At 38.9% G+C, this 72,089-nt stretch overlaps 1 protein-coding gene across 1 annotated transcript; it reads left to right on the top strand.

The window, feature by feature from the left end:
- The first annotated feature begins 19,873 nt into the window (after positions 1–19,873).
- Positions 19,874–66,166, top strand: cdh12a (cadherin 12a). The gene is made up of 11 exons (XM_084411116.1): positions 19,874–20,241; positions 24,450–24,744; positions 32,611–32,730; positions 34,185–34,352; positions 34,839–35,026; positions 49,237–49,490; positions 54,355–54,491; positions 57,316–57,437; positions 58,535–58,649; positions 62,019–62,270; positions 64,290–66,166. Exons 1-11 carry the CDS (start codon positions 20,008–20,010, stop codon positions 64,817–64,819), a joined length of 2,415 nt encoding a protein of 804 aa, XP_084267242.1. The 5' UTR covers positions 19,874–20,007; the 3' UTR covers positions 64,820–66,166.
- The last annotated feature ends 5,923 nt before the right edge of the window (positions 66,167–72,089 follow it).

Below are 72,089 nucleotides of genomic sequence, written 5' to 3'. Positions count from 1 at the left end.
TCCCCCAGAGTTAAACAGTTGAGTTTTACCGGTTTCGAATCCATTCAGCCGAACTCCGGGTCTGACGGTACCACTTTTAGCATAGCTTAGCATAGATCATTGATTCAGACGAGTCCAGTAGCATTTCTTTCAAAATGACCAAAGAGTTTCAATATTTTTCCTATTTAAAACTTGACTCTTCTGTAGTTAAACCGTGTACTAAGATCGACGGAAAATTAAAAGTTGCGATTTTCTAAGCCTATATGGCTAGGAACTACTCTCATTCCGGCGTAATAATCAAGGAACTGTGCGGCCGTACCATGGGTGCAGCAGGCGTAGTGATATCACGCAGCGCCTAAAAATAGTCCCCAGCTTGGTAACTTCTTCCAACGTGACCGGGACTAAGTTTGTCTAACCTATTAGACCTATTTTCAGGCGCTGCGTCATATCACTACGCCTGCTGCACCCATGGTACGGCCGCACAGTTCCTTGATTATTACGCCGGAATGAGAGTAGTTCCTAGTTCCAATGAGCATATTTCCGAAAAAAGTGGAGTATCCCTTTAATTTCGCTGTGGAATGATGACATAATGATAGCCCTGAACACCCTGAATTTTGAATCTTTTGGCTGTTCATCACAGTCAGCAGCCAGTATTATGCCCACATACATAACCAAAGCCCATTCCAGTACTCAGTGGAAGGTACACAATGTAAGCCCAGTACACAATGTAAGGTAATCTAATGTGTGAAGCACAGTAGCGAAAAGGGTGACAAGATGGCTGAATTAATTGTTTAGTCACTGCAATGTCCCCCCGCGGTATTTGATGTGTCTTTATTCTGTGGCCAGCTAAAGGCAATTATCTAAGCTTAGCCTCATGCCTCTTGGCATGTCATGGTCTACAGTTTGTTCAATGTTCTCTAATTGTTGCAGAGAATGTGTTGTGCAAATACATTGGCACTACATGCTGGTGATGTACGTCTCTTTGCTGGAATGGCTGATTGTGATGCATGATGCATGATGCATCAGCTAAATGCATCAACTGAAAGAGGTGGTGTGTCTCCACGGTTTCTCTGGTCACCTCCTGATTGCTGTGCTCTGTGAGAAGCATTGTACCATCACCAACCTGCCACCCCACCCCTGCAGGACACACAGCCTCATACACCCACCCAGTTGCTGCTGAAAATTAATATATGTGTGCCTTTGTTTTGCAACTAGGTCTGAATAAAAATATAGTTTTTCTGATTAATTGTGAGTAGTGTTAATCTATGCCACAACAGCTGAATAAAGGAAAAGCATAATTTACTCAAATTTGTAAAAATGTAATGTGTTAAGAGAAAATGTACTATGAAAAATGTCAGGAAATAAGGGTGTGCTTGTAGGCTGCATGCAATAAGGATACAGTGAAGTCCAGTTCACAAACAAATGACTGGTTCATTTTAGTGAATCAAAAGCATACAGCACAATCAGTGTAGTCCAATTTGTGAACTAATCACTCTTTTAAAGGGGTGGTTGATTATGATTTCACTTTTCTAACTTTAGTTAGTGTGTAATGTTGCTGTTTGAGCATAAACAACAACTGCAAAGTTACAACGCTCAAAGTTCAAAACAAAGGAAGATATTTGCTTTTAAATAAATTGTTTTTTAAGGACTATAATAAAAGGCTGGTAGGGACTACATGAGATTCCTCCCGGGTTAGTTACATCACTAACGCTAAAATTTACATAAACCCCGCCCCTGGGAACACGCAACAAATTCATGTTGAGAAGAGGAAGAGTCTGCTCAAGCTGTCGCATCCGTCTTTTCACATGCAATACAGTATGTAACACAAATGCAATAGCATCTCGCTCTGTAGGCATCTTACAACAGTTCCCACAGTGGCGATTTTATAGATTATCATGACAGAATATGCTAATCAAAGACTTGAAGATAGTTAACTCCACATCAGCAACATAAATTCATCAACTAACCATTCAGGTACGTCCTGTTGCATTCTACATGTTGTCACTTCTTCTTGAGTCACTTCATCATTGTCTGACTCCGGTTTGAACATAAAAGGCAGAACAGTTTCTGACATTTTAATGCTTGTCTGCGTGAGGTAATCAGAGCTGCTAACACACAAAGCTCTTGAAGCTCCGCCCTCTGCGCCGGGAGCAGCGGCTCATTTGCATTTAAAGGGACACACACAAAACAATACATTTTTGCTCACCCTCAAAAATTGACAATTTTAACATGCTGTAAAAAAATAATCATTTAAAGATATTTTGTGCTAAAACTTCACATACACACTCTGGGGACATCAGAGACTTATTTTACATCTTGTGGAAAGGGGCAAATTTACCACCCCTATAAAGTGGTTCTTTGTAGTAAATCAAAAACAAAGTGCAACCAGTTTAGTCTGATTCATAACAGGTTACATAATAAATAGCTCTTTTAAATCGGTTCTTTTTAGTGAATCAAAAACATACAGCTCAACGACTGAAAAACGACTTTTATGAATTTCTTTCATATTATAAAAAATGATAACTCAGGTTTGTCCAAATGTATCTGAATCGAATAAAATCAAATACAAATTTAAACTGAATCAAATCCACAACTTGTGAATTAGAATACTGATTTAATTCCCATTCAATTCTATATCGATACCCAGACTTATTAGAATGCATAATCATTTGTTTTTAACGTCGGATATATTTTCATTGTTTATTCGTAGAAAGAAGGAAAGAGAGAGGGGGAGAAAGAAAGGGTTACTGAACATGTCAGTCCTGCTGCAGTTCTCCTGGAGGCATCATGTTTATTGAAGTATGTTTGTATTCATTAAACCTCACCCACCTGGGTGTCTGCAACAATCTTGAACAAAGTAATAATAATAATAAAAAAATATATGTTTGGAATAATTTGACACAATAATTATCTGAATGGTAACTGATTAAAGAATGGATCAAACAAAGTACAGGACATATAATTACTTATTTTTTTATTTATCTTCTGGTTTCATTTGAAAATTGTATTTAGTTTTTTATGTCACAAACAGGCCAAGCTTACTGCCCAACCCACAAACACAGGTTAACTCTCAGAAATCATCTACTTTATTTTTTTGCCTGACTGCTGCAGGCGCTTCATATGTTTCAAAGAAAGATTATGTCATGAAGCTTTTGCCTGAGAGTGCTTTGCTTTCTATTCTTGGTGTAAATCAAGTCACATCCCAGCAGTCTGCATCAGGTCTCGTCAGTCTAACACCTATACAATTGTCCAATCCATTAGGGAACTTTTTTGAAGTTGCTTTTTCTGTCCTTTTTACATCTTTCAAAAGTGTTTTATTCGTTTTGCCTCGAAAAGGAAAGTGAAGCCATATGCTGATTTCCATTAACCTCATCACAATGAGTGGCAGACTTCAACACATTAACATTCTCGCATGCAGACCAAATCTATAAAAATAGCTAATTCTGACAACTGATGCCAGCGTTTTCCCTGTGCTTGTCCTGACTTTTATTCAGCCCCATAAACATCTCAGAGAACATTTATTACATGTGATTTCAAGTATCACAGAGTTTCCTCTCAGGTGAGCGTCATGTAAAATAGTAGTGGATGAAGCTCAGGGGATTTCAGCCCCCCGATCTAATCCCATAAACCAATTGTATGACCAGAAATGGGGTCAGGTGAAATCTCTTCCTCTACAAAAACCAATTTACAATGTATGAGTGGATAGAACGCACCAAGAACCATGGAGTTCCAGCAAATCGACTATGTGAGAGCAGGTCTCTCACCTTACTCAGACGGTCAAGCACGGTCAAGTGCTGTGGTCGTGTATCTAATGAGACTGAAAAGAAGCAGGCTGACTGTGTGTGAAGTGACGAAGCCGAAACAAATTAAAGAGCTCTCAATGTAAAGAGAGTGAAGGAAAATAGACTGGCAGAGAAAATAGACTTTCTTTTATGCATTCCAATGATGGCACCTCAGCAGTCAAATTATCAGACTGGATGCAGACCATTCCGCACACACGGCAGGGTTGATGGGGTCTGAAGGTGGTTTCCTCTGCTCCCCCTGTGCCTCTCAGATACTGCGTTTGGACTCTGAGCCCTTTCTTCTCACAAAGGAACTGAATCATAGCAAGCTCCATATGGATCTCCGCTCACTTGAGAAATGAACCATCGCTGTCAGATGCCATCTGAAGGAAGGAGCACAGGGGAAATCTTAAAATTACTGTGTTTTCCCCTCTCCTGTCTGATAAATGATATGGGGTTTTTCATCAGCAATGCAACGGATTGTCTTTCAAATACCCTTATTGAAATGATATCCCTACCCATCTGTCACAACTTTATGCTGAATCCCCCACTGCGGGTATGGTGAAACAGTTTTGACATTGAAGTCTTTGCTGCACAATAAAGCATTTAATAATGTTCATTAATAAGTGAATGGATGAGGATAACTGCCAAACAACCTGTTATTGTGGTAGAGCTCAGAGTCCTACGATATTCCCTGAGCAAAACTATTACACATTTGTTTTCCTTTGGTGGACATTTTCAATTACTTTTTTTAATGATATAATTATACTTTTTATCTCCTATCCAGCAGGTTTGGGCATAAATAGATAAAAAAGAAAGAAAGAAAGAAAGAAAGAAAGAAAGAAAGAAAGAAAGAAAGAAAGAAAGAAAGAAAGAAAGAAAGAAAGAAAGAAAGAAAGAAAGAAAGAAAGAAGTGGATCCATTTCAATTCATTTGAATTGGCCACATTCTGAATTAGAATTTACATGAATGCATTCTGGGAAATAACGTGTTATTCAACATTGATCCATAAAGTCATAAATAAATATAAGAAAGTACATAAATAAAAATTTTTGTAGACAATACATCTAGTCTCTTCTTACTCAATCAAAAATACAGTAAAAACAGTAATATTCTGAAATATTATTACATTCTAAAATATCCGTTGTCTATTTTAAGGTATTTTAAAATGTAATTTATTTTAGCCATTAATCCTTCCAGTCTTCAGTGTAACATGATCCTTCAGAAATAATTTTCATTAACTGTTTTGCTGCTTCATATATTTGTGGAAATTAAATGTTTTTCTTTTCTAGATACTTTGATGAATAGAAAGTTCAAAAGAACAGCATTCATTTAAAATATAGAAATCATTTGTAACATAGATATTCTTACTGTCACGTTTGATTAAATAATCGGAAAATACATTTTTGATTAAAAAATTTGATTGCTAAATAAAAGTAATAAAATATTAATGGGACCAAACTTTTAAAGAGTAGTGTGGAAGTAAATGTTTTTGGAGGAGGCGTGGCTTTGAAGGGAGGGTGGGATCTTACGCTTTCAAAGCTAGCTTGCTTTAGTCTATCTGAAATTGCCTACCCTGCCTTTAAATGACTCACTTGTCATTTTTAAAGAAACAAACAAAAACAAAACAAAAACTTTATCTAATTTATTTTCATAAATGTTGATGTCTCCAAATGGAGAGTTTGTCAGATTTAGCTCACCCTACCCCTAAACACAACCCTCACATTTTCTCCCATAACGTATAGGCTTTACGAGGACCCCCCTCCCCCTCCCCCTCCCCCTCCCCCTCCCACACACACACAAACACACACACTCTGAATGTGTTTTCAGTGATTAGATCATACAACATTTTGGACCTCCTTTACTAACCCTCGCTGTGATCGGATTCACTGGATGCTAATACCAGGTGTAAGCAGGGAATGTTAACATCTGTCTCTTTCAGTACACTATGTGTGTGAGTAGTTTAGTGATCACAGACCGTATCCAGTAGAAGCTTGTCTCACACCTGGAGGCCTGAATGATCTCAACGCCTTGATGGTTTGGCATCTACTGAAAATTGAAGAACTTTAGAGATTTTCTACCCCCACACTTGGACCCCCCTCACTCAAAAAAGAGTCTCTCTGTTATAGCCCACCATGTGTTGTGAGGATTATCTCTTAGTCTAACTCCGGATGGAAGCTTGCCATGCCATCTGCTCCGAGGATGATCAGACTCGGGGATTCACGCCAATGCCTGACCAGCAGTAAATTAAGGTAAAGTGATGAGGAAACCCAGAAACACAAATAACAACACTCTGTATGCCCAGTGCGTTTTAGCCACACCATTAACATGCTCAATGGCTTTGCATCCGTAGGTTGTAAGTAAATGGAAAGCCAGACCAGAATTAGAGTCTCAGTTTATGGTCCTATTACAGAAGATAATGGTGTCTTGTTTAGCTACTTACTAGGTTGTAGGCAGAGCTATTTAGTGGTTGTGTGTGTATGTGTGATGTTTGATTGTGTTGCATCTTGATCTAAACTACCCAGAGTCAGCACACTTTTACTCCATATTAAAGGGAAACTATGCAGTTTTTTTAGCTTAATTTACATTAACTGAACACTGAGTCATTGGAATGGTTATATGACCATTGCTAATATATGACGTTATCCCTTGCTACCATATCAGGGATGCTCATTCGGGGGCTACTCTCATGAAATATTGACTGCTAAGAACTTTTTATATTTATTTATTTTATTAATATATAATTAAAATTTAAATGACTTGAATTGAAGGAGAATTTATATTTGTATCAGAGTTTTTGCCATAAACTGCTGCCATTGCATAAAACGATTCTATTTAGGCATGGATATCCTCAAGCTTCCAATGAGTTTTCAGTGTGGAACAAAGTAGCGCTCCTCATGTATAATAAGCATAAAATGTTATTAAACAAGAACTCTACAGGCAAGAGATCTGTAAAACTTGGTGAACGACATATTGGTTAGTCCAACCAATTGCTTTGTGGATAAGCAGAACAACTGATAACACAAGTGTAATCAAAAATTCATGTATGCACCACCAGGACCTCTGACCTCAACCTTAAAGCCTCCCCCACCCCCATCATAAAGACTTTTAAAAGTCTTAAATTGGGTCAACATACATCCAGGGATTCACATATAAGTTAGAGTGAAGTAAGCCAAACACTAGGAAAATTTAATTAGCGAGATTTCAAGAATAGGCTATACCAACATTCAATGTTCATGAGCAAGGTGAAAACAAGTCAATGTAACAAAAATCTGTCGGCTCGCTTACTGAAAAGCTCTATATTCCTTGAGGGTAACACAGCAAAGCTGACTACACTGACTATGTTTAGCGCTAGTTGGACCCACATTAATCTGCCATTTTAAAGGGGGAGGAGATCCAATCTCTGGGAGGGAAGTAACGCCGGACGAGCAGCCGCTGACACCCACAGTATCCCTGTACCGAGAGCATCAGTCCTGAGCGCACATGTGCATTACAGCAGCCAGCTTCTCTCTCTCTCTCTCTCTCTCTCTCTCTCTTCTCTGTCCCCTTGACACTGCAGGGGTGAATACTGAATTCAGCAAGCGCTTTGCTCTCCCCCTCATTCTGTTTTCACAGAGCTCTGCACAATTCTCAGATGAGAGAGGGAGAGACAGTGTATAAGAGAAAGAGAGGGCAAGTTAAAGAGAGCCAAAGAGAGAGCGAGAGGGTGAGTGCATTACAGAGAGTGATTGAGGAGAATACCAGAAAGAGAGCGTGTGTGCAAGACCGAAGAGTTTATTGCAATAGCGACTGGAGGTCTGGATTGTGCCGCTTTAATCCTCGGGAGACTTTGTGGGACGTTTGGAAGGTACATGCACATTTTTGTATTTAAACAGCCTGTTTTAAAGTGACCACAAAGATAATTTCTTTTAGATTAAATGTGAAGTGAAAGCAAACTATAGAAATTCCAAAAATGTTATTGCCAATGGGGAGCTCCTGCAGTTGTTGTGCGATCATCTTTTAGAGGTTGTTACTTAAACGAGTACTGAAATGTGAGTCTACCACTTTTTATTATCATTCTGGAATGAGACATCCTGTAAAAGACAAGTGCTCATGTAGATATGCGTAATGTGTGAGTGTTATTGAGATCTAACTGAAGCATGCGATGGGCAGCTTGCGGCCATTAAGCTGTCAGCTCTTGGTGATGCACTGGTGATAGGTACAAATATTTATCCTAAGTGAGTGCTGTTATGAATAAGAAATGATTTGAGATGAATTTCTTCCCATATTTAAGAACAAACTACTTTATATATGTCGTGGGATAGTTAACCCAAAAATGAAAATTCTGTAATCATTTACTCATGTTGTTTTAAATCTGTTTGATTTTCTCTCTGTTCTGCGGAACTAAAAAGATGATACTTTGAAAAATGTCTCAGTGCTTTTTTATCCATAAAATCAAAGCCAATAGGGTCCCCATGGACTTTCAAAAAATCTTTGTGTTCCACAGAAGAAATTAACTAATACAGGTTTGGATTGATATGAGTGTGAGTTAATGACTTTTCATTTTAGCGTGAACTGTCCCTTTAAGATTTCGCACAGAAAGATTGCGTATGGTTAAAAGATGTTCTTCATGAATTTTAACATCAGGCATTTTATCTTCAGAGCGACAGGGATGGAAAGCAAATTCGGAATAAAAATGCAGACAATGATCATTGTGCTGTCATACTGTCAGTGCAGAACCTTGTTTCAGGTATCAAACAGAGAAGTTCGCTTAACAAATAATGACACTGCACATGCCGGAGGTTAAAAAAGACTGTGCAGACAGATCCTATAAACTAAGTCAACCTGAAATCTTCAGTCATTTCCTGTAAACTACAATTAGAATCACAATGTTCTGCCCAAGCATAAGTAAATCTGAGTTGTCTCATGCCACATAGAACAATGATGGATGATTCTATGTTTGAAACGGTCCCTAAGATGGACTACACTGTTATTGTGTTTGATTGTTTTGTAATCCAATTGCATAATTACCCCATTGTTTCCATATTAAAAACAGTGGAATGTACATATCTGCATTTGACAAGGAATCCATTCAACATTGATTCGCCGCTAAATTAACACACAATAACATTTGTTGTCCATTTCCCAATGGCACAGCTTTCAACATCTCACCTCAGCTGATAATAGTCCATGGAAAGCCATTGTTCATGGTCTTAACGTCAGCTATGTGTGTTCAGACCTTCAAACGGCAGTATAGCAGTGTCTAGGTTGCTCTCTTGGGCTTCATCTGGAAGGGCCAATGACTCTGTGAATATGAGATTAGACACAGCGTTTCATTGGATCTCAGACTCAAGAGGACAACAGCACAATTAAACACATCTCTTTATTTACCACAGCCTGCGTTAATGTGGTGGCTAAATACAGAATGAGAGACACACCATGAGGAAGAGATGGAGAAAAGAGATATTAAAAATATGCTTACTGTATGTTTTAGATACATTTTTTTCATTTTATAACATCTTATAATTTACTAATATATATATATATATACACAGAAGAAAGAAATTCACAGGTTTGGAATGACATGATAGCGAGTAAATGATGACAGAATTTTTACTTTTTTGGGGTAAACTGTTCCTTTAAGTACCAGTTAAGTACGAACTAGGTCTTTTACTGGATGTTGGTTGAAATTCGATATCGGCCATGAAACTCAAGATATGATAAATCACTCTACTGTTCCAAACACAACAGAATAAGAAATCATCATGACACTGTGCAGGGTGTATATGGAACAAATAGCTTTCAAGGGCCATGAATGTCTGCTCTTCCAAAACCATGAGGGAATTCATGCTCAAATCAAGCTAAATCATAACCAGGTTGTCAGAACAAACACTTTTTTTCACAAATACACCCATACTATCTTGTACTGGTGAAATAACCAACAAAAGCCATATTTACAACATATATTTACATATACTTTTAATAGCAATTTATATAACTACACAAGTAGACATTGTAGTTTATTTTTGTGTTCCCAGATGTGGTGGCCATAATGTCTGACCACAATAAAAAACAACAATCTGGGATTCAAAATGTAATTTAAACCGGAAAATGAAAAGGGTATGACGTAAAAAGAACAATAAATGTGTCAGATCACTAATCTAATAATCCAATTTGTTATAATGATCTTGTGAACTTGTACAGACAGTCAGAAGTTGAAGCTCCTTGAAGCTTCTCGATGCTCCTTGGATCATCTCAAATCATGCTGGAGAACATCAGGTTTCACACAAACTTATGGAGTTTATGGGACTCAAACGCTGTCATTAAAGCAAAAGAGAGAGAGAAAAAATACTCACACTCATGTTAATATTTAATATCACTAAAAAATGCAGCTATATAAAAGCCACATTATGTGCAAATAACTTTTAAGTCATTCTCTTCATGTAAATTCACTTTAAGATCAAGATTAAGACTCATGTGAATAAAAACAGAAAACATATAGGCCTACACATCTTTGTGTACAGTGACACTGCAAAAACAAAATAACAAAAACCCATATTTCATATCATAGAAATAAGATATCCATTATCATATCCAAACATTGCAGCAGCTAGAAGCTCAGTTAAATACAAATATTTGCGAGTGTGGGTGCTGAAAATCATTCAGCCTTGGGGAGGAAAGACCACACTGTTCTGGCCAGCCCATGATATCAGAGAGAAAAAATAAGTAGCAGCAAGAAGCATTTTTATGGACCATAAGATTTCTCCAATGCATAACTTTTTCTTAAAGTGCCCCAATATGCTTTTTTAAAGTTTTTTTTGGAGGTTACAACAGGTTAACATGCATTAGAGATCAAAAAACAATTACATTTTCTGATAATATATACTGCATTGCAGCATCACCTCTTTTCTCACAGTATGAAACAGTTCGATAAAGGATTCGCTCTCTCTAAACCCCTCCTTTCCAAAATTCCACCTTGCTCTGATTTATCAGATGGCCAAGTAGTCTGTTGCGATTGGTCTACCACTGACTAGCCTGGCTAACGTCAGACCAAGTCTCATTGAGACTTGGTCTGGGAACTACGTGCGCATTTTCTCGTATTTGAGGCGTGGTTTACGAATGCCCAGAGACGTTTATTGGGCGCTATGAATGTCTATCAAATGCGCCTGTATGTAGCTCATAGCCAATCGCTTCAATTATACCAGATGACGTATGTAGAGTGAGAGAAATTCGACGAGGAAAAAGACGATGGGTCAAAGATTTATTTGTACACGATGGCGTTTAGCGAATATTACCGTTTGTGAAAGATAAACATGAGGGTAGAAGGTAACGTCGAGTCTGATATAAACAAACTGCTTCGTTGTCGTCATCATCTTGCTGCTCCCTCCCCGTTCTGTGATTGGTTCCCTTTTTCAGGGGAAAAATTGTCCCATGGTGTCCAGACTGCCTAGCAGCGTGAATAGAATCGCGCTGCGAGCAAGGCAGTATGGGGAAACCCAGGCTAACCACTGACAGCATGTGTCAGAAATGAAATAATCAGAATTTCAGCTCCAGGGCGCTTCCTTAGAACTTGTATACACAGTGATACACAGCATCGGTTTTACCATATCAAGTCTAGCCTGAGTCCTCATCCTATTGAAGTGCATGCAAAGTTGACTTGCTTTTGCAGCATAGAAAACAGTGTCTTCTCGACATGTCGACAACACAAACCATACTCTCACAGGCCTCAGATCCAACTACATTGTTTGAAGGCGGGTCAAAGTAGACATTGTTCGCGGGCAGCCAATGAAGATCTCCCTTTCTTTTGGGGGACAACTCCATTTATTGTGCACCTTGATCTTAGAAACCTTGCAGACCTTTTACATTCACAAACAGCTTACAAACTACATGAAAGGTAATATCAGAAAAAGTATAATAGGGGCACTTTTATTTATAACTATATAGTATATAGATATAGATATCTTGATGTTCACAAAAGTCTCATTGTGAAAAAGGATGGTCATTGTGAACGGATTACAGGCACAATTAAGCAATTTGTGAGGGTTTAAATATCAGTGAAGGCTCACACCGAAGTGAGATGATCAGAAGTATGGCCAAGGTCGAAGAATATACTGATCATACAACTCCAGTTTGTAATAAATCATACCTCTCCTCCCCATTCACTAATTAACCATGCTAAAATAATGGCATTTATAACATACATATGTCTATGTTCTTGTTGTGTGTGTGTATATATACAGTGTATTCCTGTGTTATCTGGGGAATTAGTAGTTAGTTAGTAATTCACCCTATAAAAAAAAAAAAAAAAAAAATCTGCCCAAATAACCTTATTGCGTAATCTCATTTTTCTCATCCCTATGGGTAAATGTTAATGCAACCTCTTAATATGACAATCACTCATGCAAAAAAGGGAGCATTAAAGCATGAGAGGGCAGACATTATATAGCAAAAGAACACCGAGTTCAGAAACCCATGTGCTCTAAAGTCACGAAATGCACAACTTGCATGCACACCCACACATCTATTTTCAAAATGCCCTGAGAATCAAAAGACTTGGCCCTGTGAAGTGCACTTCTAAGTTCTGCTGGGTTAGCCATGTTGTGCCTGCCATGCCCTCTTGTTGAGCACAAATGAAAAAGGGATTTGAATGTTTTCTCAGAGGGGCTACAGTCTGCCAAGGGCAGTTAATACATGAGGCAACTTATCCAATTTCAGAGAAGGTGTCAGGGCAGAAGGAATTAATAAATCCACAATATAAAAAAAAAAGAAAAAAAAAAGAAAAAAAAAAAGAAAGAAATAGCCTAGCCATCCATTTCAATCTTGACAGTGAAGCAAAATCAACAACGGCAGATCTTTAAATGTAATTTGACATGTTACACTGATGCCTTCCCTCACAATACACAAATGTGAAGCACCAACATACCTTATTCAGGGTAGATGGCATTTTTAATTTAATGGATTCAATATATCGTTTTGTCTTTAGGTTCTAGCTCTTTTCTAATATTTACAACTCATGTTTTCATTTGTTTGTCCACTGGAAATTTTCAGAACTAAACATTTGACATTTCTCTGGCTGAATGGTTGATACATAACAGTAATATACTGACTCTTATCTATCCCTCAAAACCTTATTTCCGCTTGTGTCATATGAAATATGCTGTTTACCCTGACTAATATCTATTACACTTGAGTATCATAGTGCTTTGGACGAAAAATTGCCACTATTCTCCCTCAGACTCACACACTTTGCAGGTTAGTTTACCATTTACTGAGAAAGTATCCTATGAAATGACTTGCAAATAAGAAATATTGTATTGCAACATGAGGCTGTGATATTCTAACCAACAAGATTTATGATTGCTTGCTTTTATTCAACAGTTCAATAAACAAGAAATCACATACATTAACCTACACTAACTTTTAGAGCTTTGTCTATTTTTGTTTTGTTAATAAAAATAGTTCCAAATGAAGTCAAATCACCGTATCCAAGCAACACGCCATTGTGATAGGTGCGCCACAATTCACAAACCTATGCACCAAATATCTTTGCACATCCTTATTTTTTTAAATTCATATGCAACGACATCCACGACGATCCAGTCACTTCCCAATGGGCAAAATCAAGTCCCGTCCTACATTTTTTTTCTTGTTCAAGAAGCCGTCTCACTCAGACAACACTTTACAAAAGGGAAGACAAAACTGTTGTAACTTCTGTTTCATGCCGACTTTAAGCCCAAATGCTAATACAGACACTATCCTCTCTCTATAGCCTAATACATGTGTCTAAACTTGTAGGCTTTCAATTGGATGAGCTTTACGGAGCTAACATGATTGGTAATTGGAATCCCCTTTAATCACAGGGGAATTCTCAACTTTACATTGTTGAATAAAGTTTTAAGATTTAATTATATGATTTCCCTCATTTGCATATATGTCTCTGCTCCAAAGAACCGAGGCACAGTGCTTTTAGGCTTTTAAAGCAGTACCGAGAAACATATTTAAGAGTATCATTTCATATATTTACCACTTTCAGTGGAGATATGCAAGTGTGTGTCTCCCTGTCCTTTCTCTGAAACATCAGTTGGTTGTGTGTATCTAGTTTCTGTGTCCTCAGCCTCTGCTAACAACCCTCCGTTTCTAACGTGATATGACAGCGCAATTTCAGTGAATCTGCTGGGTGATGCATGCTAGAATGTTGCAAGTTTATTCAGCAGCAGACCCAGAGAGTAAAGTTCACTCACATCACGTTACATCACATCAGCCAGAATACACCAGTTCATTCATTTGCCACAGACTGGCAATAAACTATCATAGTCAACAAGATTTTTTTTTTTTTTAAGTTTAAAATAATGAGGGCTTAGTTTTTATTGTGTGATGACCTTTGGACAGGCACTGAAAATGCTCTTTCTGGGTACACTGCACTTGAGGTCTTTGAGCTTGTTAAGTGTTGAGACAATTGCTGAGGTTTCTCCGCTGGGAATAATAAAATTGCTGCAGAGACACAATGTCCTGCCAACCATAAGACATCTCACTACCACGGCACACAAGAGGTCTCCAGGGATTCGTATTGCAATCATTTGCTCTGCTTGGTGGTCTGTCTGGCAATTGATGTTGCACTAGCTTATACTATTTGTTATCCTGCCCTCTTTATCTACATATATGTTTTGCATGTTGCAGCAAAAAATCACATGTAAATAAATTTCATCTCCCACACTGTCAGACTTGTGCATGTTGTAGAAATATTAAACCAATAGGTAACGCTTTAGATTACAACCCGGAAAGTACTGTGCAATTAAGAGGAATTTACAGTGTAACTTTTGGTAATTATAGTCTACCTATAAAGTACTTACATGTAAGTATAAGGGAACAATATGTAAAGTTTGGGGAATAACGGGGTAACAACCAGTATAACTAAAAAATTATGCATACTATAAGTATTATATAACTAAGGGGTACTTATTCTACTATTATGATATAACAATCTTACATTTGGGAGAAATTTAGCGGGAACATACACTGCATACCTTTTTGTAATAATGGTGTACCAATACATATTTTATAGGCTTTTTAAAAATTACAGGGTACATATCTATGCATTTAAACAGGTTTTTTTTATTTTTATTTTTTTTTTTAGCAAAAGTGCAGATGTTTAAGTTTGGGCTTACATGTTTCAAGGCAAGTAAAGCTAAAACTATTGATTTTTTTTTAAAATACTGGGATATATACTATTGTTCCATGTAGTTACAGGTTAAGTGGTGCTTGTTACCCTCTTGTTTCATATAGTTACAGGGTAAGTGTGACATTGCAGGCCGTAAATTTAAGTGGTGTTTGTTACCCTCTTGTTCCATGTAGTTACAAGGTAAGTACAATAAAAAATACATACACACAATCTAATCACTGACTCAGAAACCTTTATTTGAAAAACAACTTATTACAGTTGGTCTGAAGAGATAGTCTACAGTTTAAAAAGTTTAAAATATTGTAATTTTTCTTACAAACACTTATCGTTTCCCTTCAGAAGACATTGATCCATCCATTGGGGTCGTATGGATTACCACAGTTATTGCAGTATGTGCTGTTTGATGCTCCAACTTATAGGAACACATGAGCTTGCAGTATGTATTCCCAGAGATGTATTTTTTATTTCATTTGTGTTCATTTGTGTAAATCTGAAGAAGGAAAGTCGTATACATCTCGGATGGCATGAGGGTAAAAGATGAGTAAATGGTGAGGACGTATTTCTGGGTGTACTGCATTTTCTTTTAATACATAATAAAACATTCATCAGTGGAAAGAAAGAAAAAGAAGAATAGGAACAAGAGGAAGAAGCCAAGCAAGAGAAAAAATGGGGTACAAAACTTTCTGTCAAGGCTTAAAGGGATAGTTCACTTTGAAATAAAATTTTGGTATGTTTTAGCTTACCTCAAGGGCATCCAAGATGTAGGTGTCTTTTTTTCTGCAGTAGTTTCAATTTTTATATTTTTAGGTCAAACCGTTCTTGTCTGTCAGTCATATAATGCAGGTCGATGGTCACTGTCTCAAAACACAAGCACAGAGTCCAAATTAAAACAATTCCCCATCGTCCAAATGAAACAATTCCCCATCATAAGTGCACATTGATGGCCTAAGACACGAAACGAGCGGTTTGTGTGAGAAAACGAACAGTATTTATATGGTTGTTATCTCTTGAACACAGCACACGTCCAAATGATCTGACGGCGCGGGCGGGTATAGATATATACATAGATGTCGCCTTGGCTACGGTTTCGTTCCAATGAACTGCAGTAGCGAAGGCGACATCTAGTGTATACATCTATACCCACCCGCGGGCGGGTATAGATGTATACACTAGATGTCGCTTGGCTACGGTTTCGTTCCAATGAACTGCAGTAGCCAAGGCGACATCTATGTATATATCTATACCCGCCCGCGCCGTCAGATCATTTGGACGTGTGCTGTTTTCAAGAGATAACAACCATATAAATACTGTTCGTTTTCTCACACAAACCGCTCGTTTCGTGTCTTAGGCCATCAATGTGTACTTACGATGGGGAATTGTTTAATTTGGACGATGGGGAATTGTTTTAATTTGGACTCTGTGCTTGTGTTTTGAGACAGTGACCATCGACCTGCATTATATGACTGACAGACAAGAACGGTTTGACCTAAAAATATCAAAATTGAAACTACTGCGGAAACAAAGACACCTACATCTTGGATGCCCTTGAGGTAAGCTAAAACATATACAAAATTAATTTCAAAGTGAACTATCCCTTTAAGCATTTGAAATTAATTGTTGATTAAAAATAGCAGTTTTAAACGAAAAAGAAGTGTTCTGAATAGTGCTGTCAATCGATTAAAAACTTTAACTAGATTAATCACACATTTTTTCTGTGATTAATCGCAATTAATCGCAATAAAGAAAGAAATGTTTTTGTACGTTTTTAATATATTTTATAATGTAATAATTTCACAGTTAATCAAATTAATGTAGAAACAACATAAAGACAGTATATTTTAAATAATTTTTTAATGGCATCTTTTTATGAATGAAGGCCAGTATTACTGATATTAATACAGCTACTGATTTTTTTTTTCTTTTTCACATTTATTAGGCTTCAAAAATATAACACTTTTTAATTTAAGTGAACTTAAAACAATGCTAACATAAACCCATAATAAATGTCATATTTATTCGTGCCCTTCCTGTCTTAACAGTTAGGAAATATACTGTAATAAAGTTATCAAAGTTATATGCAGTCTGCACTGCATAAACTATAAATTAAATAGTTAATCCTTATTAAAGCTACAAAAGTTATTTAGTCAACAGCAGTGAGTCATTTTCTCTGTTCCCTTTGTTCTTTAACTTTACTGAGAGGAAGCTTTATTGGCTGCTGTCCCTTTAAGAGCAGACAGACACGCGGATCTCACCGTTTATATACCATACTGTCTATGGATCTCACACGCGCGCCTCATTCTCTCGCAACTCTTCGTTCATTTTAGACTTTATATAAATCATTTAAGACTGCTCTTATGAGGATAATCGACAAAACTGACATTTTGGGATTGTTATTGTTAGTTCAAGCGCGAAAGAGAACTGGATTCTGGCGCCCTGTCTATGCATTGTGTGTGTGTGTGTGTGTGTGTGTGTGTCACATAAAGACATTCACAGACAGCGCTTTTTCTTTTGTCTTGCCGCGCTTGAAATGTTTAAAAGCATTTAAATGAATAAGAGCGTGATCATATAATGTAAAGCTAGCCAACGGATGGCAGAAAAGACGGATGCTGCGTTAATTGCGTTAAATATTTTAACACGTTAAACCAGACAAAAATTAATCGCATGCGTTAACGCGTTAACGTTGACAGCACTAGTTCTGAATTAAGTTGTTTTTCAAATAAAGGGTTCCGAATAAGATTGTGTATGTATTTTTATTGTACTTACCCTGTAACTACATGAAACAAGAGGGTAACAAGCACCACTACATGAAACAAGAGTATCTTGCCCCAATATTTAATCAAAAGTTGCAATAGTTTGTTTTCAGTGCACTTTTGTTTGTTTTCACAATAGTTTGTTTTCAGTTTCTTTTGTTACCTTTTGTTTGATTCCTGTATAAATGCATAGATAAGTACCCTGTAATTTTTTAAAAAGCCTATACACAATATGTATTGGTACACCATTATTACAAAAAGGTACGCTGTGTATGTTCTTGCTAAATTGCTCCCAAATGTAAGATTGTTGTATCATAATAGTAGAATAAGTACTCCTTAGTTATATAATACTTACAGTATAAATATATATTTTTTAATTCTCCTGGTTGTTACCCCTTTATTCCCCAAACTTTACATATTGTTCCCCTTATACTTACATGTAAGTATTTTATAGGTACACTATAATTACAGAAAGTCACACTGTAAAATCGCTTCAATTACGCAGTACTTTCCGAGCTGTAAGCTAAAGCATTACCAATCAATAGCCTTTATTCAGTCGGGGCACAGTATTTACTGTAACAGGTATAACATAAGGGTTTGAGAGGGCAGGAGAAAATAAGTCCTGAGAGTATGGGGATAATAGTGTTGTGAAATCACTGCAATGTGCTTCTCATGTCTTTTTGTTTGGTTTGTTTTTTATTGCATCCTGATCTGAATTTGGCTAATTATGTATTACCCTCACAGTTCAAATAGGCTAGCGACTAACTGATATAAATAAAAAATGAATTAATTTAATTTAATTTAATTTATTTAATGTACATATTGTATTACTCATTCTATATATACACTAATGGTATTTCTAGTGGCAGATTCCCCATCTGAGTTTGGTTCCTCCTGAGTTTTTTTCAACATTTGTAACTATAACTGTGTGATGTTGTTTAAACAAGAAGTTAACAGAGAGTAAGTCACATTTTAGACACAATATTGCCAGTTTCTTTGTCTATTGTCCATAGCAGAACTAAACTAAATGAAAGACAAGATTTCTTTTTTATGAATCTGTGTGTGAATGATTAAATGTATTCGAAATAGTGTATCACTGTAGCATGGTCTACTATTCCTATACCGTATCTAAATAAAATATAGCAAGAGTTGTATTATGGTATTCCATGCATAGTCCCTTGTTTCGTTCCTGAACGATTCCGTGTTTTAGAGCAAATCGCTAGAGTGATTGATTCACTGGCGTACCAATATAACCTGCAGAAAGAGTCAGTGAAGTTTAGCATTTAACTGTGGCTTTATTTTAAAGTGTGTGGTGGTGGAAGTATCATTTCCCATAACCATTATAGTGGATGTACTGTATATTGTATATATGTTCTGCAGACTTTTATTGATTCAATGATTTGAACAGCTTCGCTTAATAACTTTAGAGCCAGCGGAAGATTTCCTACTTTGTTTAAAAAAGGAGTGGCAAGGTCTTAAAGTGGCCTCATTTTATATCTTTCCTCCAGACACAGTATTAAATTAATTAGCATAAAATATCTCCATCTGCTACCCAATCAAAATTGTAAAGATATTGTTTGCATTTTCTACAGTGGCCAACTAACATACTGCCTTTAATTCTCATAACATTTGGTACAACAGTGATGGATAGTCCTCTTGTACATAATTATTCAACATCTTTCCATTTAGAGGGTGATTAAGAGAAAAGTTGTCTGATTTATGACCCTAAGCATCTGGACTGGCTTGTGCTTCCTGTGACTTAACATCTGTGTTGCCAGGTCAAACACAACCCTACTATTCAAGTGGGACCACCTCATTTTCAAAACTAATGCACTGAAAATGAGCACAGAATTGCACATCCAGGATACTCCTGGAGGTCTGCCAACAGTTGTTCAACTCTTGCCAAACTCCCTCGTTCTTGCAGTCTCTTTTACACGCTTGTTTCTCAAACCTCCCAGTGCTAAATGTGCTAAACGCACTAGAGTGAGCCAATTTACTCAGATTCCCTGTATTTGTAAAGCCCTTCAAGTGAGATTACATTGTAGCTGAACAGACAAAGATTTACACTGCAAAGATAAACATAACAGACAGTGTGACCTTCTTCTGCTTTCATTGCATGCCAACATGATACCCAGACACTCCTACAAATCCTCATAATCTCATTGATTTAAAGTTCCGTTGCTTCTTTTCTCTTGCAGGTGGTTAACAAAAATTTCAAGCACCCCAGGAATTCCATGGATGTTAGTTATTGTGTGCCACCAAGGCTTTGGATTCATCGCTTCTTTACCTTCACCATAAAAGTCACCTGTGTCCATCTTTGCATCTAAAGGTTGTTCCAATGCTCATGGGGAACTGCCTGCTGCTGTTCCTCTGGTGCCTCTTAGACAAAAGCTTTGTTTCTCCCCTCCACTCTTCATCCCAGAGCAGGATGGGGAAGGAGCAGCACAGGAACCTGATGGCACATAGGAAACATGGCATGATGGGAGTTCACAGAGTCAAGAGAGGATGGGTGTGGAACCAATTCTTTGTTCTGGAGGAATACATGGGATCTGATCCGCAGTATGTCGGAAAGGTAAGAAGAAAAAAATATTCTCAGAGCCGAGGCTTTGGGCCAAGGGTATTGAGAATAGATTGAGAATAAAACTGTGGGGGAGTTCAAAGGCTTGAACTAGAACTCGCTGCTTCTAGTTATTCTTATTCTTCTTTTATCTTCACTTCTATGTTCATGACCAGCTTTTGGTTGCTTGAAAGTAGATATTCTCAACCGCATAACATGGTTCATGGTTTGAGCAACCAGATGGTGCAATTGAGATAGAGAAAAAAGTGCTATCATAAGATACAAATAAACAATGTTGGAGAACTTTTTAGCAATGCATTGAAATTTGCATATTTGTCCGTAAAAGTTTTACGTAAAGAATTTTTACATTAAGATTTATGCTGAAACATACAAAATGGATGAATTGACAGAATCTTAAATGTAAACATACACATTTTTATTAATCCACCTGTTACATAAATGTAAAAAAAGAAATGCAACATGCAGTATGATTGCGTCATCAACTTGGGTCCTCCGTGTGTAATAAGCTAGTGGCAGATGCTTACCATTTTAGCTAGTCAACAACCATATATAGATGCCACATTCGACCGCTCCAGACACATCGGCGTGCCCACCATCTTGGAATGGTCAGCATGTTGTCACTCACAGTTAGAAATATAAATGAGGCATCTATGTATATACTCCTATAGGCTGCTAATTGCATCTGTCGGCCCAGAAAAGTTAGTAAAGACATTGTTAAAATAGTCCAAGTAACAGTGGCTCAACCTTAAGTTTATCAAGCGACGAGAATACTTTTTGTGTGTAAAAAAAAAAAAACACAAAAATAATGACTTTATTCAATCATTCATTTTCTTCTGTGTGGGCCTCTGACGTGAGTTCACGAGAGCGCCACGACGCATGCGCGAGAACTGAGAAGATGACGTTCACGATCATTTGATGGGAAAGTGTGAAAGGTAAGCCATTCATTTTGCGGCATTGGTAAGACACTTTTACGCTTTCTTGTTGGTTTCTCACGATTCGGACATCCAGGAAATGCGCATGCATCGTGGCGCTCTCGTGAACTCACATCAGAGGAAAACTAATAGTTGAATAAAGTCTGTATTTTTGTTTTTTTTGCACACAAAAAGTATTCTCGTCGCTTGATAAACTTAAGGTTTAGCCACTGTAGTCACCTGGACTATTTTAACGATGCCTTTACTAACTTTTCTGGGCTGGCAGATATCAATTAGCAGCCTATGAAGGAGTGATCCAGCTCTCAGATTGTGTTCCGAAGATGAACGAAAGTTTTACGGGGTTGGAACAACATGAGGGTGAGTAATTACTGACAGAATTTTCATTTTTGGGTGAACTAACCCTTTAAATTTCGAAAAACTGATTTTACACCAACCAAACAAACTGACAATCTTATGTCTGTGGAATTGGGTCCACAACATCATCTTTTCTGTTTATGGGACATCTTCTTATGCAACAAAATTGTTACATTGTCAAACATAAAAATGTGGATGGTATAATCTGAAACCATTTAATTAGTATTCACAGCAAAGGGAGAAGGTTGAAAGGGCTCCTTATTGGATCCCAGGATGAAAATTCAATATCAAGGTCCTCTACAAAAGAGGTTGGAATTGAGCACCTTCAGCTTAAATGGGATCAGAGTTAAATTGAATAGTCTGCAGTCAGTGCCAGTGCAATCAGTGTGGCCTAACTGAGAGCTGTCTGTGTGGATGTACATCGGGAGACTGGGGCTTGTCACAGGCGTGTTCACAACCACATGCCACCTCTACTTCTGTGGCTGCAACACATTGAAAAACAACTCGCTCTTCTTCACTCAAGATCAGTCAAATGTCATGGAAGAGGCCTTGCCTGTAACCTCTGATTTATATAACCTGAGAACAGCAGCAGAAAGAGCTAATAAAGCTTTAATTGCAAACAAACATGTTAGCCTGTCACTATAAATAGAGTTTGTTTGCTATTACCTCCTTTAACTTGGGTCACTGGAAGAATATGGCTTACAGGCGACTTATGCATTGCATGAATGATGCACATGTTGGCTTCAAATGAGCAAGTTGCTATTTAAAGAGAAATTGTTAACAGTTGTTAATATTTTATAAATCACTGTTATTTTATCATTTTCAACCATGTGAATAAAATTAATTAAGATGAAACAGTCTGTTAAAATGAAACAATGCAAGAGAGCCTGTTTGATTATTGCTGTAAAGCTAATTTTGATTCCTGAATAATTGTTGTGAAAATGTAGGTACCTTTGTGCAGTTAATTTAGTAGTGTTAGTTATTTCCCAGCACTGATGTGTGACGGAAGTTTAGATTCACTGCCTGACACACTGCAAACTTCACATTGTAGGTCCCAGTACATTTTCATTAGACCATAACACTTGAAACTTTGCAATTGTGGCTTCACACCTGCCATAGCTGTAATTATTAGTTGGGGAAGAGAAGACTGTGATCAGAGCTGGCACCAAGGGAAATTATAACACATTCCATCACATAATGTTTGAGCTGCTGCCACAATTAAAGTGACACCATACATGAAATGTTACATGACAGGAAAAGTTTAATTAGAGCAAGAAAGAAAAGGAATGTGGGGAAAATATTCATTGTGCGCTTTGTGTTTACAAAAGCATTTTGCATTATAGGCTTCTCTCAATGCAGTTATATCCTGATTAAAAATTAATGGGTCATTCTGAATAAAGGGTTGATCATATAACTTGGTGTGCTAACTGCTGTAACAGTCCGAATGGCCTATTTGCTGGTTGTGGTCAAATAATGTGGTGCAGAATCCAAGAAAGCCTTTAATTGGATTCTAATTTGAATGTTTTGCAGAGTTGCTACAATTATTTTGTGAATAAATTACAATTATTATTGCAGATACACCAACAATTACTCTAAAGTGGATTAAGAATCACAATCTTTTTAATTCTAGCAATCAGAGAATTTCTCAACTCTTGACATTTCTTTATTGCTGACAAATTTACCAATTTACTATATCAAATGTGTCTGCAAGTTTTCTTTTTGTCTTTATTTTTCCATGTGAAGCCAGGGACACTTCTTGTTTGCCCTTTGCAGTGAGGATATATTACCCCACTGTCACATTTTCTTTCCAAGTATGACCTTTTCAGTTGAAAATAACTCTTCTTGATAGCCTTGACTTTTTTCTGAGTATTTTTCTGTCAACACTCAGGAATTGTCCTTACCTCTAAACACATTTTGTGAGACCATGTACTGTTATACAGCCATTGGCGGTCACCATTTTAGGATAGTGTATTCTTAATGTATTGGCCTCATTGGCATTCATAAAAGATTAGTGATAGTGAACTGTAATGAACTATAACTTGACACAGATTAGCTCTTTCAATACTGGGTTGAAGCTCATGGATTATCTACTATCTGCTAATGTAATCATTTGATGGCCTGTTCCCAATCTAATGTACTTTTATTATTAGTTACCCTGCCATGCAGGAACATGGCAGGATTTAGCAGTACAGAGTTCTTCTTCCATTTTGATAATTTTGCATCCTTTCACATTACATCAGTGATTTATTTTTCACTTCAGAGTATTCATTCGATAACTTCAAACTATCCTTCCTATCCAGTCAGAGGATCAAACTCTGTTTCGCCAGTTGATAAATTTGGTGTGTCCTTACGCTTCCTCTGAGTTGAAAAGATAACGATTTCCCTCAACACTCTATTATCTTAGGATCCTTATGTTTTGTAATCTTTTATTTAGTAGTTTTATTTTTGTTTTTTTATCTTGTCTGAAAAAAGAAAATTCTATAAAACCTCCGGTAAAGCCATTATTTTCAGCTGAAGAATATCCATGCTGTAAATAAATCAATGTTGGTGAGCCGCTAACAGAAAATAAATAATGAAGGTTATCCACATCAATCCTCTTTGGACATGCTCAAACTGTATGAGTAATGATATGCCACCCACATGTTAGCCAACATGTAGTCACATGATCAGAGATTGAAATTGGATTGGTTTGGTTAGGCCAAATCTGATCTACTGATTAAAATAAAATTCTCACTGGATATGCTACACTTGTGTTTAAAAATGATTATGTCTTGTAACACAAATGTCTCCTACTTTTGTTTGCTGATTTTGTATTTGCATATATTTGCATTTGTTTACAGTTAAATTATGGTAATTAGAAATAATTTACTCACCAGCTCCCAGTGAGATTTCTCATCGTCTCTTTTCACTTTTCAGCTTCACTCTGACCTGGATAAGGGAGATAGTATGGTGAAGTACACTCTCTCAGGTGAAGGAGTTGGCTCTATTTTCACCATCGAGCCGAGCACCGGAGACATCCATGCCTTAAGGAGCCTGGACAGAGAAGAGAAGCCTTATTACACACTGAGAGCGCAGGCTGTGGACGTGTTCACGGGCAGACCCTTAGAGCCCGAGTCTGAGTTTATTATCAAAGTCCAGGATATCAATGACAATGAGCCAAAGTTCCTGGAGGGCCCATACTCGGCCAGCGTCCCAGAGATGTCACCCATCGGTGAGTTTACTTCTCATTACGTCCCAGATGGTTGGGTGTTTGATACTGAAGAAAAATCCTGGCCTCAAAGCATGTTGCTTTTAAGTACGTCTTGATGTGATGATCTGAACTCTTCTTCTTTATTGTTCACATACATATTCAAGGTCAGTGAAAGATGTTAGACATTAGTCTGTTGCTGCAAGTAATTAACTGCACTGAATGATTTATCCCTGCCGCAAAAACAGCTTAAACCAGCCTAAGGTGGCTAGTAGGTCTCCCAGCCTGGCCAAGCTAGTTAAGCTGGTCTGTTTTGATGGTTTTAGAAGGCTTTTGGGCACTTTTCATCTGTCCAGGCTGGGAGACCAGCTGGCCAGACAACTAATCCCAAATGCTGTTGAACACTGCGTTTCCCCTTAGGAAAGCATTCACAATTCTCAATTATTCTGACTATTATATTTCTAAACAACATTCTGAATTGATCACTTTCAAGGCCATTTTTAGATTAGCACCATAGTTCAATAGATGAACACCTATGCAGCCTATACTCACTTTTTTTTTAAATAGTGTACATTTGCAAGAAAAGATATGATTTGGATAGTTAAAAAAGTATGACAAATAAGCAATGTATGGGCTACTGCTTTAAATTTGTTATGAAAAAGAAGTAGCAACACACCTGTGTTACAAATTATCAAAAAAGAAAAAAATGGGTGAGGACTTGATTTTATAATGTGGGAATTGCACTCAAAAGAATTCAAGCTTACAGTCAATTGTGAAGGGTTGGGGTTTAAGCGAACTAAATGATTGGAGAAGTCTGGTAAACATCACCAGAGAATTGTTTTTTCTGAAGGTCGAGTTATGTCATTTTGCTTAAACATTACAAGGTCAGAAAAAGAAGAAGAAAAAAACATATTCATGATGGATGAACAATATAACTGCATTTATCAAATATATTTTGTGATTTTTTTAATTTCATATAACGTACTCGGTTACTAACGTAACCTCGGTTCTCTCTAGAAGAGGGAACGAGTACTGCGTTTTTGTAAAAACGCTACGGGAAAAGTCTCTTTTCACGAAATACTGAAGCAAAAAATTATCCTTAATTTTCATACATGTAAAGCGCGTTGCGGCAGTGCTTAGCTATGGCAAGACGGCTTGCTCGCTCATTGGCTGCTCTGCAGCAACTGCATAAGCCTATCGAGCGAGGCCTGAGGTGACGTCAGGCCAATGAGGACGCTTCGCGCCCTCCTAGCCATTTCCCGCCGAGACGGGTGTGGCTAACCTCTATATAAGGAGCTCGAGAAGGCTGATTCACTTGATTTTTCATCGCCGAAGCGAACCAGAGTGAACCGTACGCACGGCAGAGAACGCAGTACTCGTTCCCTCTTCTAGAGAGAACCGAGGTTACGTTAGTAACCGAGTACGTTCTCTTACGAGAGTCCTCTCGTACTGCGTTTTTGTAAAAACGCTACGGGAACCCCTTGTAAAACGCCGTGCGTGCTGGGATAAAGACACCGATCACTGGAAGCTAACCAGGTGTACAGTGCATAATCACCAGATAGACTCAAAGAGCCTGGGATTAAGGGAGGGGAACCTTAATTCCCTATATTGTAACGTCCGCAGACGTAAAACATGACCTCACAGAGAGAGTCTAGAGACAAGAGGGGATTCCTCTGTCCTTATATGGTTGCGTCAGCAGACGCGAATATGACATCACATAGACAGGGTGGGGGAACCTGAACTAAATGTGGGAAATGTGGGTCTTACACAGTTCTGCCCATAAGACAGTCGGCAGCGCGTTGCGCATGCGATTTCAGTGTTCTAGTTATACAGCTGAATCGGCTATACCGATAGTAGCTTAGCCTGCAAGGCGGGAACCTCTAGGTTGTAAAACCTGATAAATGTAGACGGCGAGGCCCAGCCCGCCGCCGTACATATATCCTGTAAGGAAATCCCGCTGGACCAAGCCCACGAGGAGGCAACGCCCCTCGTGGAGTGCGCTCTAACTCCCAACGGGCACTGGAGGCCCTTGGCAGTATAAGCCAGCGCTATGGCGTCAACTATCCATCTGGATAAGCTCTGTTTCGACACAGCCATTCCCTTGGAACGTCCACTGAACGAGACAAAGAGCTGCTCAGTCTGTCTGAAGACAGCAGAGCGGGACACGTAAGCTCTTAGAGCCCGAATGGGGCAAAGAAAACTTGAGTCCCCTTCCTCACTTGATCCCGGCAGGGCAGACAGGGAGATAACCTGAGCCCGAAATGGTGTGTTGAGGGACTTTGGCACATAGCCATGCTTAGGTTTGAGTATGACTTTAGAGTCGTTAGGTCCAAACTCCAAGCACGCTGGGCTCACAGAGAGCGCGTGCAGGTCGCCTATGCGCTTCACCGAAGCGAGAGCCATCAAGAACACTGTTTTGAAAGACAAATGTTTGAGGCTAATAGATTGGATAGGCTCGAAAGGGGCACCTTTCATGGCCGCCAAAACCGTAGAAAGGTCCCACATAGGGACTGAAGGAGGCCTGGGAGGATTTAGCCTCCTAGCTCCCCTGAGGAAGCGGATGACTAAATCGTTCCTTCCTAGAGACTGCCCCAGCGTTGTTCCAGAAAACGCTGTAATAGCCGCCACATAAACTTTGAGCGTGGAAGGGGATCTGCCCTTATCCAACAGCTCCTGTAGGAAGGAGAGAACCTCCGTCACCTCACAATCGAGAGGTGATAGGCTCCGAGCTGTACACCAGCCGGAGAAAACCGACCACTTCGAGGCATAAAGCCGCCGAGTTGACGGCGCCCTGGCCTGAGTGATGGTATTTATCACTCCCTCTGCGAGGTCAACGGATAACCGTTGAGCGCCCACACGTGAAGGGACCACAGCTCCGGGTGTGGGTGCCAAATTGAGCCCCTGGCCTGCGAGAGGAGATCTCTCCTCAATGGCACTGGCCATGGAGCGATGTCTGCTAGCTGCATCAGGACTGGGAACCATGCTTGGTTCTTCCAGAACGGTGCTACAAGCAGCACTGAGCATTTCGTTTCCTTGACCCGCTCTAACACCTGAGGCAGGAGGGAGACGGGGGGAAAGGCATAAAGCGGGCAGCGCGGCCACACGTGGGACAGCGCGCTGTCGTTCTTGGAAAAGAACACGGGGCAATGAGCGTTTTCGCGGGACGCGAATAGGTCCACTTCCGCTCTGCCGAATCTTTCCCACAACAGCAGGACTGTTTGCGGGTGTAGAGACCATTCGCCCAGGGGAATGTTGTTCCTGGACAGCCTGTCTGGGCCCACATTCTGGAGCCCAGGCACATGCACTGCTCTCAGCGAGCGCAAATTGTGCTGAGCCCATATTAGGAGGCGTTTCGCCAGCCTGTACAGGGATGTGGATCTCAGACCGCCCTGGCGATTTATATAGGACACCACGGCCGTGTTGTCCGAACGGACTACGACGTGTTGGTCCTTGATTTGGGGACAAAAACGCGTCAGCGCATTGTGCACTGCCAGCATCTCCAGGCAGTTGATGTGTTGGAGCTTTTCTCGTTTCGACCACAGGCCGAAGAACGGTCTGCCCTCGAGCAGCGCTCCCCATCCCGAGGTGGATGCGTCTGTCGACACCATCCTCACTCCCGAGGAAGTCCCCAGGCTTACACCTGATCGGTACCAGTCGCCCGCCAACCAAGGTTTTAGGGCTGTCACACAGCTCTGATTGACCTTGAGACGTAACCGGCCGGACACCCACGCTCCGCGCGGTACTCGCGCTTTCAACCAGAACTGCAGAGGGCGCATGCGGAGCAGGCCCAGCTGAAGAACCGGTGATGCTGAGGCCATGAGACCTAGCATCCTTTGAAACGTCCTGAGCGGGGTAGTCGCGCCGCAGCGGAAAGATCTCGCTGCGCGCTGAATGTGCAGCACGCGCTGTGGCGACAGCCGCGCTGTCATAGACTGTGAGTCCAGAATGGTACCCAGAAACGAAATCGTTTGACTGGGGTTCAGTGAACTCTTCGTCCAATTGACTGTGATACCAAGATTCTCGAGGTGATCGAGTAAAATGGTTCTGTGCTCCACGAGCTGTGATCGTGATTGAGCTAGGATCAGCCAGTCGTCCAAATAGTTCAGCACTCGCATGCCTCTGAGTCTGAGAGGAGCGAGCGCTGCGTCCATGCACTTCGTAAATGTACGAGGTGCCAGGGACAAGCCGAACGGCAGGACTGTATACTGGTATGTCTGACCCTCGAAGGCGAATCTCAAGTATCGCCTGTGATGTGACGCTATTTGTATTTGAAAATACGCGTCCTTCAGATCTATCGACATGAACCAGTCTCCTCGGTGAACATGCGCGAGGATTTTCCTGGTCGTGAGCATTTTGAAACTGTGTTTCACTAATGCTTTGTTCAGCCGTCTTAGATCCAGTATGGGTCTGATACCACCGTCCTTTTTGGGAACTAGAAAGTATCTGCTGTATAGCCCCCCTTTGCTTTGAGCTAGGGGTACATGCTCTATCGCCCCTTTGCTTATCAGTTTTGATATTTCGGCGCGAAGTAGGTGTGCTACTTCTAAATTCACCGAAGTTTCGACGCGCGCTGTGAAGCGGGGAGGGCGTCGACAAAACTGTAGCGAGAAGCCTCTCTTTATAATGCCTAGCACCCAGTCCGAAACCCCTGGGAGCGCTGCCCATGCTACTGCATGGCTGGCTAAGGGCTGGATGCGAAGCACGCTCTGTTCGTGTGACAGAGGTGCTTCGGGGTGCGATAACATAGGCGTTATGCCTGTGGCATTCGAGGCGGGGGGCGCGCTTATTACAGCGGGCAGAGCGCTCGTCCTCGACCTTACTACAGTGCTTAACTGAGTGAGGGAGGGCTGAGCGAGTTTCGCGGGACTCATGTCTGCGGGTAAATGTGGGCGGGACGCGGGCACATTCACTGCTTTGGACGCGCTGTCTGCCTGAGCAGAGCGAGCGCACACAGGTCTCGTTTTTACAGAGAGCCTGTGGTCTGTGAGACATAGTGTATGTGGGCACTGGGAAGTGGGCACTTTCACTACATTTGAAGCGCAATCGATCTGAGTCGATTTTATGTGCGCGAGCCCTAAGTGTAGGGCTGTGCTTATGTGTAGGGATGGGCACTGAGGAGTGGGCATCGACACTACATTTATAGCACCATCGGCCGTGGCCGGGACACCAGAAAATACACTCTTTTCGGGATATATCTGGGTAGCCGTGAAAACGGCTTTTGTGTGCAGGCAAGCGGGCAACTGTGCGGGCTTGCGTCTTGCAGAAAACGCTGGAACAGTCGCAAGTCTTGGGACTGAAACAGCGGCGCGCTTGGGTGAGAGACCGGCCGCAGCGGGACTCACACACCTGCGCTTTCCTAGGAGTGCTAGGACTTCTTCGGGGCTTCCGGCTTTACCACAATCCTCGGCCGCGGCCCGCGCTGAGCGGGGCGTCGGCTGGTAGAGCGAGAGCGGGACCTAGAGCTGTGCTGCTGTCGCTGCTGTCGCTGCTGTGAAGATGTGGCAGAAGGCGGGGGCTGAGGCTGAGAACTCCGCGGAGTCTGTTTCTCACGACTCGCTGCAGAACCGGAGCGCTTCGGGAGGAAGTGCTTGAAGGCTTGAGACGCTTTCTGGGCTTCGGTAAATCTCTCCACGAACTCGGAGAGAGAAGAACCGAAAAGGCCAGCGGAAGACAGCGGGGCGTCGAGAAACGCGTTGCGCCCGGAATCAGCCATCTCCGTGAGCGTAAGCCATAGGTGTCTCTCAGCAACAGTGGCGGAAGCCATACATCTTCCCATGGCTTGTGCAGCAGACTTGGTAGCGCGGAGTGTTAGATCCGAAGCGCTCCTCAAATCCGCGATGCAGATAGCTTCAGGTCCTATCTCATCCAACTTACGGAGGAGATCACCCTGGAATATCTGCAGCGTAGCCATGGTGTGTAGCGCTGACGCAGCCTGCCCAGCGGCGGAGAAAATTCGCGCGAGCAGCGTCGACGTCATGCGGCAGGCTTTGGAAGGCAACACCGGTTTAGTCCGCCGTCCAGCAGAGGGCGGGCAAAGGTGGGTTGCTATCGCCTGTTCCACCGGCGGAAGTGAAAGGTAGCCTCGGTCTTTTGCATTATCCAAGGAGGAAAATGCTGGCGACACAGACGAGCGCGTTCGCGCAGAGTAGGGCGCATTCCAAGCCTTCGCCACTTCTTCATGAAGCTCAGGAAGAAAGGGGGCGGGCTTAGATTCCGGAGAAGTGCGCTCACCAGGGAGGAAGCTACCATCCAGCCGGGTACGAGAGGGGAGTTCCGGTGCAGACCACTCGAGGCCGAGGCTCGCCGCGGCCAGCGCGAGTACTCGCATGAGCTCCTTCTCGATGTTGGCTCTCGTAGTGGGCTTGCGGGCAGGAGGCGCGAGGTCCTCAGAGCTCGCCCAGTCCTCGCTGCCTGAAGCTAACAGAGAGCAGGAATCCTTCTCCCCCGACGCGGCCTCGGAAACGACTTCCTCTGATGAAGCGGCGGCAGACTGCGGGCGCTGAGCATCAGGAAGAGGTACAGGAGAAGCCGGTGAAGCAGGCGGGCGAACCGGCGAGCTTGGTCGGGTTGGAGCGGGTTCCGGGACCCGCTGCGAGCGGCGCTTCTTGCGGCGCGGCAGCGCGGCGGGGAATGCAGACTCTGAGAAGGATGCCAGGCGAGTCCGCAGAGTCACCATCGGCAAAAGCTCGCAGTGAGGGCAGCCGCCGTCAGCGAGCGCGAGCGCTGCATGGTCCTCTCCCAAACAGGAAACACAGATGACGTGGCGGTCTCCCTGGGAGAGTGGGGCTCGGCACGAGCCACACGAAGGCATCTTTAAAAAGACGCAGCTCTTTTAGGGGGTGAGTGTCGCGGGGCGAACACACACACACACACACAAGAACAGTAGTAATGCAAAGGATATAGCGCCGGAAAGCGCAGCAGGTACGGCTGTAGAAGGCGGCGTTGCCAGCAGCTTCGAGTGGCTCGTCCCGCTGAAGTGCTTGCCTCAAACGACGCTTGCTTCCTCGTGATCCAGCGATGTGAGAGCTTCGCTGAAGAGATGAAAAATCAAGTGAATCAGCCTTCTCGAGCTCCTTATATAGAGGTTAGCCACACCCGTCTCGGCGGGAAATGGCTAGGAGGGCGCGAAGCGTCCTCATTGGCCTGATGTCACCTCAGGCCTCGCTCGATAGGCTTATGCAGTTGCTGCAGAGCAGCCAATGAGCGAGCAAGCCGTCTCGCCATAGCTAAGCACTGCCGCAACGCGCTTTACATGTATGAAAATTAAGGATAATTTTTTGCTTCAGTATTTCGTGAAAAGAGACTTTTCCCGTAGCGTTTTTACAAAAACGCAGTACGAGAGGACTCTCGTAAGAGAACATTAAATGCAACATTTGGACTACAAATGCAAAGAATGAGAACAAATGCCTTTGTGCTATGTCATTCTTCTGCTCTTCATATATTCATATGTACATCATAGTGGAATCTAATGTGAAGTTCAAATGTATATTAAAGATATAAAACCTATCATTATTTATCTTTGTATACTGCTTTTAATAAACGTTGTTCTGAAGCAGCTTTACAAAGTATACTGCTTTATAACTTCCAGTGAGCAAGCCATAAGTGACACTGACAAGGAAAAACTCTCTGAGATATTTAAGCTGATGTGGAAGAAACCCTTGGAGGATCCAAGACTCAGCAAGGAGTCCTTTCTCCTCTGGCTGACACATGATTAAACAAATTGAGACAAACATAAACCATAAATCTGTTACACAATGCATGCCTATTTACAACTGCAGTATGATCATTTAGCTTTTCTTTTAAAGGAAGTATCTCAGGATTATTAATATAGTCTGTATTCATCAGTATTTTTTTGCATGTGGAAATTCTTATGGTCTCTTTCATGATCAGGCACATGTGTGACGCAAATAACCGCCACTGACGCTGATGACCCCACTTATGGGAACAGCGCGCGGATTGTGTACAGCATCCTTCATGGGCAGCCCTACTTTTCTGTTGACCCCAAGACAGGTGAGGAATAGTTGATTTTTGGGTGGTTGTTATATTTAACAAATGATCTTTTTGCATTCTAGTGAGTTGAACTCACCGCTCTGCTCTAGCCTTTCTACGGCATTGCCTTTGGTATTTTATTCACCTTGTGTCATGCCATCATCTTCTGATCAAAAAGTAGCTCCTTTGAGAGGGGAGCTATTAGGACTGATTAGTCTTTTGAAGAATGTCAGAGGTTCGCCTTTTCGTGATACAGCTCACAAAGGCATTGCAGCACAGATTAATGAAGGCCTGTTTAATTCTTCATATCGCTGTAGGTCTTTTACGTCCATCAGAAGAGAATCGTGCTGTTCCTAGAACCGAGTTCAAGTTAACTTAATTATTAAGTAAACGTCACTTTATTCTGTGTTAGATTAGATTCAGATTAAAATTTATTAGATTGAGAAAAAACTGTTATTTTAAATGTAAATAAATAAAAAATGTTATAACTTTTTTAATGGTAGTGTAGAAATATTCACATATTCACAAGATAACACTGTATTTTAGGGGCCATTCATTCAGAATGTGTTTTTCCATTCCACTGCACTACTTTTCCACTGTTTTTCAAAGTAAACGCGCTAGATGGGCGTGAAAATGAAAGCTTTAGCATAAGTTCTGCCAGGAAGACTCAATCGTTACGTCACTTATTACCTTCACATCTATCCAATCATGTGCTAATACTTGCAGTATAAAAGATCGGTACTTACAAGTCTGAGTTCACAGATGCTGACGCAAACAATTACCTCCATCCTCCCCACCACCACCAGGATGGTCCCTTCCCATACCTCCCGGGGGTTGGCTGTGCCCCTGCCTGCGTCTTCAGGCAGGAAATGCAGATTCCGCTACCCTCTGATTGCGCGCTACGGACGGGGCCTACGCCAAAGAACTTTATAAATATATGCTTGTTGGGCTGTTAATAAATATATGCTTTTGTTACATCATTTTATGTCCCAAGTCTTTCTGGTAGAACTGTTGTTCTCGAGTCTACCGTCTCTTGCAGCGTAACAGCATTCTATAAACGCGGTACTTTTCAACTTTTCATTAAAAAAATCTGGTGCTTTTTCCGTTCCACTGACCTAGGCCTACACCTTTCGAGTTTAACAGCAAAAACACGTTCTGTGTGAACACATCACATGCACTTAAATACTTTAATATACTGCATACAGACCTAATAGCAAGTTACTAAATATGAGAACAAACTCAAGAGCAACACTAAAAATAAAATTAGCAAATGGTTATTATTCATGAATGTAAATGAGACTGAACTACTTTTTTTAATTTATTTTTTATGTGTAGGCCTATTTTAACTAAATATCTATACTGGTTGATTACAATAAACTCTTCATTTAATTTTGTTTTTTAACCTATTAACTTGTGCTAAAATTTGTATGTTCTTACATGCCATCTCTCTGTTTCTCTTTCTTTTTCTGTCTCAGGGGTCATAAGAGTTGCCTTACCTAATATGGATAGGGAGGTTAAAGAAATGTACCAGGTGGCCATACAGGCTAAGGACATGGGCGGTCAGCTTGGGGGCTTAGCTGGAACCACTACCATCAATATCACTCTCCGTGATGTCAATGACAACCCACCGCGGTTTTCTAAAAGTATGCTCAAAAACAGATGTTTCTAGATTCAGGAATTATTATAGAACACCCTGAGGCTTACAGTATACTGTCAGCATTTCTGTATCAGCAGCAGTTTATCCCTGGGGTTTATCTTAATGTGAATTTAATCTGGTTTGCTCTGTGGAAACCTTAAACATGAGTCCATTATTTGAATTGTTTAATTCAGTTAATGGCAGTCACTGATAGCAGAGAGGCTTTCTTTAAAACAGGGACTGAACAGTAATTCATGACCCGAGAAGAACCTCAGATTTACAATTGGCCATGATTAAGACCTCAAGGGCTCTTGCCAAACACAAACAACTACATAGAGTTTATTTTAGCAAATGCGATTAGCATTCCAGATCTTTTCTCCAGAGCTCCTGAAGTGATTAGAGGATGATTATTGTTAACTATGATGTCTAAATGTAGAGGGTTATGACTATTCCTAATTTGATCACTGATAAAGTTGTTTGTGAATTTCAACAGGTATATTTCACTTGCGTGTTCTTGAATCTTCACCTGTGGGCTCATCGGTGGGAAGGGTCAAAGCTCATGATCTTGACTCTGGGAAGAATGCTGAAGTGGAATATAGCATCGTTGCTGGTGATGGGAGCTCCATGTTTGATATTTACAGCAATAAGAACACACAAGAAGGAACAGTCATACTGAAAAAGGTAGAGTATGGCTTCTTGTAGTCATTTTCGGTCTCAGAAAAGTAAGATTAGGTATGTGGCTGGGTTTTACTGTATATTTACACCACCGTTCAGAAGTTTTTTTAAAATGCAATTTTTCTCATGGTGGCAAAGCTGAATTTTCAGCAGCCATTATTTCAGTCTTCAGTGTCACTTGATCCTTCAGAAATCATTATAATATGCTGATTTGGCGCTCAAGAAACATATCATATTATTATTTATGTTGAAAACAGCTGTGTACTTAATATTTTCCAGGATTCTTTGATGAATGGAAAGTTCAAAAGAACAGTATTTATTTGAAACAGAAATCTTTTGTAACATTAAAAATGTCTTTACTGTCACTTTTAATCAATTTAAAGGTATAGCGGAGGATTTTCTTTTTCCGGGTGGATCATCAAGACTATTGGTCCTCCTAAGTGTCAATCATTCTGGTGATATGTTTACGTAAGGCCGTCGTACGTGCTCGTGCACACGATTCACACGATGGCGTGCGCTCAAAACACAGGTTGGGCTTCCCACTGATGCCTCAGTCGCGAAGTTTCTACTTGACAGGTAAAGTTTGGCATGCTATTTGGAGAAATCCATTTAAAATCACTGCTAGTAAAAGTTAATGTAAGCTATGATTAGCTCGTGCATGCTCTCTCGTGCACACGTTTAATAGGCGTTCCCTCTCGGGAGCAGGTAGAGTGTTGCGCAGCATGTGCATTTTTTCAAAAAGTGGAGAGGGCGGTTCTTTTCTAAAATTCGGGAAAATCCTCCGCTATACCTTTAATGCATCCTTGCTGAATATTAATTATTAATTCCCTTAAAAATCTTACTGTCCATTTTTAACAGTATTGAACATTTATTTATTGTTAACATTTTATAACATTTATATTGATTTATTTTTCATGTATTTCAACAGATTTTTTTCTTTCTTCTTTTGTTTGTATTTAAATATATGTGAAGATGAATGAGGATTGAGAGATATAGAGCGCCAGTTCTGGACTTCTGGGGGCCCTAAGCAAAACTTTATAAGGGGGCCCCTGTCATTCATAAAAAAAAAACTAAATGACCCCCAACACCTTAATATGATCTTTCAGAGCAGTTTCAGTCAACAAACAACTGTGAGTTGAAACAGTCAGTAAGAATACTATATAAAGATTACAAACATGTAAAAAAAATGTAAAAATAAAAGTCTGTATAATCTTATTTAGGCTATTCTAAATTAAAAATACATTGATTCTTGATAAAGTTACTAAAGTTATTCAGTAAAGAGCAGTGAATTGTTGAACTCTTGTTTTCTTTTGTCGTTTGATTAACACTAAATGGCACAGACAGCAGGTTAGGCTGCTGTCACTTTGGGACCAAATGTACAGAACTAATATACTGACAAGCATTCGATTACTTACTTACCCAACTGTTTATGTTCACTTAAGACATAACTGAAAAACTTGGTGAAAACTCACCAAGACAGGCATTTTGACATAGTTGAGTGCATTTGTCAATTTAAGCACACACCCAAAACCCAAAGTAGTCTATTGTCTGTGTTTCGCTCCATCTCGGATCGCTCTGACAGAAAGCCGCCTGGGGAGCAGCATTTCTTTCGCAGCTCAATATGCTTTTAGCTTTTTGTTGTTCCTGTTTTTTTGTTTTTCTTTGTTTTTTGTTACATGATTTGACTGATATGGATGTTATGCAAGGGGCGACAGCGTGCCGCTTTAAAGGAAAGGAACGGAATGCAGCATCATGTTTTCAGAATAGTTGTAAGCCAAAATCAAAACTGGAACTATCACATCCCTATTATTAAATTATGTTTTATTAACAAAGTTCGGGAGGAGCAGGTTCAGATAATTAACTAAATTATGCACAGCTGGAGATTAATCAGTAATCAACTCAATGACAGAGTATAAATTCACAGCAGACCTATCTCTGTTCATTGAAAGTTTGTCAGCATCCCTCCTCCACCCCATCTCCTCACTTCCAGTTCCATCTACACTTACCAACTGGGGGGAGTACTCTGGGTTCGGGCCTAACTCCGAGCTCGGAGCCCTCTCCCCGGACAGCACGCCAAATACGCATAAACTTATTGTACTAATTATATGTAGATGTGAACTCGTGAAATCATCTTTGAGAGCAAGGGGGCCCCCTGGTGGTTTGGGCAACTTGCATACTTTGCGTTTAGGGAGGACGGAACTTCTACTGAGGATATAGATTGTCAGAAAATAATTACTTAAATTTCTTTCTCATACAAATCTATTGACTAATAATATAGCGCACGAATATATAGCACAGTTTCATATGTAGCTTATGCATTATTGCCAATGAACCAGGAGCTCCTTTACCACACAGCAAGTTCATTCTTTGACAGCATTTGGATGTTTGTTTAGGCAATATTTATATTCTGGCTAAGGCCGGGTGACATCAGATGCAAATCACAATTCCATTTGCATCTCTTTTTCACACACGTGAATTCAAGGATGATAGCAATAACCCCTTGTGCTCCTTCATTCAGGGGCTTGTGTGTGTTTACCCGAGGTGAGTCATATCTTATTACTGGATGGCCATCCAAAGCATCCTTTATGAATAATGCATAAAGCCATAAAAGTGTGAATGCTTAACCACGAAATGCCTGCTCTTGGACTTATCAATTCATTATGTTCTTTGTGGTTGTCCTTAGAACATTACTTTCCCTTTCCTGTTTTGCCAACATGTGAAAAAAAAAAGAAAAAAAGATTATATATAATTTTTTGGGGGTGCTGACCTCTCAATAGATTGTTTGAGTTTCCCCAAGAAAGTGCCCAATATTTTTTTTTTATTTAGATTTAGTGGACATGAATACATGAGTGGACACCCATCAGAGCATCTACATCTTGATATGGCCAATCATAGATGTGCTGGCTATAAATGCTTAGCTGAAACAAATGCCTTGGTAAAGGCGTGTGGATGAGGCTGGAGTGCTTTCATCCTCCAGGGAGTAGAGAGGTTACTATTTCATTACTCAAAGCTAGTGTAGTCTGTGGACACATAAAGACAGGCCACTGCTGCTATTCATCTATCTCTGCAGCAGATGGAGAGATGCATGAAGAATATAAAAGCATTTTAGGGGGCTATGCCTCGTTTCATAGTACATTCCATATATATATACAAATTTGAAAGATCAATTAATCACAATTACAGAAATCTGTCCGTCCATCCATCCTCTTTTTGTACCCTATTTGTGAAATGGCCCCATAATTCATAATTTTCATAAATTTCATCAACAGTAAATTATAAAAGGCACAATGAAAATATTAGTCCGTCCTTCATTCTGTCTTTTATCTCCACTTTTTTATTCCCCAGGCTGAGGCTGTACAGGACAAAGAGACATAGTCCTTACATTGCAAAATGGGTGTGCCATATCTGATGACCCAAAAAAAAGTCTGGAAATGGATATGTGGGATCCTCACCATGGGGCATGGAGGAGGGTCAATGACAATGAACCCTTCTTCCCTCTGTCCTCAATAACAGACTTCCCTCTCCCTTTATTTCTCTTTGATGAGCTGTTCTATCATGTCCCTGCTTTTTCTGAAATGCTAAGGCTGAACATTTGGGGTCTCGTGGCTTTATGGGCTCAGTGCTGGTTTGAGCATAAAGAGGATCTACTGAGGTAATGGGTTCAAGGGATAATTGTCTCTATATTATCAACAGGATTGAAAGGTGGGCTTTGTTCTTTCAACATATGATTATGTTAAAGGTTCACTCAGTAATTCATTCCTCAATGTAAAATTCCTCAATTTTACATGTACAGCATCGTTTTGAATTTTTCAAAAAAAAGGATGTACACACATATGAGATGAAGAATCCAGTCATATCAGCATAAAAACTGTTTTATTGTACATAGAGCGGGTGGTAACATAAAAAAAAAAATCTTTATTTTTCTTTGAAGAAACAAGTATTCAAAGTTGGAACGAATTTTGAATACTTTACAACTTGCTGTGTAGAAGTACAATAAAAAAATCATGAACAAATGTCAATTAGTAAGGGAATTAATGAAAGTTTTGGAATGTGCACTGTATTGAATAACAAAACAACTCTATGGACTAGCATCTGATTAGCATACTCTTTTGAGTGGAAATGATCCAAAATAGAGAAAATGGTATTTGTGTTAATTCTCTGAGGAAGAGCCAGAAGACTCTGAAACAACATCTAAAGGTGTCCAATGTAATCTCTGTAACAGAGGCATAAAAGGACACAACAACCAGAAACGGGACATGTTTATACTAAAATGAATGGTTTTGTAATATAGACCAGACTGAAACAACTATGATACTGATGTATTGTTTATCAGGTCAGAATTTGTGAGCTAAGTTTTAATGCTACAGTCTTTAACTGTGACCAAAAGTTGCTGTATAGAGGCTTCTGATTGGCCAGCTGGGTCTCTGTTCTGTCATGTCTGAGGTATTCTTTCAGCATGGTCAGCACTATGGTTAGCTCAGTCTGCAGACAGCGAGGCAGACGCGTACCTCAACACTAGCTTGAAACGACAATGGCAGACATAATTGTTGCGTGCTGTCACCAATGACAAGACCTCCTGCAGAACAGCAGTGTGATGTAGACATGAAGCTGATGCTTTTTGAGTAACACTGAGGTCTTTGAAAAATTATTGGCTGACAATGACAGCAATAAGTTATTTTTTAATGAAAATGTCTCTTTTAACATTGTTGAGGAATGATATACCCTGAGCTGTTCTGGAAGACTTATGTGTATTGTTTTTGGCTTTCAACAGACTGGCACAAATTGTTCTTTATACACTCATTAACCAACCCCAGTGCACTAAAAGTTTCTCTTTTCAGATCAACACACTGCACTCTGGTCTGGAATGGTTTATACAGAGGTGTGCAGAAAATGAATTATTGTTATTTTTGTCAAATATACAGTACGTCTGGATTGGATTCAGAATGACCCTCAAAGCTTCACGTCATTTCCTCATGGGTTCGACATTTCATTCGGGTAAATTTAGGCAGTTTTTATTTATATGCTGTTTAACGTTTGATGATTGCGTTATTTTACATTTGCGTAAGCAATCTACTATCACTTGTTTCTGCTTCCTCGTTTTGATCCAGAGATTCTGTACTCTTTCAGAAGTACAGGACAGTATAACAGTGAAACGTGGATAGCCGGAAAATTCAGTCAATGGCAGGGAAAGCGTGAAGTAGATATGGTAAATTCCTATTTTCACTACCAGTGGACTACACAGAAATTCAGATACTCAGAATTAGGGGCATATCTGTTTTCTTTATAAATCAACATTTTCAAACAATGTAAGTTTATAAGACAGTATATGTAAAACTATGTGAAAAAAGTAAGCTACTCAATCAAAGGAGTAAACACAACTACAAGCCAAGTATGCTTAGAATTATAATTTTAAGTAGCCTATATCTTGATCAAAAGATTGAGAGAAATATAGGCCAAACATACTTAGACTTTTCTGTCAGTATAAGTGCAATTTTAAGTTTATTTATGTGAAGTACATAGCTATATTTCTGAGAAGTGCATAAAAAGTAGACTGAAAGTATTTCTTATTTTTTTGTTTTAAATAAGTATCCTAATAGCACACTTGAATAAACATATTTTTCACAGAGGCACATTTTTAGGTTAAAGACCCACTAAAGTGCCTTGGACCGCGAATTTCCACTGAAACAGGAAGCTAAGGCGGGACATATTAAATGACTCCTCCACCTTTTCAAATAGCCAATAGCGTTAAGTTTACCTCACAGACTGCAAGTCAGATTTGTTGACAGCACCATGGAAGCGAATCCAAGCGCTGATGATAAGTTGGATTCAATAAAGGTGTGGAAAAAATTCTAGCCATTTCATTCTTAACCAACGTACAGTTGGAAAACGGAATAAAACTCTAGCGTTTAAGCAACCGCACTCACATCTCCAACCCATATTGATCCGTGGCATGTCAATGGTAGTGATGTCCGGTTCGTGAACGAATCGTTCTTTAGAACCGGTTATCTTTAGTGAACCAATTGAACCAGTTCACCAAATCGAACTGAATTGTTCAAAACAATTAGCGTCTTGAGTCACCCCCCAAGCGCCTGTGAGCCGAAAAAACACCTTTGCAACTTTGGGCCGGCAGGCCGCCGGCCTCAGCGTCAGGAAGTATCGCGTGATATCAGGTCTTGCGATGTAACAAATTGCTTTACGCCCAAAAAATCTGCTAAAATTCTGTCATTATTGCGCTCCCTCATGCTATTCGAACCCGAATGAAGAAGACGTTTTAAAGAATGTCCCATCTGCTTTGATGTCGTTGATCTATAGCCTCTGGTATATATTTTCGACAGTGTTGTCAAATATCTATTCCGAAGCTGTAGGGGGAGCTCTAGAGAGAAACCTGCGAGCAAAAAGCGAGAATACAGCGAAGAAATTCCCGAAACTGCATAGCCCTGCTTTAAGTAAAAGTATTGCTATTTAAGTAATAATTTACTTGAGTACAAGTAGAAGTACTGAAAAATAATATGACTCAAGTAAGAGTAAATGAGTAGTTTGCTTAAAAGCTACTCAAGTAACTACGTTACGAAGTAATTAAGTATTATTTTTCTATTTTTACCCAAAATGGGGAGATGATAGCGATATGGAGCACTAAACACTCTCATGTCATCTGTTTCATTCATACTGGAAGCCCATACTGATTCATCCCTCGCGCAGAAAGTCCACAAGTGAGATTCATTGAAGTATTAAACTTATGACATTTCAGGAAATGCCTTATATGGATATAATAACATGCAAATAGAGACGTTTTACTGATGAAACATGAAGACAAACAGATGATAGTGATAATATATCTGTGTTCATCAAGCTATCTCAGGTATTTTCATAAGAATGATGTATGTCTTTAAAGGGATAGTTCACCCAAAAAGGATTTACTCACCCTCAAGTCATCCTAGGTGTATGACATTCTTCTTTCAGACGAATACAATCAGAGTTATATTAAAAAAATATCCTGGCTCTTCTAAGCTTTATAATGGCAGTGGAGAAAATTTGAAGCCCAAAAAAGTGCATCCATCCATGATAAAAGTGCTCCACTTTTACTCCAGGGGGTTAATAAAGGCCTTCTGAAGTGAATTTATGCATTTGTGTAAGGAAAATACCCATATGACGCTGCCATAATGGCAAACGAATTTAACTCATATTTTGTGCAATCAGTAGAAGACTTGTGTAAAGATTTTTCAACAACTGAAAACTTAAATTGTCCAGCTCCTTCTGCTTCTGCAGATTGTTTCTACATCCAAACAGTTGATGAAACAAAAGTGACATCAATTATTGCGAAATTATTTATTTCTAAATCAAATTACATTTTTAATATTGATTGTTGCTTTCTTAAAAAATACAGCAGTGTCCTGAGAAGACCATTGACACATCTAGTTAATCTGTCAATAAGAACGTGTAAATTTCCCTCAGACTGGAAGAAGGCCGTCATCATACCAATATTCAAAGCAGGAAGTCTGGACAGTATGTGCAATTATCGGCCCATATCCATTTTGCCTATTTTATCAAAAGTACTTGAGAAAGTAGTAGCTGCACAATTGATTGACCACTTGGAAACCAATCAGCTACTCCACCCACAGCAGTTTGGTTTTAGACCGGGTTATTCAACCGAAATTGCAAACTGCTGTTTGATTGAAAATCAAGTCAGGTGGTAGGAGCGGTGTTTTTAGATCTAAAAAAGGCTTTCGAAACGGTCAGTCATAGCCTACTACTATCCAAGATGGCATCCTTTAACTTTTCTGCTGAGACAGTTAGCTGGTTCACATCTTATCTTCATGACAGACATCAGTGTGTTAAAGTTGGTCAGGATAAGTCACCACTCTTACGCATTCAAAGGGGCATACCACAGGGCTCTATACTGGGACCTTTGATGTTTAGTTTTTTTATAAATGATTTGCCACAAATCTGTCCAGATGTAAATTGCCAACTTTATGTGGACGATGCTGTTTTTTATGCACCCGCTAAGTCACCGGAACAGTCAGCGGAGGTTTTGACCACTTGTATGGCTGAGGTCAGTCAATGGCTCATTCAAAATCAGTTGGTGCTAAATTCAACTAAAACTATAGCAATGTGTTTTTCTATTAAAAGACAAGATGTGGAACAACATTTTCAGATTAATTTGCAAGATACAACTATAAAATTGGTAACAGATTTTAAATACCTTGGATTGATCCTTGACCCCCAATTAAAATTTGACAAACATCTTAAGAAAATCTCAAAAACTATACAAAGCAACTAAACTGTTTCAAACTAATTAGACAATACATTCCAAACCAGGCCGCCCTCCTGTACATGCACGCTATGATATTCTCTCATATATCATACTGCATGACAGCATGGGCACAGGCCACGCTCTCAGCAACTAAACACATCAGGTCATTATACAATCAGACTATAAAGATTATGGACAAGAAGCCAATCCGCTACCATCACTGCAATATTCTCCAGAAGTATAAATTGTTAAGCTTTGAAAGCTTTAGTGATTTATGTTTTCTCAAATTAACTTTCAAATGTCTCAATAATATAGCACCTGAGCCACTCAGTTCATTTATGCAGAGACAAAGCATCAACAGAGTCACCAGAGGCTCTATCAATAACAACTGTATAGTTCTGTACCGTAAGACTTCATTTGGTCAGTCTGCTTTTTCATATAAAAGTGCAAAGTTGTGGAACTTATTACCCACTGAACTTAAAACCATGACTGAGCTTAAAATGTTCACTTCTCGAGTTAAGTCTTGGATGAAATCGAAACAGGAATGTACCCATTTGTAAATAGCTAGTTTGTGTATGTAAGTGATTTATATGGTGTGTCTATAGATACGTTTTTAGAATGAAATAGAAAATGTTGTAGTGTAAAGGCCCAACCATGGACTGGAGTTGAAAATTAGCACTAGCTATAAACTCTTTTTGCATAGCATCAGTTGCAAACTTGTTTTGTACTATGTTTAATTGCAATGTCCATGTCAAATAAATGAATAAATAAAAAATAAAAATATTTAAACCTTTATAAACTATAATCACTAGCTTCCGCCAGATGGCCGTACGCATCGATTTACGGAGGAAGACTAACACCTGACCCAACGCACAACGTAATATGACAAACGTGGAAGCTCAGAGGAAAGAGCTAAACAAAACCCTGGTCGCGAATTAGCAATTTTGAAGAGAAATGTCGGAGGATTTCTATATAGGCTAATAGAAGAGGAGCTTCAGTTTTTTGCATAGCCCTATTTGTTAAAACCGCGAGAGGTGTCTAAGCTTACTATACTCCTACATCCTACGTCATACATGTGCCATGGGTTACTCTTGTGGCGCAAGTCGAATTCCGTAGTATGCGTACGGTCGTCTGGCGGAAGCTAGTTATTTTAGATTATAAAGTTATAGATATGGATAGCCTATTTTTCTTACAAAAACCCATGGCTTCGCTTCAGCTGGAGCCGTGTGTATTTAATTTTTCTTCAAATTTGTTCCAGCCATTATTATAAGCTTGGAAGAGCCAGGACATTTTTTAATATAAGTCTGATTGTATTGGTCTAAAAGAAGAATGTCATGTACACCTAGGACTTGAGGGTGAGTAAATCATGGGCTAATTTTCATTTTTGGGTGAACTAACCCTTTAATGCAATGCTAATCAACATAGCTTGTATCATAGCATTTAATATATAATATATTCTCATTCTTGTGTTAAGAAGCAACATGAAACCACAGAAGTAATTTCAAACACGACTGACATGTATTGTGATTTTGGAGCAAAACATGATATTAAACTGATCAATTGTAGTGTTTGACAGTATGCTAAGCAAACATACTAGCTTTCCCTGTTGTCAAGAGCGATTTGTTTTATTACTAAATTTGAAAAGTAAGTCCAGGTAAGATAATTTGAATGTCTTCATTTGAATAATTTCATAATTGAAAGCAAAGAAGGGTAAGTGAGAGGTCTGATAAAAAAAGAGAGATTTACAACAGTATGAATAAAAAAGTGCCAGTAAAAATGTAAATTCTCTTCTTTTTTTCGTTCTACCGAAAATGTGCACTGTTCCTATAGTAACGAACTACACTTTTACATGCATCTGATTGACAGATGAATCGAGTTGAGTTTTTTTCAGCTTTGTACATTTAGTTTAACTGTATTGTTAAAGAGGGCGAGCTTTACCATTTACTTGAACTGTGTGCATGTATTTTAGACACTTACATTGTTCTTGCTCCTTCCATGCAATAACTGCGTCCATGTTATGATCCGAGTTTTTTTATTTACTTCAGCTCAGTGCTCTGGTATTATCAATGGGATGACCCATTTCAGGAGTTGTCATAATTACAATTTAAAATCAGAATATGAGCATAGCTCACTTACATTCACTGAAATATTCATAGCGATACTGATTCAAAACACGAGCGCCAGTGATTGAATGTCAAAGCACGGTTTGAACGCCCCGCGCCCCAGTCGAATTGGAAGTTTTGATTGGTTTTGCACCCAAGTCAGACCTGTCAGTTATTGGCTGAAGCGCTTCAGATCTGTCTGTTATTGGCTGATGCAGGACTCCACCACAGTAGTTTGAAAAGTCTCTGTAATGTCAACTTGCCCTGGTGTCAGTCAGCACCTTTGTCAAAGTACTTTGTACTTTGGTGACAAATAAATGTAGCAAAGTTGAATACTTTATTTTTATTAAACTCAAGTAAAAGTACCACAATTTAATTATACTCAAGAAAGTAGAAAAAAAAAAAATCGAAAAATCTACTCAAGTAGATTAACGAAAGTATTAGTTACTTTCCACCTACTCGCTTTCGGACGTACGTGCCACAGTCCCTCCGAATCTAAATAAACCAATTTATATATATATGTTACTCCAGTAACTCCAACAGTTCACTGAACTCAGTCATGAACACAAGTAGCTGATCCTGAGCATACGTGTTCTACCGAACGTACAGCCACAGTCGCTTTGGCCAGGTGATATTATAGCATAGTGGGCGCTTTACATTCTAGCATTTGATTCAACAGAAGATGTGATGAGAAGCTGAAGTCCGCGGACGCGGTGATACAAATCCGTGATCCATTTTAGCGGAAGTGAGAGACTGTAGCCTACGTTTTGAATGCTTATATCTCCTAAATGCGAATTTTGTCATTGGTTTCGAACACACCAGCTTATTCATAACCTTAAGGCTAACATATTTGTTCTCCTCTAGTAAAGATATGTTGTTAAACGAATCTTTGCCTTGCCGCTCGTCATTCAACAATATTCATACTAAGAGCTAAAAAAACATCCATTTTGATTTCAGGGGGCCTGAAATCAATATTTTTAGTATAGGTTCATTTTCAAGCCACAATCATACACAGCCGATCAGGCAACTATTAGTGGAAAAAACTCTAGTTTAGAAACATGGTCTAGTAAACCATGATTGCAATCGAAGATGACTAAATCAAAAATATTTCCCTTGTGGTGATATTTTTTGTTCCTCCCCATGAGGAAAACAGCTTATCAATTATCAAATTATCAAATATTTGAAAATGTAAAAATGCATAAAGTTTTCATAGGTTTAGGGTAGGTGATAGAACAGGTTCATTCAATTAAATTTCCAAGAGGTCTGGTCTCTATTTCCTTCACAGCGGAGGTCCGGACAATACTTTTTTGGAACAGTTATACATTTCCATCGGGGCAGCCGTTGTTCTTTGTAAAAGAAAAAATCTTAAACACTCAAAATGGTCATCAAAGATGAGAATCTTGGGTCCTGGGAGCCGAAGCAGTGATGTCTAAGAATTTTTACTAAAATATTTACCAAACAAAGTAAATATGTCTTCCTAGATATTAAAGGGGTGGTTGATTATGATTTCACTTTTCTAACTTTAGTTAGTGTGTAATGTTGCTGTTTGAGCATAAACAACATCTGCAAAGTTACAATACTCAAAGTTCAAAGCAAAGGAAGATATTTGCTTTTAAAGAAAAGGACTACAACAAATGGCTGGTTGGGACTACACGACATTCCTCCCGGGTTAGTGACATCACTAACCCTAGAATTTACATAAACCCCGCCCCCGAGAACACGCAGTCTATGTTGAGAAGAGGAAAAGTTGTTGTATAAGAGTACATTTGTGAGTCAGCTCAAACTTTAGCATCCATCTTTTCACATGCAATAGAAAGTCACTCTGTGTGCATCTCACAACAGTTCCTATATGAGCGATTTATAGATTTATCATGACAGAATATCTTAATTGAAGATAGTTAACTCCACATCAGCAACATAAATTCATCAACTAACCATTCAGAGACGTCCTGTTGCATTCTACATGTTGTCACTTCTTCTTGAGTCTCTCCATCTTTGTCTGACTCCGTTTTAACATTAAAGGCAGAACAGTTTCTGTCATTTTAGTGTGTCTGCGTGAGGTAATAGCAGCTGCTAACACACACAAGCTTTTGAAACCCCGCCCTCTGCAGCAGCTCATTTGCATTTAAAGGGCCAGGAACAAAACGGTGCGTTTTTGCAAACCCTCAAAAAGAAACTTTAACTTGCTATATAAAAATATCTGTGGGGTATTTTGCGCTAAAACTTCACACACACACTCTGGGGACATCATAGATATATTTTACATCTTGTGAAAAGGGCATTTTACCACCCCTTTAATATAAAACGGTTAGATCAGATGTTTTATCAGGCTATTTATTTATTTTTATTTCACATTTAGACACCTACATGGCACGCATAGGCCTTGGGACTGAGAGAACACACTGGGGGCGGAGGGTTTACCTCATGAAAAGTATGGACCATTTTAATATTTTCCTCAAAGTAATAAACTACTAAAAACAAGCAATGCACTGTACATAATCTAATAAGCAAAACTCTCATCATGAGCACAACATAAAGTTAACTAGTAGTTTCAGATTATTATTATTTTTGTCTTCTCTTGCCATCTCTAAAATTATTTTCCAAATGTTTATTATTAAATGTTCTTAATGCTTATTATTGAGGCTGTGAATTTTTTAAAGAAACTGTCTAAAGGCCCCATGCATTAACTTGTCACAAACCTGGTTTAGTTAAATGGTCAGAGTTATTTTTCTTATGACAGATAAAAATCATTGTAGGCTATTTGCTGCATTCTCTTTTTCTGCGGTGTTTAAGCAAAATTATTTATTTTTCTGCTCACTGTATTTCTGCTTCTGTTGTTAAAATAACCATGTCACCTGCAGCTCTTAATGTGGCTCTTTATGAAGTTTTATGAAGCACGTTCAGGTAATCAACCAATCAGCACAAGAGGAAGCCGGTATAAATAAAGCCTTTCCTCAACTCTGTCTCATGTCAAGTTTCACAGCATCCCTCCACCACCCCATCACCTCACTCTCGGCTGGTTTCTATCCCAGTAAAAAGGGGGAGTGGAGTACTCTGGGTTCGGAGCCCTCCCCCGGACAGCATGCCAAATACGCTTAAAATACTACATCTGATTTCATGTACGTGTGAACTCGTGAAACATCTTTAGCGAGGGAAGAGAAGCAACGTGCACGTTGCGGAAAGGGCTTGAATGAAGCGCATTTGGCTTTACATAAAAATATTATAGGATGTATAATAAGATCATTATCGTAAACGACCCCGAGTGCTTGTGGTGTGAACCGCTCCGTTGTTTTGACGCACTGCTCACTTTAGTCTGTAGAAGTGGTAAAATGGTGCAATTATGTCACGCGGTCCGGATGGAACCAAGCAGGTCCGCCATTTGAATATCACTGGGATAGAATATACAGTTTGTACGGTATAAAAATCATTATGTCTTTGGAATGTCCCCACAAATGTGTGAGCTTAGATGCCACAACTTTTTGCTTTTCAGGTGTGACTGTGCCAATTTCTGCCTTTACATGGCTGAATGAGCGCAGTGATGCAAGAGCCACTGGCCAAAGACTTTTCTCCTTGCTTTCTTCTTCTTTTCCTTTATTCTCCCTCCTGTGATTCCAGGGTAGAGTGAGCAGCAGCCTTTCCTTTCCGCTCCCCTCACTTCTGATCTCTGCATGAGCCCTCTGTTGTGGAAACCATTTTTACTTTTTTATGACCTGAATAAAGTTGGTTGTGTTCTTCTTTGACAATATACAGCCACAAACAATTTGATATCACTTACTTTTTGCTGCCACAAATTACAAGAAAATAAAAAGATCAGTAAATTGAAAGGCTTTTAACCTGATGATGTCTCATTATTCATTTTACAGCTTTTGGACTATGAAGCCAGAAAGGCCTACACCTTTAAAGTAGAGGCTTCAAACACAGTTCTTGATCATCGATTCCTACATTTGGGACCTTTTAAGGACACTGCCACAGTTAAAGTGAATGTTCTGGATGTGGAGGAACCTCCTGTCTTCAGCCGGCTGTCTTATAGCATGGAGACATACGAGAACACACCAGTGGGCATCATCGTCGGAGCCATCACAGCTGAGGACCTAGATGTAGGCAACAGTCCTGTAAGGTATGTGGGCAGCACACACACACACAAAGATGTAGGTCAAATCGAAGCACACACCATTTTGCTCGCCTTTAATATATGTGTAGACAGCATCCTGTGGGAACTCAAAACCACTTTACATCCAAGTATACTAGACAACATAAAACAATAACAAACCTGTGGTCCCGTGGGTTCAGTACATTTGGCAATCTTGTTTTGAACTGAGTGTGTATTGCTTTGATTCAATCCACTCTGACAAGCTTCTGGTGCAGTTTGCAAGCGTGGACCTTATTTAATGTGGCACATTTGCTTTATTTAGTTCTTGATTTATGCGCCTGAAAGTGTTTGCTACAATGTTGATCATGTTTAAAGCATCTGAGATCTTGACACAAGCGCATTGTCTTTATGAAAGCATTTGTTATAATATGAATATTTCATGGACGTACATAAATGGAGGTGGTAGTAATTTGGAAAACCACAGCTCTTGTTAAATATTTAATCTCAGTGCATTTCCTTTTTATTAAAGGGTTAGTTCACCCAAAAATGAAAATTCTGTCAATAATTACTCACCCTCTATAGTTGCTTTTTAGTTTCTTGACTTTAAAAAAGAAAACTCAATGAACAGTTGTTAACAAAAAAAGGTAATTACTCACCCTCATGTTGTTCCAATCCCGTAAGACTTTCGTTCATCTTTGGAACACAAATTAAGATATTTTTGATGAAATCTGAGCTGGCTCACTGCTTCATTGGCTTCTATGTAATTGATATCTACCATCTAAGAAAAGACATCGTTAAAATAGTCCAAGTGACTACAGTGGCTCAACCTTAAGTTTATCAAGCGATGAGAATACTTTTTCTGAATTCATTTTCTCCTGTGTGGGTCTCTGAGTGACTTCTGAGTGAGTTCACGTAGTGTAACAGTTTATATCACTGTGCTTGTCTGTGTTTGTGCATTCCAGATACAGTGACTTTATGATTTCTTTATGATTATTTAATAATTTACTCAAACAATTCATTTAAAAACTGATTCGTTCATGAATGGCATGCTATGTGTTGCTCAGAGACACAACGGTTGATTCTGCATTTACTTTTGTAGGCGGAGCAAAAATACATACAATAACTGTTACTATTACAAAAATACATACAAAAACTGTGTAAGTTACTCAATATTTACTTCTTGTTTATTACACTGTTGAATAAAAGCAATATCGCATAATGCTGTTTTACACAGTATTATACTGTATTGTTGTTGCCCTTGTGACCTCATGCATGTTTAAATCAAAGAGTGATGGAAATACAGGTTTGTAATTAAATAGTTATTTTAATTAATTTATTGGGGACAATTTCATATCTTTGGACAGCCCGATAAAAAAAAAATCATATTGCTTCTGTTACATTTAACAAGTCGAACATCTTATGGGTTCCAGAAGTAAAAATCCCATTCATTTTCTCCATATGGGGAATAGATTTTTAATGAAAACTCGGACAGACCAACTGTGAGCTATGAGGTTGTTAATCAATGGAATATACTTTTGTTGAAGCCATTAGCCTTTAAAAAAAAAAAAGAAAAAAAAAAAGTGGACAGGCACTGTAGTTGATATACTTGTGTGTCACATGAAATACAGTGCAAAAATAGTGTGGATCTGGTATAATGCATTTCTGAACATGGTGAGAACTAACGGTTTATATTCTGATCCCCTCAAGTCAAGTTTTCTTTATTTAAAATGTATAACCTGCTGAACTTTACTAGGTGATGGAATATTTGATAAGGGGTGATTTGAAAACAGAATTCATTTTATGAAGTTACTAAGTTGAAGTTTAGTGTTGAGTAGTGCTTACTAGAAGAATCAAGTTGAGTCTCTCGCTGAGGTTTTGCTTGAATAGCAGAATACCTCAGGCGAGCAGGTAGGGAGACACCTGAGACAGAAAGGAAGGAGCAGGAATGTAACCCTGATAAAGGTCTGATGCTACAGGGAAAGCGCAGACTTACTCTTTTTCAGCTGATCCACTGGGCTGATTGTACTAAGGAACAGCAGTGGGCTGAAAAGTAGCGGACAGGTTCAAAAAGACCAAGAGTGTTCATACACTGGGGCAGTAAGCAGAATTTCAGTGCATAAATGTTCTACAACATCATGCATCTAGTGATCGATCTTATGATCTTAATAATCTTGAATTTAATCAAATTTAGATATTACACTGTAAAAAAAAATTACATCCCCAAGTCAAAATTGTCTAGTGACTGGTTACATCAAACATTTTCAATTAGTCTGATGTATTATTTCTCATTGAGCCAATGTTAACAGACTATTGCAACAAGAATTGCACTTGGGCCAATTAAAAAATTTAGATGTTATCAGTCACTAGAAAATTTTGACTTGGAGAGGCTAGAATTTTTTTACAGTGTAGAGTTATTTTAATAACAATATCATTATTTAGATAAAAATAATTGACATAATATTAATACAAAGACCAAGAAAGAGAGAATAATTTAGTTTCAGCTTAGTGCAAAATATAGATAATGCTGTATATAGAAATACAAATATAAATATATACAGACCCTTTCCCAAAAATTTGAATATCATGGAAAAGTTTATTTATTTCCATAATTCCATTCAAAACGTTAAACTTCCATACATTATAGATTCAGGGCCCACAACCTAAATGATTTCAAGTATTTAGTTGTTTATTTGTACATAATTTGGGCTTCCAGCTCATAAAACCCACGAAAACAGGATTTCAAAAAATTTGAATATTACATGAAATCACACAGTAATTACACAGTGATACCATGGTCATTGAACCAGGTTTTGGTTCTTTTGGCAGTGTGGGCAGGTGCAAATCCTGCTGGAAAATGAAGGAAGCATGAAGTTCTCTGAAAATGTCCTGGTAGACGGCTGCGTTGACTCTGGATTTAATAAAGCACAGTGGACCAAAGTCCTCTTTTCCCATGAGAGCAAATTTTGCATCTCATTTGGAAACCAAGGTCCCAGAGTCTGGAGGAAGAATGGAGAGGCACACAATCCAAGATGCTTGAAGTCCAGTGTGACGTTTCCACAGTCTGTGTTGGTTTGGGGAGCCATGTCATCGGCTGGTGTTGGTCCACTGTGCTGTCCACTCAACGCAGCCGTCTACCAGGACATTTTCAGAGCACTTCATGCTTCCTTCAGCAGACAAGCTTTATGGAGATGCTGACTTCATTTTCCAGCAGGATTTGCACCTGCCCACACTGCCAAAAGAACCAAAACCTGGGTCAATGACCATGGTATCACTGTGTAATTACTGTGTGATTTCATGTAATATTCAAATTTTTTGAAATCCTGTTTTCGTGGGTTTTATGAGCTGGAAGCCCAAATTATGTACAAATAAACAACTAAATACTTGAAATCGTTTAAGTTGTGGGCCCTGAATCTATAATCTATGGAAGTGTAACGTTTTGAATGGAATTATGGAAATAAATAAACTTTTCCATGATATTCAAATTTTTTGGAAAGGGTCTGTATATATATATATATAGAGAGAGAGAGAGAAAGAGAGAGAGAGACTACTCTTCTGAACTCATCAATTCTATATAGGGTAATTTTACTAGGATTTTACTATCAGTGTTGGAGAATTATTATTATTATTATTATTATTATTATTACAAGTAATGTGTTACAATATTCCATTATTTTCTAATTGCATTACTGTTACTTTTAATGAAAAGTAATGCATTACATAATTTTTGTGTTTTCTCACCGGGGCTGGGCTTGTTTGTTTGTTTGTTTTTTTAATAACAAACAAACAAAAAAGCTATTTTTGGCAAATTTAGGCTCTTTCACACCAAAAGTGAAATGAATAAGCCACATGCTCACATTTAGTCTACAGCTATACCCTTCTCCTAAAATCAGTCACTTTTGCACACATTTACTATTTTCTACATGGTGCACTATATAGGGGATAGGGAACAATTCAGACGTAAATATGTAAATACGATTTATGTAAATATGCTTTCCATTGGGGAATAAAGTCTGGATTCACGTTAGTGTCACGCGAACTGTCGCAGCTCGCACACAGTCTGCTCCGGTCCAGAGACACGATAGCACAGAGCGGATCATACGCGCGAGTCGGCACAGACCAGAAAATGTTTCGGATCCATTTGAATTCTACACAGAATGCCATATTTTAAAGCGATATGGAGGAGATTAGGAGGAGAAACGGTTAGAGATTAGAAGAAACCTGCGGCTTTAATGAGCTCAACAGCTCTGGCTGAGCTGTGATATAAACTAAACTCTATTGGCTATTTGAAGAAAGGGAAGGAGCTGTTTGACATGTTCCGCCCTGTCTTCCTGTTTCAGTGGAAATTACATCCACACAGTAAATGAAGCTGCGCGTTTCAAGGCACTTCAGTGGGCCTTTAACTGTATTCAATCCATTTCACTTTATTTCGCCAGTCTGGACTGCATGCTCTCCTAACCAATCAGAAAAAATATATAATATATATATATATATATTTTTTTATGATGATCATTGTTTTCATGATTGGTCATTGCTGTCACGTCCGAATACTCGAGTAGCCTATTCACAATTGCCATAGCATTTACTACAGTAATTTACTATAGAGTGTATCCAGCTGGTGTGATTGAGTGAAGGCGGGGACCAATTTGCATATTCATGGCTCTTTCTTCTGTGGAATACAAAAGTTTTTTTTTTTTTTTTTTTTTTTACAATGGAAATCAGTGGGCACCACTGGTTACCAGCATTCTTCAAAATACCCTCTTTTGTGTTCGGCTAAATAAAGAAATGCACATATAATAAATAAAAAAACATATATATATAATATTAATGATAATCCTTGAATGTGATTGATCCATTTGTTTGTTGTTGTTGTCTTTGATCCATTGGTTTGTAGATATTCTATTGAGTGGAGAAAGGACTCTGAAAACCACTTTGACATTGACCCTGTTGAAGGAACTCTGTCTGTCAGTGAAGCTCTGGACAGAGAGAGAAACGCTGAACACAACATCACTGTTGTAGCAACAAAAGTTAGTAAGTATGGTGGATTGTGTTTCATCCAGATGCACAGATACAATATGACCAGCATAGCAGATTTACCAGCATATCCTCCTGGGACCCAGAAAAAAAAAGTTTTTTGAATTTAGTTTTTTTCCATGTCATCACACTGTTTAGAGCACAATAAACAAATGGTAAAAAAACATTTTTGAAAAACAATATTTTATTCATACGTTATGCTATGTCCTCTGTAGTGGACACCAGGACTAAGTTGTTTAAAAAATAAAATGACATGAAATTATATGTATAGGCAAAAACAATGGGATTTTTTTTCAATCACCAATAAATTTGGGGGTTTCAGGATTTTTTCAACCAAAATTTGTATAAAGATGATTCTCAACTATGTTATGAAAGAAATAACGGAATGAATCGATACACCATTTTACTTTATGCAATATGTGGGTAAAATGTCCATAAATTTATATTCCCATTCAATGCAATGTATATATAAACTGTATCTAATTTGCACATTAATGTGTTCTTGGAGCAACATTTAATGAAAAAAGAAGTGTAATAATTGGAGTAATAATTGGCAACATTTTAATAATAGTATCTAATATTTCATAGGAATATTGATCTATAATTTATTTCCATATTCACTTGTTGTGTCTCCCAGAATGCCTGATAAACATGATTTAAGTCCTGGTGTCCTCTACAGTGGACACGTATGAAATCAACGCCCTGTTCTGTAACAGAAAGTAATTTTTTTATTTGAAACCCCATAACATTTTCCTGAGATGTTGTTTTATGAAATACAATTTGAAAAGTAGTCCAATTTAAATTATAATTACAATATATTATCATATTTCCATAAGAAGGCTACATTTGATCACTAAATTAATGTCAGACATTTTTAAAGACCAAGGAGAAGTTGTTTTCATGGTGAAACCTCCAAACATTTGGTATCTCTGAAAAGTCCTGAATGTGCTCTTTACAGGACACCCAGGTTGTGTCATGTGACATGTATGATGTCAGAGAAATTCACTAAAATATAATGTCCACTACAGTGGACAAAAGTCTATTCTTGGGTCCCAGGAGGATATTATAACTGTTCATTGAAATGGAGATGGTTGAACACATTTCTAAAGACCACATCCCCATCTAGTGGAGAAGAATGAAAATACAACAGTGCTTTACTTCTAGAGCACGGCTGGACTGGCCATTGGGCATACCGGGCAAATGCCCGGTGGGCCGACGTGCTTTTTGGGCCGATACATCTCATAAATACTTTTTTTTTTTTTTTTTTTTTTTTACGGCCCATAAAATGTGTACATCGGCGGGCCATTCGTTTTGTTTTGTTTTGCTTGCGTTTTGGGTTTGTGCCGGTGTAATGCATTGGTCAAAAAAAGTCAGTGTTAGTTTTTTTTCTGACAGACCAGCCCATGAAACACGTAGATCAGCGGCCCATTGGTTCTTTCCTTGATTGACACTGGGCTGGCCCAATCACAACTTTAAACGAGTGAGCGAGCGTGCAGCAGTGTCAGTGTGTAATATCTGCCAGAATAGTCTGCGAGATGGAGAAGAAACGCAAGGAATGTGCAGATAAATAGCGTGAAAAAATAGAACCAGGCCCTTAAAGCAGACGCTTTATGTGTCAAAATATATGTTTTCTGACCTTCGTCAGCTCCTGTGGCAGATGATGATAGTGAGGACGGAGGATCAGGAGAGAGATGAGAGAGTGTAGAGCCTGCGGTAAGCAGAACTACTTTCAAAACACTTAGGCTATGTCATGATGGAGTGTAGGAACCCATAACCCAGTTACAGATTATTTCCACATCTGCATAGTTGACGATTACCGCAATTCACTAGAAATTTAATGACAGGCGTTTGTAAACCATGTTTTCCGCCAAAATAAAAGCTTGATGCAGTTTGCGTCAAAATAAAAGATCATGTGCTTATCTCTTTCAAGTATAGAAATTTTTACAAAACTAATTATGAAAGTGTCCTTTATTTTTTAGTGCATTTGTTTTACAAAATATGGCTATTACTGTCATTGGATTAATATTATAACTATTATATAGTAGGTGTAATGTAAATAGACACTGTAACTAAAAGAGGTTTGAATTTTTCTTTGTTTAATTTGGACACTGAATATGGGTTGGAGCTTTTAATTTTGAACTCTCAAAGTGCACCAGATTGATGAATTTAACATTAAAATGCACAAATTTTTCTCACGGGGGGGCATGCCCCCGAACCCCCCTAGAAGAACCAAGGTCCACCCACCACAGTTTTAACAAAAAATCCTGTAAGAAACACTTGTATTGCTATGCCAGAGCCGCTTATAGCTTGTTTTAGGATTCACCACTGTGGAGTATAGTTCGACTGTATTAATAAATGTCAAATTTGTACTTATTTCATCTGTAAACTCTCACTCGTTCCTATACTCACTCATTACATGGCATTAGTGGTTTTAATGAATAGGAGTTGGTATGCATATAATTAAGGGCGTGCAAAGATGGGTGGTGTTTATGATCATATAGTGGGCCGGTCTGGGCCAAAATGCCCGGGCCGATTTTTTGTCCCAGTCCAGCCCTGTTCTAGAGGCATAAATAAAAGCTCAGTCCAGCTAAAATGAAAGAGATTCGTCAAGAGATCAATCGAATAAGTTAATAATTTTTTGTGTTAATAATGATTTGCTAATGAAATGCAGCCACAACTACAAAGTTTTCTGCAAATATAAATCCGATCCAGACAAATTCCTTTAGTTTTTTGTTGCAACAATGTATTCCATGAAATGCGTCTCATATTTTTCAGTTTCCACTGATCTTATTCATGGACAATACCTTGTTTGATCTTTCAGACAACCCCCTGCTGTCCAGCAAAGTTACTGTCACAATCAAGGTGCTGGATGTCAATGAGTTTCCTCCAGAACTTGCCTTTATATATGAGACGTTTGTTTGTGAAAATGCAAAAGTAGGACAGGTAAGTATGTGTGTGTGTGTGTGTGTGTGTGTGTGTGTGTGTGTGTGTGTGTGTGTGTGTGTGTGTGTGTGTGTGTGTGTGTGTGTGTGTGTGTGTGTGTGTGTGTGTGTGTGAATATCTACCTGTGCTTCAGTTTGAGTTTCTGGGCCTGTTGTTTGGTGCTGCAGTGAATTAATGTGAGAGAACTGTGCCTTGATCTTCTCCTTTCATGCTGAAAGAGAGCTACTCCCAGTACAACGCTGCCTATCAGTGTCTCCCTATTCAGTCTTTTATACCAGAGAACGTAGTTCCCTTCCTTATATGCGGAAATGTGTGAAATAGATGACACAACAAAGCCTTTTCAGAATTTATACTAAAGTGATTTTCTACTGATCAACACAAACCCTTGAAGATGAATTGATGCAATTTTCATGAGGAAAATTTAAAATCTTTAAATAAATAAAAAATTCTAATTTGTTTAAATATGCTTAATTTTGGTAAGTATAAAATTTAAACAATTAAAAAATGCTATAGAACAAGTTGCTTGTTTTTGTATCCCAGTTAAATATGCAGAGACAACTATAAGCCCTCGAAAAGTGTGAACACTAACCAGCAAGGCACAGCAACATTGGAGCCAATAGCATGGGTTTGTCCAACCAATGAAAGATGGGAAAAGTGTTAAACCTTTTTGAAACAAATCATTACTTTTGCGGTACTGTTTGGTGATTCAGAAATTACGGTAGTCAAAAAGTGCAAACTGAATCTTTATTTGCACACATTTATAATACAATATAAAATAACTAAAGAGCATGGATTCTAGATTTTTTTTTTTTTTTTTTTTTTTTAAATCCTGTCATTCTCTCAGAATGTATGACTTTGTCATTAGAGGTTTATGAAGTTGACAGCGAACCAGTCATAAATTACGCCCCATGTGGTTCAGTCATAAAGACAGTTAGCAACCTCAAATGATCCCTTTGAGGTTTGATGAGTCAAGCACGTCAGCTCTGTCAATCTAAATGACTACTGCTGTCTTCTGAACACTAGAAGTGCTTTTACGAATATTCAAGCTCTTTCCTGTGGTGTTTTATTCAGATCACTGTTCTGTATCTGTTCTCTAGGTGATTCAGATCATCAGTGCCACAGACAAAGACATGCCAGCTGCAGAGCACAGATTCTACTTCAAATCCCCATCACAGACCAGGAACAGAAACTTCACAATCAGGGACTATGGAAGTAAGTTGGAATAACTTGTCACTTAAAGGGATAGTTCACCCAAAAATGAAAAGTGTCGTCATTTACTCACACTTCATATTGTTCCAAATATGTATGACTTATTTTCTTCTGCTGAACACGAAAGAAGATAATTTAGGGGACTATCCCTTTAAAGGAATACAATAAGGTTATTTTCAACTGAATATCTATAGACACCTTCTATAGAAACATGTTTATAGTAGATACCCTTATAAAAATCACCTGGAATAGCATTTAAAGATGAAATGTGAAATGTTATACTAAAAGTTTTAAAAAGACCATATTATTCAGATAAACAACATACATATTGTATATATAGCAGTATCTACTGGGAGAACAACTCTAAGCTACCAAACTAGTGCTGTGACGTGAATAGTTGTCGCATCCCAGAGCAGCACATCACCTCGTGATCCATTTGCCACGTGAGCCTCGCTCCGTGCTCAGTCCACAGTGTTCTCAGCACATGAATATCCTCAACTGTGATTCACAGAGACAGGGTTACTCAGGGCTACACAGCCAAACAGGCACAAGGTGTGCTTTAATGACTCCTACCTTGTCAAGAGAAATCCCCCAGCTGCCCAGGCGTAACAAACCTCTCATGACGGGGTCAGTCGACCTTCCAGGCGAGGACAAGCGTATCTCGACGCGTTGACTCAGTGCTATGAGCGCCAAGCAAAGCCCTCACCGTCAAACCAACAGGCACCTGCTGTGTTTTCAAGCTTGGATGAAAAGTATTTTCAATTTCCTCTGGGTCATAACAAACACTTGGCTAGACACTTGAATCAAAGAGGGTAGTCTAAATTGACTTTGATGCTTCAAATTTGAATCTGTATCATAATTTTTTACATAAACCTAAATATGATAGAATTACAGTTGCACACCGTTTTCCTTATTTTAATTTATCAGTCAATAAAACATACGTCAATAAATCATTCTAAACCACAAACCAAACGAATCAGCTCCAAGACAAATCACACCATTATCTTTGTTCAGAATTTTAGGGTATTATTTAAATCATTTAAATGTATTTTTTTAATTTTATGGAGGCGTGTTAAGGGCAGGTTTTTGGGTAGCACTGCGGGGCTACCGGCCCGATAGTGGAAACACACCTCAGTGCTTGAGGTCCAAAGGCTATTGGCCCTACCCGACATGTTGTTAGCCTTGGCTCGCACTGGCTATCTACAAAGACATTGGGAAATAAAAGCTTTTGCTTTAGCGTGAGTAGCTTGAGTGAGTGGTCAGCAAGAAGTCATTTGGCAGAAACTTTTATACAAAGCGACTTAGAGTACACTTAGGGCCAAACAATCCTCCTGGAATAACCTGGGATTAAGTACCTTGCTTAAAAAAAAACAAACAAAAAAAAACCCTTGTGGGTCTTTTTTTAACCCTTTTAAACCGGCTGTGTCGTCGCCGACACATACCAGCAAGCTGTATTCATTTTACCGTAACTCTTCAACCGTTTGCACTTTGCACTATCAAAACCATTCAAATTGCCCCTGACAGTATAGGCAACATGCGCTTTTCAGTAATATACGGCTTATTACGGTAATTTATCTTTGAGAAATACGAAGCGCTAGTCTATCACCAGACCAAGCTCAATCTTTTAAGACTGAACATTGGTCTGGGGAGTCTGCTCTGTATTTTCTACTGCACAAGAGGCGTGATCAACGGGCATAGTTCAAATGACTGCAATTGTGCAATTGGATAGTCCTTCAACCAATTAGACCATTGATCCGGGTGACGTACTTTGAGCGACGCGAAAACTCCAGGCAGGCAGCGAATGTGTAACCAAACGTGTTGATCAGCGGTTTACAGAAGCAGGAATAGAATCAAGCGATTTTTGCAGGTTGTGCAAAAAAAAAAAAAACATGAAAACGATTTGTTTGCTAAAAAGAAGCCTTTGAGCATCGTCGAGAGGTTAAAAGGAATTGGACAGAGCCGAATGGCTCTGGAATTGGATTGGATTAAATCCGCCATTAGCGCGCCAGGTGGATAAGCCAGTTTGTGATTGGTTCCCGCAAATTTGTAAAGGAAGCAGGATAGAAAAATGAACAGGGTTCCAGCCTGAGCTGCAGGGAGAAATCAAATCGGCGTCAGATCAGGTTGGGTTTACCCAGTCTAACGAAGCGCGGCAGGTTAGAGTGTTTTGGATTGCATAAAATAATTAAGGAAACAAACAAATACATGGCAAAAGAAGTGGTAGACAGCAGAAGAGGGGATTGGGATGATTTTGAATTAAACTTGGGAGGCGGATGGCCGTTACTCTTTCACGTTTCTAGCATGTCGTGTGTGCATGTGTATGTGTGCGTGCCTATGTATGCATGCATTTGTATGTGTGTGTGTGTGTGTGTGTATGAAAAAAAGTGTCCTAAATGAAAACTGTGCAACCCAATGTCACAAAAAAGACTTGTATATATGTATTATAAGTCATTTTTCAACTTTAAAGTGTTAGTTTCTTTCGTTCGTGATTCGTTCGGTTTTTTTTTCTAAATAAAAATCTGTACATTTATTCTCGTTTTTTTTTTTTTTTTTGTCTATTTAAATTCTATTTACAAACTCAACACACACAGTAATGGTCAATAACTGTAATTTGTTGAAAGCTATTTTTGTTAAAACACCTATTTTAGCTTCAGGTTCTAAAGGGTTAAGGGAATTTTTCAGCCTAAAGCTTTATCACCTGGCTATATTACCACCTAACCAATAATTCCTCAGTTAGGATGATATAAAATGTATAGTTAATTATGCAAATTAGAGTTATTGGCAGAAACGTACCTGTTGAGATTAAAACTGAATAAAAACAGCCTGAAGTGTTGTGCATCCTAGTTTTGTTTGGACTCCAGCTGCGTCAGAGGCTCTTCTCAGAAAGGTATATAATGCTTTTCCCAGGAGTAAGTCACGTTAGCTTGTTATCCCCTTAACCAGAACCACTTTTTTCTGTACTTATTTCCACTTCAAAGGGATCCATTTTTCTACTTAATTCTGGAATTAGGCCAGGGTCTGTACCTCATGAATTCATACTATTCTGTCATGGAGAAATGTCGGAATGGAGGGTTATGATCCCTGAGAGCATGAGTGTGATTATCACTGATTATCTAAGTACAATCGTTTATAGCAGGGGTGTCCAAACTCAGTCCTGGAGGGCCACTGTCCTGCAGAGTTTAGCTCCAACCCCAATTAAACACACCTGAACCAGATAATCAGACCTTGATTATCTGGTTCAGGTGTGTTTAATTGGGGTTGGAGCTAAACTCTGCAGGACAGTGGCCCTCCAGGACTGAGTTTGGACACCCCTGGTTTATAGCCTCCACTAAATCTGCATTATAAATACTTTGATGGTCTCTCGCTTTTCAGACAACACAGCTGGAGTGGCGACCAGGCGAGGGGGGTTTCGGAGACTGGAGCAGAGCATGTACCTGGTACCGGTTGTCGTGGAGGACAGCGGGTACCCGATCCAAAGCAGCACTGGGACGGTGTCTGTGCGGGTGTGTACCTGCGACACAGACGGCTCCCTCCTTTCCTGCAATGCGGAAGCCGTGTTCTTTCCCATGGGACTCAGCACTGGAGCTCTGATGGCCATACTGCTGTGCATTGTCATTCTGCTGGGTGAGTTATACACGTTTGTGTCCAACAGAATATTGTGGATTATGGCAAGACAAAGAATAATGCATTTAATGTGCTAAATAGAGAATACATAAGAAAAAAAAGCAGGGGTTATGTTTTTGTAGTCAATATTGTTTTTATTTATCATTTTATTTGGCCCATAGACACAGACAATCATGGAAACAAAACTACAAAAAGTATTGTATATATAAACAAAAAGTAAATAATATAAGTATATGGGTATTTCTTCAACTTCTGTGACTTTTATCTCCTAGAGGTGGATTTTTATTAAAACTAGCTGATTCTTTCACAAAGAACTTACATGACTTTCAAATGCCTTTATACAGTAATACATTAAGGTTCAAAAGTTTGAGGTTGGTAAGATTCTGTCTCTCATGCTCACCCAGGCTGAATTTATTTGCTCAAAAGTACAGCAGATATTATTTGTAATATTATTAAAGTTTAAAATTTTCTATTGTATTATATTTTAAAATGTAATTTATGCTTGTGATGGCAAAGCTGCATTTTCAGCATCATTGCTCTAGTCTTCAGGGTCACATTATCCTTCAGAAATCATTATAATATGGTCTGGGTTGGTGCTCAAGAAACATTTCTTATTATTATCAATGTTGAAAACTGTTGTACTGCTTAATATTTTTGTGGAAACTATGATCAAAAATTGTTAAGGATTGCCTGAAAAAAAACAGCATTTATTAATTTTTTTACTGAAACTTTTAATGCTGAATAAAAGTGTTAATTTCTTTATTGACGTCAAACTTTTGAACATTAGTGTAGAGATTGTATAAATACTATTTTAATATAACTTGTTAAGAGATTACTTGTATTGTACTTCATTTGCTTTCACGTCACTCTCATCTACAATGAAGCACGTTTTACACAAAACATGAAAATATTTTTTTCATTTTGTATATTTAAGATACGTTAAATGCTAGCTATAAAATTAGCCTTAGCAAAACAAAAGATCATTTTTTTGTCATTAATAACAGCATGCTATTAAACACAGATGTGAGATGTGGAAATGTTAATGACTTTCAGAAAAAATAAAAATTCCAATTGTATTGTGATGTATGTAAATACACTGTAGGACATTGTTAGTGGACAAATGAAATAAAACAGTGAGGATATGAAAGTATGGTTTTTGAGCCAAAGTGTCCATAGTTAAAGAAACACCCATATATAAACATAAGTATGCACTACATTAAGTACGGAATGTGGCAGGTTATGATCCCTAAAATAAAGAATGAAGACAATAAAAAAAAAAAAAAAATGGAACAGGAGTACCGAGAAAGGCCTGAGGAAGAATTGCAATAAAAGCACTGTATTGCATTAAGTACTAGGTAAGTGAATTCTGTAGCAGACAGTGCAGTGAAGTGATGTGCTTTGACTTCATATTTTCATTTGGCAGCATTACAGAAAAAAAAAAAGATTCCTTTATATGGCAACCACTTGGGGGAGCTAATGCAGAAATAATGATTCGAATGTGATAATAAATAGTATGTTCTAAAATACTGGAAAATTACAACATGAGAAAACCTTCCCCTAATAACACGTGCAGGTTGATTTATCCAAATTTTCCCTTCTGCTTCATCTGAAAGTCTGAATTTTTAGGTCTAATCTTTCATTCTCACAGCTGCGCCTGTGCCTCCCCGTCTCTTTCTCTCTCACATCTTTCTTTGAGCAGAGTGGGGCGAGCGAGTACTGTCTGCCTCAGAGGAGGGAGATGAAAGCTCAGAAAAACTACCTCCCCTCCTCTCACACAACCGAGGCACTGTTGACAGACAGCATGTCAAAACTGCATTATGGCTACCCTCGGGCTGCCGTTCTCTTTAGTCTCATTTTGAAAACCCACGTCAGAACAAAAAAAGAAAATAGCTAATGGCTCTGGAACATGTGTCCACCCCTTTTTTTCTCTAGTCTGTTGTCACTCAAAGGTCCTGTACTGTATGTATGTCAATGTGCATTACGCCACAAAACAAGTTATGCGCCTCTGGTGTCTTGCAGTGATGGTGGTGCTCTATATGGGCCTGAGAAAACACAAAAAGAAGGACACTCTGATGTCGTCCAAAGAGGACGTTCGGGACAATGTGATCCACTACGATGATGAGGGGGGCGGGGAAGAGGACACCCAGGCCTTCGACATGGGTACGTTACGCAATCCCAAAGGCATCAAAGAGACGGCGCAGCTGCAAAAAATAAGATCTGACGATGAGCCTGATCTGGCTAGTGCGTGCGTGTCCAAAGAGGACAGCGAGGACATCAGAACCTACATCCATCATTGTCTTCTAGAGAACTCCACACCTCCGTATGACTCTCTGGTTACATATGCATATGAGGGAGAGGGTTCGGTGGCAGAGTCCCTCAGTTCCATTGAGTCTTGGGTTCTCGAACCCAAGGAGGATTGCAGAAATCTCTGTGACTGGGGTCCTCGTTTCAAAACGCTGGCTGGGATATTTAAAGAGCACGAGTGTAAGGCCATGGAGAAGGTGGAAAACGAAGCACATGCTGAAGCACTAAAGGACAGACTGGACTGAGAGCATTTTAAGGAGCTCTGTGAAAAACACCAAGTTTATTTATTTCAGGCATGGCACTTAAAGGGATCGTCCACCCTAAAATGAAAATGGTCATCGTTTACTTATTCTCATGTCGTTCCAAACCTGTATGACTTACTTTCTTCTGTGTAAAGGTGCAGTCACATTAGACATTTTTTTGGGCTAAATTTCACAATAGCGAGAATTTGACAGTAGTGTAGCAATGTATGAAGTACAGTCCACACAGAAGTCACTTTCAAACTAAGCAGCTTTCTGTTGGTCAACATGTCGGATTTGTGTGACCAACTTGAACCTATTGTGAAATCTGCATGGGGAAATCTTTCGCCCATACGTGAAATTCTTGATCGTATGGATTCCTATTGATATGACTGGAGTGAAAGTCAGTCAAACAGGTTTGGAACGACATGAGGGTGAGAAAATGTTGGCAAAATATAAATGTTGGGGTAAACTGACCCTTTAAATGAAGAAGACGTGGCTTGGGAAAGACACTTTGACAAGGCTGGCTATGTGCCTTTCCTATACCTCATGCATATTTTACACTCTTCTGGTCATTATTTAGGAAAAAACGTGGAACTGTAATGTCTGTTTTATACTTCTCTAAGTCAAAGAACCAAAAAAAGAAACCCTCTTTGATATAAAAAGTGCCTCATGAATAGTTCTATTTAACTTTCAACTGTTGACACTGTTTTTGCAATGATCCAAGCAAGGGAAGTCTATAACCTCGTGTACATGGACTAAGAGGAGGGGGGGGGGGAGAATAGGATAAACATCACATTAAAAAAAGCGTCACCCTACTGGCTCTCCTTCCAAACATATTTACCAGCACTTAGCAGGAATTCTGCCAGGCCAATGCCCTGGACGTCACAGTCAGTACATCTCACAGATGCCCCATGAACACATCTGTTTAGATCGCCCTCACTAACTGCCCCAGACTGTGCTGCTTGCTTCCACGGCGAACGAGCCTCTCCAACCCTCTCCGTACTGTCCTGCGGGCCTCTGTCACTAGTTTGATAGCCACAGGCTGTGTGTGCCTGCTGTCTTTCTGTCTAACTGTTGTGGTGGCGCTCTGACATCACCCTACAGCGATCCAACAGAGCTGTGGCTTACTCTAGGGCAGCTGATTCCAGTGATTCTGTATTGGCCAGCCGAATTTCGATTTACTTTCTTTTTATCAGTCTCTCTGATAGAGGAGCTAATGAGACCTCTTTGTCAAAAGATATCAAAAGAGAATTTGAAAGAATCTCTAATTTATTATTGAATATATTGTATAAACTTGTGTCTATAACTAACTCGAATGGAAACTTTGGACAATAAAATTATTATATTTGTAATAAATGCTCTTTGCCTTTTCCCCTCTTGGTTCAGATTAGAGTTAGGCCTGTTACATACCGCAGGCCTAAGCATATTTTTATATCAATTATATAGATTTACTGTATATTTCATTTCATTTTTATGTTTATTATAATAAAACATTTATTTAATTGTGGGTTGGTAAACATTTTAATTTTTTTTTGTCTTTTATTCTCACCATGGCAGCATTTATTTGCTCAAAAATATAGGAAAATACAGTAATATAATGAAATAATACTAAAAACTTTTACTTTAATATTATTTTAAAATATAGTACCCCCTGGGTAGTGATGGCAGAAACTAAGCTTTTTAAAATGTCCAATCAATTTGACTAATTACTTTGTAAAATGATTCACTGTTTCGAAAACACTCTGCGTACCGGCCCCTCTTCCGTATGGTTTTATATGTGGAACCTAAACCTCAAAGTTATGATAAACTGCTTACATTTTCTGGATTCAGTCAGACTTAAAGGGCACCTATTATGCAAAATTCACTTTTACATGGTGTTTGAACATAAATGTGTGTTGGCAGTGTGTGTACACAACCACCCTATAGTGATAAAAATCCACCCAGTGCTTTTTTTTTTTACAATCCCCATAAATCATAAGCACTGTCTCAGAACAAGCCGTTCTCAGATCGGGGCAATGTGACATACTTTTGCACAAGCCCCGCCCACGACTGTTGAAGTACAGGCCATACATCTCTAAATATTTTCATTTATCTTCGATGATCCTGTTGATTCAGTTCACAAATCACACAGAATGATTAATTTACAAATTGTACTGATCCAAGTGTAGCTATTCTTGAGTGAACAACTCACTGATTCATTGATCCAGTCGAAGTGAGTCATTTAGTTCACTAAATTGGGCACATCTGACTCTAACTGAGCAAAGAACCAGGAGTGATAGGATCCTCAGAGCTCGAGCGTACAGAAGATGCCTTGAAGATGAAGTTATAAACGCTGAATTGTCTTATTTTCAAGTATTTCTAAAGTGTTTTCATCTTTTTGCATGCATGCACATTTGAATCATCAGTAACTGTATGCATCATTAAAAGATTGATAGTCTATCAGAATCAGAATCAGCTTTTATTGCCAAGTACAACTTGTACAAGGAATTTGTCCTGGTGCACAGGTGCATAAAAATAATAAATAAAAAAGGAATAAAAATATTAATAAAAACAGACATCTATTTTCAAATGTAACTGTACATTAAACTGTACATTAGTGTAATGTGTGCAAAAAGTCACAGTTTGAACTTTGAAGATGCAGCATAGAGCATAGCAGACTAATGTGACTAATGTAACGTGTATTAACTGTTGATGAGGCCAGTTGCCGATGGATAGAAACTGTTTTTGTGGCGTGAGGTTTTAGTCTTGATGGGCCGCAGTCTCCTGCCAGTAACAACTTTGTTAATCAAACAAAACATTTGATTATTCGTAAATCATGCATATTTAATGTCTGCGTCTACTAATTGTCCTAACTGACTAGTGATAAATTTGACTCTGCTAAATTACTCTTTTTGTCTTCCATGTGAAAAAGACCACCATACAGGTTTAAATCATCATGAGGGTGTGTAAATGATGACAGAATCTTCATCTTTTTGTGAACTATTCCTTTAAGTAATATATAGGTCATATTAATAAATAAAAAAAGAGAGACATTTGTCTTGCATCACGTGGGTGTTTTGGAGGCTATATTTTCCTTCCCTCCTCCATAACAAAGCCCCAATTCCCTTTCCCGCACTACAAATGCATTGTTTTCTGCAAGCCCTATGAATTCTAAGGAAGCGATTCAGTCTCTGCTGAATCACACTCACATTCATTGCTCTAAATATGTCACTAAAAAGTTTCTTCACCAACCATCCGGGATTCAGAGGTAAGCCTCTCTTCTCGTCGCACTCTCTCTTCTCTCAGAGAAAAGGGCGGACTGAAAGTGTTCTTAATATACTGACACATCATGAGTTTGCATGAGGACAGTTTTAAAAGTGATAAATGGCTTTTTTGCTTCATCTAAGGAGAGGATATCAAAAACAGCACTGCGCTGAAGTTGTTTGTAAGCTGTTTGATGTGCATATCCATAGTCTAGTTGCAATAACATTTCAAGAGCTGTAAGAAACTTTGATGCATAATGAACAATTGGAGATGACACCTCTGTGTGAATGTACATGCTGCAGATTATAACACATCAAGGTACATGTGGGTTTCTTGGAAGGGTGTTGATTGAACACAAGGATATATGTTAACAGCACCTCAGGTGAAACAGATATCAAAATAATTATATTAGTGACAAGTGAGCAACATTTGGCGGTTTAATTGGGACGGTTGATGATGTCACGTTGATCTGCCACCCTCTGATCATCAGACAAATTCATTCACACAAGTAATTTAGGAGGTTGGGAATCATGATGTTTTAGAGGGTTGTTAGAAAGATTTATGTATTGTATTTCTACCTAAATGCATTCAATCAAAAAATAAACTCTTGAAATTGTTTTGCTCATAGATTATATTTTCATATATCTTTCATTTTGATTATATTTTCTACCATATAAAAAACGCAAATTGTTTTTTTGAAGGTGTCACGTTTGGTTTTGGGTTTTGTATTCACTTTAAATAACAGCTTTTTTTCACTGGTACATACTGCAACATAAATTGACTTAGTGCCAGCAAACAATGTGTCTGCTTCATTGTATCAGAACAAAAGAGTCTTTCTTAACCTGACAAAGAGGGTTGCTTGTTAGTGCTGAAAAGCACACCATGTTTAATTTTTTTTACAAATATTTTTACCTTTATACACTGATGTCTTTTTGTTTTGAAGTGAAAAGCTTTTTTCTCCCCTGCTGATTGAGTGTTATTTCGCTTTATAAAAAGAACCAATAGGAGAGAGCAGATAGGCGGCTTACAAACCTTTATTTTGAAGCCTCTGTTCTTTCCTGAAATTAATATTGATTCTTGTATCATAGCGCAACAGTTTCATTTAAGTGGTGGAAGCGTAATACTCCATCTCCACCTAGTTGCTGCCAAGCACTACAGTATGTGATTCATACTCTCTTATCCCCAGTTAGGATATTAACAATAAAAATGAATTTCTCAGTAATTGGATGTGCGCAGTCCTGTCTTCATGTGTGTGTGTTACGTTTCCTGGAGAAATACACAACTGCATCAATTATTTCAGATCATTGTAAAATGACAGGTGTGTGTGTGTGTGTGTGTGTGTGTGTGTGTGTGTGTGTGTGTGTGTGTGTGTGTGTGTGTGTGTGTGTGTGTGTGTGTGTGTGTGTGTGTGTGTGTGTGTGTGTGTGATGATTTGCAGATGATTTCAGAGAATAGTGGCTCTAAAAGGTGTTAATCTTCTGTATTTAGCTGGATTTTCACATGTATTGGTCATTAAATTGGATCTTACTCACAATAAAAGACTAACACAGTCAGCTTAAACAAATAACACAAAAAAGGTTTCATGGCTTTATTGAAGACACTGTAAAAAATTGTGAGTACATCCCTTGGCTATTGACTTTTCCAGCAGTTAACTGGAGTCAGGAGTTGGCTAACCTTGAGTCCAATCAATAAGAATAGAGATGTTGGTGCCTTGCCTAGAACAAACGAGAGCTCAGATCACTTAAGATTGCAGTATCTCTAAGACGCTTGATGTTCACCATTCCACCGTAAGACAAATAATCTATAAATGGACAAAGTTTAGCACTGTTGCTAGTTGGTTTCCTATACCAAGGTGACTGCAAGATTACAACACACCGTACTTGATGTTGAGAAGAATTTCACACTCTAAAAAATAATTCTGTGGCTTAGTAAATAACTAAGCCATTAAATAGAAGGTGGAAATTGGATAATTCCAATTATAATTCCAATTCCAATACTGGTTGATTACACTTGAATTAGGCTACCTGAATGTTTAAATGTTTAATTTTCACTTCTAAAATGTTTGTTAAATGAGTTTAAATGTAGGCAATATTGTATACATGTTAAAACAGTGTGAAATATGCCGTATTGCTGTACTCATCGACAATATAGGCCAATGTCATGTATACTGGTGGTTGTATGAAATACTATTTTACAAAGGTTTAGAGGAAATAAAAAAAGTTAATATTACTCATAAATAAAAACAGTTAAGATTACTCAGAAATATAGTTTTTAATGTTAAATTATTCCTACTCAATTTTATTTAATGTACCAGATGCAGTTACTCAGATTTACTTAATTTATTTACTTGCATTTACTCAATTCATACAGTATATTTAATTGATTTCACAGCTTTAAAATTGACTCAATTTTTTTGAGTGTAAAAATGTTTCACCAAAAAAATTGAGTAAATCATAGTTAAACTTTTTAGAGTGCAGATTGTCAAAGAATTGTGGAAATCCCTGGCAGATGAAAACATCTCTGTTGACGGTAAACAAGATTAGTGTTTAAAGAACAAAATTGTTCCACAGTGGTGCAGCGGAATTTTATCTGGACAGAAAATAACACAAAGTTGAGTTGTTTGGGAAAAGACAAAATGCTATGCATTGGCTCTGATTTACTGCCTCAGGGTCTGGACAGCTTGCTATCATCAACAGAAAAAAATGTTCCCAAGTTTATCAGAACATTTTGCAGGATAATGTAAGAGTGTATGTCCGCCAATTTAAGCTGAAACAGAAGTTGAGGTAATGCAAGAGGACAACGACTTAAAGTACTGGAGTAAATCAACAACAAAACATCTACAATAGAGGAAAATTCTCCTTCTGGAATCCTCAAACAGACTGAGATGCTTTGTCATGACCTCAAGTGAGCACAACACACACTAGACAAATCAAGAATACTGCTGAACTGCAACAGTTTTGTAAAGAATGGTGTAAAAGTACTCCAGACTGTTGTGCAAGTCCGAACCGCATTTTAACATTCGGTGCAGGTCATTTCCGCCAAGTGAGAGTCAGTCAGTCCATTCAATTTAAAGGCTCAGGTATTTTTTCCACCTTCTACTGTGAATGCTGACATTGTGTTCAATAAAATCAATATTGAAATCAATATGAAAAAGTATTATTGTGTGTTAAGCAGACTATACTTGTATATTTACCTGTTTTTTTCTGTATTATTATATTATTTTAAAGTCCCGCTGTAGTCAATAATTCCATCCCTTAAAACTCATCTTTGATCACCAAAATGACATATTTAAAAAATGTTCCTGTGAAAAAAAAATCTTCATGCCTTAAAATAGCTTGAATGTAACTACACCGTTGCTTCATTTAGTATACATGTTAGCAATAAGGTACAAGAGGCTGTGCTGTATAGTGAATACCAGAATACCCATCTCGGCAAGTATTCTCTTGGTTATGTCAAAAGTGAACAGTTGAGAAAGAAACTGGATGTGTGTCAGTATATTCCGTCCGTGTATTCGGTCTTAAACTGACAGCAGCCTAATATTCCTGCGGTTGTCTGTGTCACTTAATTTTAATAAAATAAAAAATGTAACAAAGATGAACCTATATTTAATTTCTGCAGTGAACCAATGGTGTTATTTTACATTTAGGTAGCAGCTTGTAGGATAAGTGTGCTGTGTAAAGTGTGAGTACCAAGCAGCATCTCCAGGTGCTCCCTTGAGAACCAGACAAAAAAAGTTATGTGCCCCCCTGCATACAGCAGGGCTGCCAACTTATTCAGCGTGAGACTCACGCAATTAACACTTTTCACACGCTCTCAAGCCACACATCCATTTTCTCACGCAGAGAAAAATCGCGAAGCAAGAGGACACTGAAGCCTCAGTCACACCGTTCACGACCGCCATGTCGCTAGTCTCTACTGTGAAATCGCTTGTGGGCGTTTGTAGTGCTGTCCCTCTAATCAATGTTATTGGTAGACTGCACGTCTGGCCATATCTTTACAAAATACCATCACAAGTGATATACAACTATAT

This window comes from Rutilus rutilus (assembly GCF_951802725.1).
Source record: "Rutilus rutilus genome assembly, chromosome: 6".
Lineage (NCBI taxonomy): Eukaryota > Metazoa > Chordata > Actinopteri > Cypriniformes > Leuciscidae > Rutilus > Rutilus rutilus.
This window is presented reverse-complemented; position numbering and strand designations above follow the sequence as displayed.

What these genes read in the sequence shown, in the direction of transcription:
- cdh12a (XM_084411116.1), top strand. Translation starts at nt 20,008, where the DNA reads ATGCTCATGGGGAACTGCCTGCTGCTGTTCCTCTGGTGCCTCTTAGAC. An exon ending in CCCAGAGATGTCACCCATCG is followed by an intron (nt 24,745 to 32,610) that starts GTGAGTTTACTT and finishes TTTCATGATCAG; the next exon opens with GCACATGTGTGACGCAAATA. An exon ending in GTAGGCAACAGTCCTGTAAG is followed by an intron (nt 49,491 to 54,354) that starts GTATGTGGGCAG and finishes ATTGGTTTGTAG; the next exon opens with ATATTCTATTGAGTGGAGAA.